Source organism: Athene noctua, chromosome 8, assembly GCF_965140245.1.
Source record: "Athene noctua chromosome 8, bAthNoc1.hap1.1, whole genome shotgun sequence".
Classification (NCBI taxonomy): Eukaryota; Metazoa; Chordata; class Aves; order Strigiformes; family Strigidae; genus Athene; species Athene noctua.
The window spans coordinates 21,149,698-21,221,786 of record NC_134044.1 but is presented as its reverse complement, the minus strand read 5'-3'; the positions used below and the strand labels follow the sequence as shown (position 1 = coordinate 21,221,786).

Here is a 72,089-nt window from a genome sequence, read left to right as displayed (position 1 = left end):
GGCGGTACAAGGTCATGACATATATTACCATGACTTCTGGGATTGTTTGCTGACATGAATATTAATATCTTGTAGAGTTCTTTCTCTCCTTCCTTCTCTTTCCCCATCATCCCTGCTTCCTGTTAGCATGTCAATATGAATCAGAATTAGGCCAAAAGGATGTGAGGTGATAAAACCTGAGATGAGTTATAATTAAAGAGAAAGAACTGTATTGCTGAGCTCCGCTGTGCTTTGAAAATACTCTGCCAACTTACTGAAAGTGGATGAAATGTGCTGTGCCAAATCATTGGCTTTCTAAACTTCAGGGCCTTCTAATAGGAGAGATGTTAAGAGTTTCTAGCTGTTTTACAAGGCTATAGCTAGGGCTGCAAGCTCCTATTTTTGGATACTTCAGTGACTACTGTGAGAAGTTGTGTGATAAATAAGACTGGGAAGGCAAATTCACATCTTCCCAAATTAGCACCCTCTATGCACCCATTTTTCTGCTCTTTGTCCCATTTTGTGTAAGACCAGCTGCCCTTCCAAGGGTATGAAAGGAGGTGCTATCCATATGTATGCAGTGTTATGTATTGTAGAATCTTTAAGCATCTAAACGGATTTCCTCAGCAAACGCTTCAGAGTGCCTAATAGTATTAGGGTTACAGTTAGGCCTGGAATATGTTTTACTAGAAGTTTACTGATTTTCTGATGTTTTTTTGAAACTATCATAAATACTTTCAAACCAGACAATATAATCAGAAAGATTTTTGGGAGAAGTTCATAATTCAAGAGAAAGTAAGAAAATACTCAGAAAATAAAACAATCCTTATCTTCATGTATTCAAACCTCACATTTCAATTTTCAAGTCACAGCAATTCAATTTGATTTTAATAAGATTCAAGGATATTTTAAAAATTAGTAAGGACCTAGAATTGGCTTCTTATGGAGATGCCAAGCATGTGAAGATCTGACCTGATCCAAAACAAGACTTCCTAAGTCAGAATAAGCCAAATGCAAGTTAAACTCAATTATACATGAAAATGACTCAAGGAATGTGCAGTTTAAAAAATTTCAATAAATTATGTATGAAATTGAGTCATTCTGCCACATTGTCACAAATGCAACATGTCAAGGACACCACATTAAAAAAAAATTGAGAGTGAATATGGAAAACACAAAATATAATTAACTCTGACTGCTGTTAGACTCACATTTTTCTGCTTGATTAAAATTTAACCCAAATAAATTAAAAATAATTGAAAAAATCTGCCAGTAATTTGAAGCTCTTTCTTAGTTTTGTACACTTGCTGAAGTTTTCTTCCTATAGTTGTGTTGACTCCAAACAGATAATAGCTCTGAAGGTTCCAGCAGGTAAATATGGCATTTTCATAAATGTAGGGAAATGTGAATATACTATTATCCAGGCAGAGCACAAAACATTCCGGGGGATCCCCAGGCAGAAATAATGGTCGAATGAAAAGAATAGTCACAAGCCCAGCTCTTCCCACACTGCTGATGCTACTTAAGGCAGACAAAGTGTGTTCTTCAGATCAGCTCACATGTACCTCTTCCCACCCAACCCTGGCTCTTGCAGTAAGATTTAGCTCTAGTTAATTTAAAAGCAGCAAGGGTGATTCCACTTGCACCTCTTTTGTAGAAAGGCCCAGTCACCTCTCCCTTCCTTCATTGTCAAGCAGGAGCAGTTTCAGTGCTACTCACTGGTACATGTGAGAGAAGAAAATAGGTTTGTGGCAGAAACAAAACCACCCACAGCTAGGACAAGCTGTAGCCTAATTAAACTTAACTGTCCCCAAGTGCTTTCTTGACAATAGTTGCTCAAAATTACCTAAACTCATCCACTTTCTTAAAACCCCCTGAGGCTTTGTTTTCCTCTTGTTTATTAGGATTTTACCTTTCTAATACCCATGATTGTGATAATGTTGCTTTTGATTTATGCTGAGGAATCTGCAAGCAGAATTTGGCCATTAGGCATTAAGACAGAAGTACTCATCTTGAGAGAGCTCTTCAGCCTGAGAAATGTTTTCATCCCTTGCCCACTAACATTAATCCCAACCCTCTCCATCTGTCAGCAAGTAAGTTGCAAGCTAAACTGTTTAGTAAAAGTTTTTGAGAAACACCAAAGCTAGGCACTGAAAACAAAAGTTCACACTGACTTGAATAGCAGATTCAAGGCTTCAGAGAGAAAATTAAAAATCTTTCTTGTTAATGAGAAAATACAGTCTTCTATTTATATAACTCCTTTTTATTCTAGAGAATCTCATCAGTTTGAGTTTGACCTTATCTTTCTCCCCGTTTGTTCACCACTTACGTATTTTCTTTGCAGTGTCTCACAATTAAGGGGACTGTAAAAGCAGAATTAGGCCCTTTATAAGTGAGTATCTATCTAACTAGTTAATCTACCACTTAACAAAAGCCTTTGAGAGGGCAAAAAAGCACTGCAGTGTTGTGTAACAACTGTTATGGTCAAGTTCAGTAGAGGAAGAAGAGGAGATCCCAGTGGAAAAGGGAGAATGGTGCATAGATAAAATGAAATAAGAAAAATGAAGTTTGGCTGGGCTGGCATTTCAATATGGGCACATAACAAGAGCTCATTGGAAATTTTCTGAAGGAATATGTTTCCTTTGGAAAATGCTGATAATGTCAAAATGTAAACGTTTGGCCAGACTGTGTACTATGGCAGTGCCCTCCCCAGAAATCAGGCAAGCAGGGGAACCTGCCTGGACCTGGGCACCCTGCCCAAGTGCAGCTGTTGGATCCCACGTCCTGCATTGCCCAGGCCAGAGCTCACTCTTTGCCCAGCTGTTTTCTTCCCTGAGGTTTAGTCACAGAACAAATAACCATTCTGCATGCCAGCATACGGAATTATCCATGCTTCCTCTTTTCAAGCCACTGGTAAAAAAACAATTTAGCTTTTTGCAGCAGTGTGGCAGGACTCTAGTCCCCATCTCCACGCCATCACCACATACCAATGCATCGAGTGTGCCTCTGCCGTGTAGCCCTAAGCAGATGGGACATATCCTGTGCCACGTGCTGTGATGCTGGGCGCGTCCCACATGATTCCCCACCTTGTCCCATATGCTGAAAGGACTTTTGTGTTCTTGGGAGCAAACTGAGTTGGCCTGATACCGAGCAACTTCTGAAGAACTGTTGGCCTGCGAAGTCTCATAGAGATGGGACAGACACCTCCTTCTCAGTTAAAAAAAAATTTGAAGGAAATTTCCCCCTATTTTTCTAAAATTAAAAAAAAAAAAAAAAAAATCAGTCTTCCCAGGAAATGTTGAAATTTCTGTTTTCATTCTGAAACTGGAATTTTATTTTTTTTTCAAAAGAAAAAAAAAATTCTGCAAGAATTATTGCTTTGGTCTAATACCACAAAATTGGACTTCTCTCTATTTTTCTAATAATGAAGTCTTAAGACTCAGTTTTACAAAAATGTTAGGGACCTTGACCATGTGTTTGTTTTCTTTAACTTTAGGAATAGATCAGAGTTTTTATGAAGCCCGAGGGATGCATATTCTTTGCCCTTGACCACGTGTTTCATTTCATTGGTATTCCATTAATTTTTCCATGTTTTTAATGAACATACTTCTTTACAGCTTTATTTTTACTGCAGAACTGCAATATGAGTTTAATATTATTAAACTAGTGCAGAAAAACTTGGGTTCCTATTAGTTCAATTCGAGCAGTTTATTTTTTTCATTTTACTTTACATTGTTAGAAACATTTTAATTTAGTTGGCAACAAGCTACTCTTCTTACTAAAATAATAGGATACGTGAAATATTTCGCATTGATATATTTACACTGGTAGAAAATCTGGTTTAAATTATATGAATGCTACTTTCTCATATAATCATCCTATGTACACCAAAAACTTTAAAGAAACCTACAGAATTCCTTCTGTTTGATCTATCTGTGAACATTTGGCACTGGAAAATAATACAGCCTTAAAAAGGCTATTTTATCTGCTTGGCAGTCAGTTTTCTGTTTAGGTGAATCCAAGTAGTCATATAAAGGCTGTTTTTTCCATTTCAAACATACCGGCCTTCTGGAGCCTTTCCTAAGCAATACAAGACATATCGAAGCATTATATTCTGCCCTTGAAGTGTGGATTTATGCACAGAGGTAATAGTTCTGTTCACAAAAGCAAAGCCTGGAGCAATCTCTATTAACAATTACTCTCCAATATTTGCTAAAGACCTTTGATGCAACTCATCACTGTGCTGTTACAGCCATGCTTGGGTGGTTACAGAGTTCAGCAACTGAGAACATAATGGAGAAGATAAACTGAAAGCAGTTGTGACCCTAATTGGTTTACAGGCTAGATTCTCGTATTGAACACCTCTGAACCCATTCAGTTTGCACATATATAGTGAACACTTTGTAGGAAAAAATGGAGATGAGAGACAGAAAGAGGATAAACACAGACTTATGTATCCAATAAACCAGGGGAGATTATTTTTCTATTTGACTGTCGAATATAGCTGCATCCCACAAAATTCAATCTCTGCTTAATGTGATTCTCTGCATACTTTGATCAAAACCATGGGAATATACTAAAGAGAACACAATTCCTTCCCTGCACCCCCTGTTATATTGATCGACTTTGATCTCTGAGGCAGCTGTTATTTGAAAACTTCAAGAAATAGCTATGTAATTAATAGCAAGGGAGACAAAATTGTGAAACTCTTTAAGATGTAAGAAATAATTTTTTATAACAAAAAGGACTAAAATGTTATCCTTTCAAAGCAAATAATATTTACTAATTTTATCTAACATACTTAGCACATTACGTTTCTCTACCTAGTTAAGGAGAATAATTTTCAGTGGCAATACCAGGTGCTCATTTTTGAGTGTTTGGGTACTTCAAGAACATGAATTAGATTTTCAGGTTATGAATGTATGTGAGTATCAGTAATTTCTCTTTGGAATTCTTTGACACATCTAGCTGTTGCAAAAGCTTTGAAAACTGCTCTTTTCACTGAGATTTCTGACCCACTGGAGGATTTTAGGCAAGTGACTTCACCTCTATATACCTCAATTTCCCTATCAAGAAATTGAGGATAATTATATCTTTATGTATTACTTTGAGACCTAGTGATTACACGTGTGGTAGGAGAACAGTACTATTTTTATAAGAATTTGTTTTGTGCAGTGCCTTCATCTTAATAATTGGAACAGTTTAGTTTTAATTCAATGTGATAGAAGGGACTTAAATGAAACAGAGCACTTTGCAGATATACAAGATACATTTTTTTCATATATAATTATTTTCTATATTAACATATACATTTGGGGGGGGGGATTTATTGTACACAAAGTCTTCCTGAAAAGTTCAGAGCTCTCACCTCCCTTAATTGTGAATTATTGCTCTGTGCAACAGGTCAGTGTGCTGCCCTGAGAAGCATCTAATGATATTCTTAGGAGCCGTTTTTTAACCATTTTGGAGCACAGATAATATTTTTAAAAGATGCAAACTATACAAAAAGACAGAGATTAAAGTACCTAAGGAAAAATTATAATTCTATGTCTGCAGCAGGCAATAATCTCAGTCAAATTCTAGCTCCGAGCCAGGTAAGATTTACTCCATCCCTCTGCACCTTCAGTGGAGAGGGAATATTTGACTATAATTAGATCCGAGGAGCTGGGAATCTTTTAAGAGTTTGCTCATGAGCAAGAGAGAGCTGAGCTCTTGTTCGCATCTTTGCCTGCTTTTCACAGCTGGGGAGCCAGCATTAACAAGACTGTTCCGGAGATAAATAGTGCCCTGGTGTCACAAGAGGGATCAAGAATAGCAGCAGTAGTGTTGCAGTTTACCCTTCTCAGCCTTAGGTTTCGCTGATCAATCGGCAGAGCCTTGGAGAGCTGGCAGCCAGGTGAGTGTTTGGCTCTTTATCCCTATATGATGATTTCTCCTCCTCAACATCTTTGGCATGTTTTAGTTTGGACCTTGCTAGATATGTGATTCAAAGCATTATGCATTAGAGTCCAGGCATAGAAGCATGAGCAATTAATAGTAGATTTATAAATTTCACTGGCTGGTATCTTCATTGTTGTGGCCCACAAAAGGCTGTTCTGAACTCTGGACTCCTTAAGGCACAAAATCAGTGAGTAAAATTGTTTTTAAAATACATGTCTATAGAGCTTTAGGTCCTTGTACTTCTCTCTGGAGTAAAATGCATTAGTTCCCTGGGGAACTGGGAAATTACAACAGCTGTCCTAATTTTTTCAATAAAAGAAAATTTAAAAGCACTCAGCACTTAGGAAACAGCACTTTGCATTTGATGCTTGATCATAATAAAAATATTTATTCAGTGGAACAATAACTGTAAGAGAACATTTTAAGGGCTTTTATATAGATTTTTTTTCCACCCAAACTCATGTCAAACATAGGCCTGTCAATCACCTGCAATGCACATTCCAAAAAGTACAACAAAACTATTCTTTGAGAAACAGGAAAGTTCTCGGTTGTTTTTTTGTGGTTTTTTTTTTTAATAGTAGCAGTTTCCATTGTGGCACTTGAAAGTTCAGGTGTGACATTAATGGTTTGTGAAGATGAACTGGCCAGTGACTCACAAATGTCTCCTGAATTCACTGCGCAGGAAACAGCAGGCAAAGGAAAGCTGCCCTCTGTCAAGAGTTGAGTTGTTTGATCTGCTGCCTGGCAAAATGTCCAGGCACTACACCCTGCTCTAACCTGTTTCTTATTATTTGTAGTTGAAGCTGGTTTTGAGTCAGTCAGCAATTATATATTGTTCTTTCTCTCTGCTACAAATCCAGTAAAAATCATACTGGTACAGGATCTATAGTTACGTATTTATTTTCCTTGGAAAAACGTTTGCCTTAGCTGAAGTAAGGGTAACATGGAGGCCACAGTGTGATAAATTTCAGCCTTACTTTGCAATCTAATACCATACTTCTCAGAGTATCTTTTCTCAAATGTTTCTTTTGCTCTAAGCCACAGGCCTCAAATTCAGAGAAGACCTGGAGTAACAGCTGGCTGAAAAAGATATAGATATACAGACATCCACTGGAACTGGATTTTAGAGATAACGTTAAGGTTGTACAGAAAGGAACACCAAATTTTATGTCATTAGGCATGGCTACAGTTTCCTGTAAATGTTTTGAAAATGTAATTGTGAACTAATGCACTTGGGCTAAATTCCCTGCTGCCCTAAGTGTTGTGACTTCACTTTGCTATCATGAAATTATGACCTTCCTATATCAATATTATCAAAAACTTGTGGAGAGTGATGTAAATTTCAGAATTCACGGAGATTTCAGCATGTTTTGAGGAGGTCCAAGAACACTAGAAAATACATTCAGGGGATGGTCACAAGAGAATGCAGACACCGTTCCTTAACAGTACATCCCTTTTCAGCACATCACTTAAACATATGCTTGGTCCAGAGGCTTACAGGTTACATTGTCATATATCCTGATCTCTCCTGATTTCTTCTGCTTGTATGTGGTGTGATCTGTAGGTTCTCTTGTCGCTTTTGACCAAACAAGGTACAATAGCAGAAGAGGTGCCGGCCAGGAGAGAACTTCCCATGCACAGGTGTGGTGAAGGGCACACCTACACCACACAATGAAATTGAGAGCAGTGTAACTTCTTTAACACAATGTTCCTGAACTAATGAGTCTGAGGTGATATTACCTCAGCTTTGGCATCACACCAAAGCAGCTACATTGCTGTCCAGACCTGAGCGATGTGTGCACTGTCTGAATGTCCTAGGGCTGGTCAGCAGTAGTGATGGGCTCTCCCCACAGTGCACCTATTGCCATAGAAAGGTGCCTGCAGAATTTTTGTGTAAAAGGCATAACAAAGTTGAAAGATATATCTTTGATCAGACTGTATATTGATGCGTAGATCCTGAATTATGTCACAGCTCAGAGAGCTCATCAAACTGAAGTTGAATTGCCTGTCAGGCCGTAAGGCAGGTGTTCCAAAGGGGACAGGGTGACATGAACCAACTACAGGTAGTACCCAGTGTGGTCATGGGCCAGGAGCAGCTGCACAGTCCACCAGCATCACTGCAGCTGCCTCCAGCTCCATGTAAGCCATCAGGGCTTGCCATGCCGTGGGCTGGGATTTCTGTGCTGCATTCCTTAGAGGCACAACACAGGAGATCACTGTTCATTTTTCTCCCCTGTGGTTTGGCACAAACAAATAATAGCTGGAACTAAAATGGTTAGCACAGGTTTATTAACTTTGAGGAAAACAAATCATAAAAGGTAAATCAAAATTAACTGGGTTGAACACAGAGTAATCAATAGGATTATACAAGGGTCACAAAAGAGAGGACTTTCTTCTATTCTGTGACCTTTTGTGAGGACAAGCTTGAGGAAACACAGGAGATAGAAAAGAACAGGTTCTGAGCTCTAGCTAAATAGCAATAACCAGATGTTTTTCGCAGGTGCTGTAAGCCCTGAACAGTGGGATTTTTCTACATGATGTCTTATTTGTCTAAATCCAAAAAAGGACTTAGACTAAGGCCAGAAAGATGCAGGTGGCTATGGGCTCTGCTTCCAAAAGCTCAATAGCATCTAATTTGCTCTGGCTGGAATGCAGAAGGAAAATTTCTTATCAACAGACAACTGATCTAGGAATAACTCCCTCAAACAGACTTTCAGGCTTCTTTTGTACATAGATATTAAACAAAAGTAATTCTATGACTACTGAGACAAACTTTTTAATTAGGAATTTGCAGAAATTTCTTGGAGATTTCAGTTCACCATCCAGGGCAGTTTATACTATGGTTGCATAGTGTATTATAATAATGTCTAAGACTGCAAGCTTGCATGAGCTATTGCTGCAGGCAGGAGTGGCTGAGGTATCTACCACGTTACTAGAAACTGACAGAAATAATTTTGAGTATGAAATATAAAATTCTAATCTCTGCAGTGAATCATACTCATTTTCATAAATATAACCTGTGCATATATACACCAAAATTGCAGTTATCTCCTTTCCTGGAATATGATTCAATCAATATGATACCTTTTAATGTAAGCCAAACAGTTGTTTATTTCCTAAAGCTAATGCTGACTTAAGAGTAACATCAAGATCCATGATAAATGGGCAAATACTGGGTTAGAATAAGGTGACTAATTGTACAGTAGAGATCACTGGTAGCTCCTGGGAAAATATGGTCACTAATAACCTGGACAAAGAAGTAACTCACATGTTAATGAAATCTTCTGACCGTGCTTTGAATGCTCTCTGGATGAGTTATGAAAAAAAATTATAGAAAGTAACTGGGAATTAATCTGTTTCTTGGAAGTCTTAAAAACTTGATGAAATGCAACAAAAATTGGATTCAACCTGGAAAAATGCCAGCTAATCTATCTCAAGAAAAATAATTCAAGTTGTACATACTTACTGTGGACAAATCTGGAAAGCAGTAATGTGAAGGACTGAGAAATTGTTGGAGTGCCTGTGGTCGTGCAATATGAATAAGGAGGTAATTGTTCATCTCCATATACTTCTGATAGAATACATGCATTTCTAGGTAGCTCATTACAACAAACAAATTGAAGGTCATTTAGTGTACAGCAAAAAATAACTACTGAGGGATTTTTGAAGAGACAAAAGAGGGTAGATTGGAATGGATCAATATTTATAAGTTGCTGAAAGGAAGGTTAAGTGATTGAGAATCAAAAAACTTGCCAACAATCTACAAATGGGATAAGCAGCAAGAAGGAAGGGCAATTATTTAGGGTGTTCTGAGGCAGAAGGAAGGAAGAAATTAAAATGTAGGCTGGATACTAGGATAAAAACTCTGATACAGAAATGAACTATACAGTGTAAAATTCTCCCAGTAACTATTTAAACCTCATTGTTTGAAGACTTGGACGAAGTCTTGACTGAATATATTTCAGCGACTAATTTATTTCTCTCTGCATCAGGACATGACCTTCTCACAAACTCCCATTAACATCAGTGTGTTCTGTATGTGCCCTGTGAAGCAGCAGCAGGGACTGGGGCTGGCTGTTAGCGCTTGCCTGGGGCACAGCGAACTCCAAAGGCAGTTCAGACCCATGACAGGACCTGGGGCCAGACTAGCCTCCAAGATGAGCCTGAGTGAGTACTCCCAAAAGACTTTTAAACTCGTAGGTCAGGTTGTATTAGAATATAAACTATAGCAACTAACTTTTTTTTTCTATAACTAACTCTAAAGTGAACACAAATTTTTAAAATAATGTCTTTGCTGTTTGTGAATTTGCAGATTGTGTCCTTCCAGATTTACTTTTTGACAACTCAATGACCTTCTGTTCTGGTCCTTAGGAATTTTCTTCACGGGAGCACTAAGTGCCCCACTGTCTTTGTTTGGCCTATGGGCAAAGCTCCTTACTGTGATTTTCTCATTCTCCTTTAGCCACATTGTGCCAGTGGGACTATCTTCACTAAACAGGCTCAGTTGCTTCCATGGGAAGGAGCAGTCTCCTGATGGGCTAGATGTGTTCACTGAACTCAGACACACTTTAAAGGAATATCTACAGACTGACAACGCCCAAATCAAACCCTTATTGCAGCCTCCCACAGTACTCATATCCCACCTGTAGTTCAGACAGGTTCGGATAAAATTAAAACCCTCTGGACTGTTTGGTAGTATCTATTAAAGTAGCTGCAACCTCAAATCACAGATGATGCAGATGAAAAATACTAAAAGCTACTGCTGCACCTGGCACTGACAACTCTCTTGGAAGTAACAATTAGGTGTGTCACCTGAAGATGAATCAAAGAGAGATTTCCCACAGGAACCTTTGCGACCCAGTAAGATACTGGTGTGGGAGAAGTCTGCTGATGCTACCCTAGTATATTGATATGATGCCAAGACTAAGTTATACTTTTACATTCACATTATTATTAAATTTAGTGATAAAAGGCTATGCAATTATATGCCAAGTCATTTGGGGTGACTAGCACGAAGTAGCACAAAAGTACACCACCTTTCTGTGTCTTTTGTGTTTCAGAACAGATGAAGAGACCATTTTTCCTGACAAGATCCTTTTAGTTTTCAAGTATGTTTTGCCCTGTAGAAATGTCCTCTGGTGTGTTTGTTGGTTCTTTTTTTTAACGTCAATATGGAAGTACAGTGTGTGCCTGGGAGTGAATAATGACTCTAAGATGATTAACATATTATTATTAAACTACAGGATAATCACTATCCTGTCAAAGTGTTAGTGCATGCATTTCATCAGCCCCCATGTGACTGCGGCTCCTGCACTGAACTCCCAGTAGCTTTGATCCTAAGGACAATATTTTTCATGGTCAGCTGCTGCATGTGACCCCTCTGGAACTGCAAACATCATAAAGAAGGTGGATATAAGTCACCCAAGAAGATAATACTTTTTTGTAGCATTTGAAGTAAACCTAAGCTGACTCTTCAGATGGCAACATACTGGTGGGACTGGTAATAGTGAACAAGCTGAGGCATAAGAAAGTGTGAACTTCTCAAGAAATACAGCTAATTCTGCTGTTCAGACTGGCTGAGTTGTCACAGACAAGGCACCTGCATGATGAAGTGGACCTGTACCACATGCTACAACTGCTCTTGCACTGGTCAAAGTGCAAAGCCTGAGTTTGTGCTAGGGACAGGAGTACGTGCCCTTCTGGAGTTTAGGTGACTAAGTTAAGGGGTTTAGTGGGCTCCTTTTCTGACAAGATCTACTGCAAAGAAAACTAGAAGTGAGGGCCTGCCCCTCCTTTCCCTTGGGAGTTACTTTTAAGATGAGGGTTTACAATGGCTTTCCCCATGTTACTTTGCAGCCATGCTGCAGCTGTGTCTGGGCCAGGCTCTGACCTCCAAACTTGTCTGGAGCTGCCTCGTCACTGAGGACTCACTGGGTGATCACTGGGATGTGTCTGACCCTGACGTGCCGCTTGACATCCCAGCTCCTTGGCGGGGTCACTGCTCCCACCGGCCTCCTTGTTGTGCTCCCACCCTGCTCAGCTTCCCTTCTACACACAGGTGTACCTGAGTAACTGGTTCCAAGGTCCAGCATGTCACATAGTCAACAACTGCAGCCAGACTTTAAAGAAATGGTGTATTTTGCCCAAACAGATGAGTGAGACTGAAGGTAGATGGAGATACCCTATGAAGTGGTAAGTTCAAACTACAGCTTACCTGCTGATCAACTTTAATTTCCACCTTCCTGCTGCTGTGTCTTTTCAGTTGTGAGAGCCACTGTACAAGATAAGAGAACAGCAGCTTTCTCCACTGAAAAATTCATTTGTTTTGGGTTTTGCCACGGAGCCGGCATTTAATCACTAAGATGTGTCATGCTGCTAAGCTGCATGACAGCTTGATGCACCAAAGGATGTTCCCTACTGAAAATGTAAACTATTTATGCCGTATGTTTTTCTACCTAAAGAATACAGAGATTTTCACTAGTAATGGCTTTCCTTTTTTTCCAGCTAAATTACAAAAAAGTGTCTGCATTTCCATCCTGGTATCAGTGAAGCTAAACAGCTCTTGTACTCTTTACTTTACAATGTGTTTGTCTTCTCTATGATCATTATTTTAAAGCATGAAGGCAATAGTATGTTTTCCCTGTGAAAAAAAGATTTGTATATCACACTAGCCAAGCTGACGCTTTTTCCTGCTCTTTCTGGATTCTAACATAGCTCTTAAAGAGACCAAATGACTGTTTCATTTCCCAGCTGTGCGAGATGCAATTTCTGAAGTAGAATACAGAGGATTATGTCCCATTTTAGGTACCAACAGGAACCTACTATTGCTCAGAGTCTGCAATTACAGTATTTTAGACTTCTCATTATAGCTCGTTATATTTTGATACCTCCATCTGCCTTCACTGAAGATACTATATATCTTAATCTACTTTTCCCCTATAATTTTCCTGTCCTATAGCCTCCCTTTACTTCTTGTTGGGTTGGGGTTTTTTTGACAGCACTTTGCAACAAATGATTTGCAAAGACTCTAGATAGTTTCTGACCACCTGATACTGTAAATGGTTTCTCTGCTGCCCACCCCTGACAAGAAGGCGTGTTAGGGCACTCTGGTTAGGGAAGAATTTTCCTTTTATCTTGGCAATCAATGTCAAAATGACCCTTGCAGTCTGCGGAGAAACACTTCTCACATTTTTGAAATTTTCAAACCTCTTCTGGATTGCAGGACCCAAAATGCTGTTTGGATGCCATACGTTATTTGAATTCACAGATTTTGAAGAAAAACTGTTCCTTGTATTTTTCAGATGTACTTTGTGATCACTCCTAACACAAGGCAGACTTTTTCAGTTGTAGAGAAGCAAATCACTAAATTTGCATTATGAGATCAAAAAGGAAGTTAACGAAGTGAAAGATAAAAAATAACAGAACACTGCCTTTAACGACCTGACAATAATTTATTTCCCTAGCTGTCACTTAAATTTGTCAGAGGCACATTCTGGCAGTGGGGGCCAACAAGACAGTTCAACCACATCTGCCTGAAGTGTTACTTTTCAGGAACAGACTTCTTCTGGATTATTAACCTTCTGTTTAAACTTTTGATTGTGTGTATGCTATCTAGCACTAACCAAGCCTTATAGCATTTTTGAAAGTGCTACATCATTCTTTCCAAGTTCTCAATTTAAGGAAACATTGTATTAGCTTTGACTAACTCTCACTGTCAGTGAAGATACAGACTAGAATTTGACCAGATTCAATTATGCTTATAAGGATTTTGTTGATGGCTTTTTATAGACAGTATGTTGACATTTTGTACAGATGGAAAAATCTGGATTTCTTTCTCCCACTTACTGTTCTCCTACACATGTACACACAGTCCCTCACGTATATATTTGCCAGTTTTAGGAGGATCAGATCATCACAATTATAAGAGGGGAGTTTTTAACACCAGTGTGTTTATTCCTTACAATCAACACAGCACAGAGCTACATCTGTAATTAGTTGCAACAGCAAATAATTCAATTTGCATATGTAAGAACTTAATTTGTGGTACTAATTATTATCCTTTCTTAGGGCAGAATTTGCAAAGGTATTTGTAAATATCTAACCTCCTTCTATGTTTTCTGAAAGCTTCTTAAGCACCATTCTGTGACTTCAGCTGCCAATACCTTTAAAAACAGAATTTGGTATCAGTGTCATAGAACATGCTACAGAAGAAAGATGAATGGAATGCATAATTTTCAATTCAGCTTGTCTCTGCATTTGATTTGGGACACAATATTAGAGGTTGTTGGTTGGTTTGGGTTTTTTTTTTAAGAGAGAAATTCTGGCTCATGCTGTACTTTTAACATGGGTCCCTTACTCCTACTCTAAGTCCGTGATTGTTCTCTGCGCACATATACATCTTTCTTTCCCAGAAGTATTCTTTTTCACTTTTCAAGCTACCTCCTCCTTTCTTGATTCTGCTTTAGATTTTCATTTGTTTCAGAGCTTCTGTTTCCTGCGTTTATGTATTTGAGTTCAACTGCCTTAATAAGACAAGAATCTAGAGAAAATGAACAGATGTATATTACTTACATTTCAATAGCCCCAGCTAAACAGTGTCTGGACTTTGACACTTGATTGCACTGATGTGTTGTGATTAATGCTTTCCTAATTGTAGGCAGCAGTGCAAGCACAGAAAGCTTAATGACTGACTTCTGACTTTCATGCTTGACCTGAAACCTGCTGAAGTCAATGGGAGCCCTCAAAGTCTCCATCCAAAATCCATCAGAGGGACTAAACTTCTCATTAAAAACAGGGGCAGTTGTTTCTGTCTCAGTCTTTGTAACTTGTTCACTGAGCCAAAAGGCAGAGTGGAACACCAGCCAACATATTTTACTTACAGATTTAAAAAGTTTTATGATATAAATTGGAAACCTCTAATAATACGTTATAAACCTAAGGGTAATTATGAAGTTCAGAGCAGATATAATTTTTTTTCATGACTTGTTAATTTACTTGTAAATCAGTCCAGCTTTCTGGATTTAACACTGTGAGGAACACCAAATGATTAAACAAACAGGTATCATATACATGCATCAGTTTGGCATTTCAGTATTCCATTTGGCCTCTGTTTGATGGTTGTTGAAAACAAACCTTATCTGTCAGGAGACTAATGAATGCCTACGCATGAGGGTCACTACCTATGGCTGTTAGTTACTGGAATTACACCATCCACGTAATGCTGGAATTAACGTCTCTTTCTATTTGCAAAAGTATTTGTTAATCACTGTATTTCCAGACAATCCTTACTGAGATAAAAATTATTTGGAAATCATATCACACCAACTTTAATGTGAGCTTCACCTGCTTAGGACAAAACTAATTTTTGATACATTTTATTTGTTTTAAATAAAGGTATGCTCATGCATTAAATGGAAGCAAACATAGAGATAATTCATCTGTATTGTGAAGTTGCCAACTGTTTAACTCTTCATGAGTTAATTAAAACAGTTTCAACATTTTTATTTTAGTGTAGTTTAAACAGTGACAAATTTTAAAGAAATTAAGAGGCTGTTAATTAGTTTGTGACAATGCTTACATGCCTCGTTCATTGCGAGCAATTAAGAAAACAACTTCTGATATTTGTTAATTGCTCTTTAGACAGTATTTTTTACACATTCTGCACAAATACAATGTTAGAGCAACTGACCCGGGGATACAAAAATAACTAGGTTGTTTTACCAGGACTAGAACTCCAACCAGTTTAGATCTTCAGAATACTTTAAAGACTTCTTTGAACATCTTTTGAAAGTTCATATATGTGATGTGACAATTTCGAAAGATGACAATTGCTGGAGAAAGAATTTCACAATGAAAACATGAATACTGCTCTACTATGGATAAGAGACAATAATTAGGAGTAGTTGCATGCTTAAAGTTAAACATCTCCTTGTAGTGCCTGCAGACTTGAGATCAAATATTCTCACTGTATTTTTCTACATGTTGGAAATATAATTTGGGGTTGTAAGAAAATTATCTGCTTTGCTGACTGGAAAGTTGTGATGCTGACTGTAAGTTGCAATGACTTATTCTAAAACTCAGAAACCAGGATGAATCTCCCTTGCTATAAAGCAGTAGATGCTATCAATCTATGGTGTGTTAGAAGCTGGAAAATTCATTAAAAACCCACAAAAACCTGTCTGCTCGGCATACCTTCTGCTGAGTCCCTCATGTATCATAAGAATTTGCTCTGTAGGCAGGATTTCTAGATGTGTTGCAAACTGTACAGGTGGGTGTATACATATTGTCTGTGTCATGATTACCACTAAGTTGCTTGACTGGTGTTCCTGTCAAAAAAGCAAACCTTCATTCATGACAGCCTGTTTTTCATATTTAGGTTAAAAAAAAAAAAAAAGTCAATACCAGTGTTTCCTCCAGTAACATTTTCAGTCTTACCTGAAACCTTCAAACACTTGTCACTAATCTGCAGGCACAAAATGCTGCACTAAGTGCACAAGCAGTAATCCTTCCAGCCATACAAAGGCTCAGCAGTGCCACTGCCTGCGGTTTGACAGAAACTGCCAGAAGTCAGAGGGGGTTCTCAGTTGATGTTTCTTAACTATTCTTTCTAATGTATTTCAATAGGGTCTAATTGGTTTTTCCACAGTCTGTCTCTGCATATTACATGCAACAGACTATTCTTTGTCTACACATTTCCAGAAATCTGAGAAGTGCAAAGGTCCATGACACCATAAGCAGGTACTCAGCCTATCTCCAGGTGAGTCTACGTGTCACTGAAACCGTACTCTGTCTCACAGACCATGCCAAAGTTGGACTTAACAATGACCTTGTTAAAAAGGGAAATGCTTGAATGGGCATGGCTTGGGTTGTTCCATCACCCTGAGACTGGTGTTGTTTTCACACCCCCTCCATCATATTTGGTGCTTATGCCTGCAGACATAATGTTTTCCTCAAAGTAGAGCTACTGTCTAGCAATTATTTTGTGCTGAACTTCCCTTCATCACTCTTGAGCTAATATAGTATCTCGGTGTCATGTCATCTTTGAACAATCCCTTTGCTGCTCTGTAAATTAACAGAAAGTCTGGGCAGCAGGACTGCTTTTGGCAGAATTTGCCAAAAATCTGACAACACAGCTGGAAGTACAGCTCTACATGTTAATTCTCATTAGTACTATTAGCTTTGTCTTTCTTTGCCCAAAGAACATATTTAGTCGAACATCTCTCTCCCATTTTCAATTGGCTAAAATTTATCTCAAATCCACCTAAACTTTGCAGAAAATAATGCTTTGACAAGCATGATCTTGTGGCTCTTGACACAAGAAAATCTCATGAAGGAAAGGATTTTGTAAGCTTTACCACTGATATTGGATACTCAGGAACACTTGAAAAGCAGCTTGACCTTGTTGCATTCAAACTGTGCTTACTGGAGTTTGATGAAAATCTGCTTAGTATTTCACATATCCACTTTGAAATTTCATCATGCCTATCAGTTTTTGGGTTGTTCAGGGACCCTGACGCTGTGAGTTTGACCCTGGGTTCAAAGCTAGCTTGGTGTACATTCATAAGCTTCGTATTGTGGGAGTTATAGGCTGTATGATGGATTTGGGGAGCTGCCTTTTATCGTGCATTGACCTAAACTGTCAGAAAATTTACATCAAACTCACTCAGACATGTCTGGTCCCAGAGTATCTGGAATGCTCCTCTGAGTAGGGTGATGTGGTGACTTGTATCACTTTTTCCTGCAGAATCAGGACACTTCCTGCCTAGCCTGTTTGTTTATTTAGCATATGGGATGAAGCACTATTCATCCAGGCAGCAACTAAGTCAAAGGAACAGAGGATTAATGACATCATAGGGTATGGAGCATGCCCCCTCCTCAGGCCTCAGCAATCTTAAGCTGTATATATATACCCATGGGTTTATTCCATACTGTTTCATTTAGCATTATCCCTGCCTGAACTGTAGTGACTTCTATTTCCTTTTGGGTAATTGAAGTAAAACAAGCAAAAATTGAAAAGAAAAAAAAAAATTACAGCACTGAAAACATGCAGAGATATTTTTGAAAGCACAGGAGATACCCAGGCAGTGTCCCATGAGAGAAAGGGATAGCAAAGTCTTGCGTGTGCCCTGAGTGAGGGGGAACAGTGCACAATATGCATTTGTCTTTCTTTGCTTCTGAGTTCATTAACCTGAAAAGTAGAAAATAAAGTTGCAAGTTCATGCTCACATACCCTGCTCTGGCAAAGATATTTCTGAAGATTAAATTATTTGGAGTATTTTAGTTTATTTGATTAAGACAGCTTCAGAATCTGTTGGGCCCAGTTAAAGAAAGGATCACTTTATATAGGCAGTTAACCCTCATGATCAGACACATCTACATTCTCTGTTAATATGATATGGCTGAATTTCTTAAAATGCAATTGATTTCTACTTACAGAAAATGTAAGAAGAGTCCATAATTATAGGTGGTTCAGCTTTTGCCATGATTTTTTGCTGGTATGTTAAGTCCAGAAGCCAAAAAACATTTAAAGTATGTATTTATAATGCCTTACTTCTTGCACATATGTGTGTGTATCTGCAGACTGCAGAAATGCTTACACAAGCAGAGTTTGTGCTTCAAACAACTTTTTTTATTGCTAGCTCTTTGTATTTGCTAAGCAACACAAATTTACTCTTCCTCAAAATACCATTCCCCAAATAAAACTGCCATTATTTGCAATTGTGCAGTTCAGGACATTGCACTTGCAGTGTGATTCACCCAGGAAAGGCTCCCTTCCTGCACCAGATCTTTGCAGGTGCAATAACCTTTCCATGTCAATCTGTCTCTAATCAGTCTTAATGTCAAGAAATTTCCATCTAGTGTTCATGGTTTTGTTCCACCATGGTAACCAGAAACCTAAGTATACACCTGGTCTTATATAGATCGGGAAGACTTTAAATCAAAATCCTGACAGCGGTTCAGTACATACTAAGTGTTATGCCTCCTTTATCTTTTGTTATATTAAAAGAGGGGGACATGAAGTGAAAATAGAATATAAATTTGCCCTTCTAGTGTGTTCCCCAAGTCTGCTATACCAGTGATATCCCTGCTGGCTTTGAACTGAGCTTCTGAGACCAGCGTCTTTGATAGGATCCTTGCCCTCTCAGTCATGCTGCTTCCTAGAGGAGTTTGTGTCACTGATCTGCTGACAGCCAGATTGCTATTTTTTCTTCAACATTGTACTGAGGGTATAAGTGACATTATGCTGTTTGCAGTGGGTTTTCTTTTCCTTTCCCTGCCCCTCCGCCTCTTAAAATTAATTATTAAATGCAATGCCAGGGACAAACTATTCTTGGGGACTAAAAAACTGTGTTGTTTGTAATAGGCTTGGATTAACTCCAGCTGGTTTTAAGCACCTTTCTCCATTAGCTACAAGAGGTGATTAGCATGAAGAGCCTCCTGAGTCAAGTGTCTTTTTAGCATTTAAAGATAGTGCTGGTGAACCGAACCACCGAATCCTGCATTAGGCCTATTTTAACAGCTCAGCTACAATCTCAGCGCATTACCTTCTCCTGACACAACTGCCCATTTCCCCCTTTGTTTTAGTACTGCTGTTCTGACAAACAAAGCCAGAACGTGTCTCTCCTGCACTCTTCTTTGTTTCAGTTGTATGAATTTCTGAAGGGAAGCCTGTCCGAGGGGCAGCTCAAAGGAATGGGTTATGAACATCGTGGTCATTCACTTCAGACGGGAGCCCCTCGTCACCCGCAGGGCAAGCTCCAGCCCCACAGCCGTGGCGTCCGTGGTGCTTGTTCCTTTATTCTCTTTGTGGTTATTTACCGCCAACATTTAGGAGCTGAGAACTAATCGAGAACTTCTGGAGCGTTGCGTTTCCTCAGACCTGAAGGATCTCTACCTTCTGAAACAAGTACGCTCCAGCTGACGTCCAGAAAAATGCAGGTCGCGGGAAGCGCCAAGGCTGCGGACCCACACCCCGCAGTGAGGCAGCGCCGCCTCTTCTCTTTAACCCCTGGGTTTGAGCCCCTCGCTGTGCGCGGGGCTGCAGCAGGGCGGGGGCGCAGCGCCCTCTCCCGACATGGCCGCCGCGGGACAGCCCTTCGCTGCCGTACCGGCCATAATGTACGTAGCCGCCGGCCGCCTGTGTACTTTTCACCTTCTGGGTTTGGGTTTCTCTCCCTCTCGCAGCACGCTGTAAACCAGGCAGCCGGAGCCCTGGCGGCCGGCCCCGCAGCAGCCGCGGCCCCTCCGGCGCTCCTCCCGCTCCCCAGGGGGCGCTGCGGCCGCCCGCGCCCCGCCCCGCTCGCGGCCCCGCCCCCGGCCCCGCCCCGGCGCATGCGCGTTGCTCCGGCCGGCGGTGTGGGGCCGGAGGCGGGGCCCGGCGCTGGTTCCTGTTCCGGGGCAGCGGCGGCGGGATGGACCGGGAGCTGCTGCGTCAGGCGCTGAGCTACCACGGCCCCGCGCTGCTCTCGCTGCTCCGCGCCGAGCAGCACGACAACCCCGACTTCCGCGGGCTGCTGCCGCCGCCGGGGGCTACTCTGGAGCCGCCCCGCGGGGCCCCGCACCCGCCGGCCGCCTGGTGAGGGGCGCCGCGGCCGTGCGGTCGAGGGGAGCGAGCCGTGAGGGGGCCGCGGGGGGTTTCTCACCGGGTTCTCCTTCCCCTAGGAAAGAGAGGGCGAGTATTGACACCGAGATAAAGCGCTTCATTGCCAAAAAAGCTGATCTGCTCTTTGCTCACTCGTGGAAACCCAATGGGCCTCTCTCCGACACCATTGAAGAAAATGAAGGTAAGGCTGGGCAGGGTGAGGCGCGGCTGCCCTGGAAAGGCGTCCCTGTAACGCCTGCTGGGTGCTCTAAGGATACCGCACTTAAACTAGGAGTCTTTTTAACAACAGGGTGAACATATTTGCTATTGCTTTCTATAGGCCTAAACTTCTTGTTAGTACAAATAAATCAGATTTTAACATGCTTTGCTGTCGTGAAGTATTTTAAGTTGCGGCTTGGTCGTTTTGTAACTGTGAATGTCTCTTGTTGCAGAGTATTATGCTGTTATGCCGCCCCTGGAACGGTTCATGGAGGTTCCCAGGGAAGAGAGGAGAGAATTATTTTTTCGAGACATCGAACGTGGTGATATCGTGATTGGGAGGATTACTTCTATTCGTGAATTTGGCTTTTTCATGGTGTTGATTTGTCTGGGAAGTGGTGTCATACGGGAGATTTCAGACTTAGAAATCACTGTAAGTTGTAGCTTTGATCAATATTTTATTCTAGATGAGTAGTAACCATTTAATGTATTAGTTGGCTCTTACATCTCTTAATGAGCTGGTATAAGTAAAGGTGAAACTGTGCTTTGGGATGGTGCATGGGGGTCTGAGTTTGTGGACAGCTTATGATGCTGTGCTGGATCAGCAAACACTTCTTTTCATGACCTGTAATCAATATTACTTCTGAGTTTAAAATTTTTGGATGCATACATTTTTATTTCAACCAAGCCATGCTTTTAACTGTCACGGCTCATGTGTGCATTGAGATTAAACTAATCTTCTGTCTTAATCTTGGGGAGTAAAATTGAACCCTTTTTGGCTTTGTTTATGATATTGCTACTTTTTTCTGTTGTAGGCTCTTTGTCCTTTGAGAGATGTGCCTTCTCAAAGCAACCATGGAGATCCTTTATCTTATTATCAAACTGGAGACCTTATTCGAGGCAAGTAGCTGCAAAAGTTGTCAGGAATCTGATTTTCTTGGTTTTGAGACATTTCTGTAATTTTACCTTAACTTTCTTTGTTTCTGTAGCTGCCATCAAGGATGTTGATCGTTACCATGAGAAGCTCACAACATCGCTTTATAGCTCAGCTCTTCCACCCAACCTTTCCAGTACAAAGCTTGGTGTAATTACTTCTGATGACTTCCCATTGCATTACAGGTAAGAATACATTATTGGACTGTACTTGTAAGGTGTATTTAGTGTGTCTGGAGAGCATCTCTGACAGACTGCTCTGTGAACTTGTGGTGTTTCTGGTTTAATTGGTTGACTACATTCTTTCTGTTGTTTGTCTCTTAATGTACTTTTTTGGGGGTATGTCAGGTATAGATGGTCTTTTAGCATCTTTCCCAAAATGTAATGAAAGCAGAAAGCAAAGTGAAGTATCTGTCACTGTTGGACTGTGTGGAAAAAAAAAAAACCCAAGCAGCAAAAAACCCCTTAACCCAACAACAATCAAAAAAAAAACCAACCAAGAGACAAAAACCTTGGCAGACTGGAATATGACATTTTAGAATCTTAAAATTACCCTTAGAAGGCAGAAGAACCCAGCTATCTGTAATTTTTGTAATGCTTTTGTATGTCCTGGAGATAACTAGACAGGTGTCAAAATGGGTTTCAAAAGCTCAGTTAGACTAAAGGATATAAGGGTTGCTAAATAATAGGAAAACATATGCCTGTAAAAGAACAGCTTGCGGTCAGTAATAAGTATCAATATAGGCACTTTTATTCTAAGTATCAAACTGTGTGTAGTGTCTGTGAGGTGCTTGTATACATTGGTGCTTTTTTCAAGGCGAAGCATGGAAGTTGCTAATACAGCAGAGACATTTGAAGAGGTTTTGCATCGTTCCCCGGGATTCGCTAATCCATCATTAGTTGAATATTTAGCAGAAAAACTAGGACTAAGTGAATCAAATCCACCGTCTTTGATGAGAAGTCTTCAAATGTAAGTGATTTTTACATTGTGCCTGTCCTATAGCTTTGTGGAGATTATTCTAATCCATTGAAATAGATTTGTGAGTGGAAGTCCTAGACCACTTACACTTAAACCTTTTTCATTTTGATTTGCATGACTGCAGCTTACGTGTCCTTAAATATTTAAAAGTGAAGTCCTCTAGAATAAGAAATCTACATTTGAAATTCCATAGCTCTGGATGAGCACGATGCTCTCGCACACAGAATGTTTGATACCAAATACTTTAGAAATGTATTGCTTGGATCTTGTCAATATCTTTGGATTGCAGTGCAGGGTGTTTTAAGTCTTAGTGTTTTCTGTCAGATGTTTATTCACAATGTTTATTTTAGTAATAGATCTGACCTCTTTAGCAAAACAGGCTCAAACATATGCAGTGGCTGATGATGTGAGCCCTATATTAGGCCACAAAGCAGATGTGAATATGGTATATTTTTGTTAAATGTACTGCAGCTGTACTATGTCAGTTCAGCACTTTTAGAATGGGACTGGGAAAACTGATTTCAGAAAATGAAAGAACTTTCCTGACTGAGGGAGAGCAGTAAGGCATTGTATAAATAATATTTCCGCTTATTTCAACTGCACTGTAGATATGGACTCACAAGACCAACTTCATGTTTTTGTTTGTTTTTTGCCTTAAAGTAAAAATTTCAGTGAAGAAGATTTTGCCCCTGCATTGAGGAAAAAGCAGTCTGCATCTTGGGCCTTGAAATGGTATGCAATACATTTCCTCGTCAGCGTTTGTCGTTAGGTTAGATTAGGTTACAAATTATATTTCTTAAAGGAATACCCATTGAACCAGTTTTTCCACCACTTGTGTAGTGGTGTAACCAGGAAGATCATCTTGAAAGTAACCTTAACTGCCAAGTGGGTACGTGATAGATAAAGTCTTGAGATTCAGTTCCAGAATACGTGTCAGGTTTAAGGAAGAACCTCTTTGAATATTTATAATATGCTGGCCCATTGATGAGATGAGAGCAAGATTTGTGATAATACCAAATACACAATTTTCCATTTTATAATGTAAATGAATGACCTAACACTGCTTGTTATGCCATTTAAGCCGGAAACTGTAGATTTAACAAGTGCACTTGCTGTCTTTAAGAAGTTAAAGGTATTTCCCTGGCTGCATTTTGAAGAGCAGCTCTGGATAGGTGCTGTTGCTTTATGCTATGCTGTATATGTGGGTATGCTTACAGAGTGGAGGAGGCAGAAGTAAGAGAATTTTCTCCTAAAAATCTGATCTTTTTATGGAAAAACTTCTCTTGAATTTACCAGTGGGGAAAAAAAAAATCATCTGAAAGAAGCTTCAGTATTTCTGCTTTCTATGCTAACAGAGCAGTGTTTTTCTTAAAACAATAGTATTTTGCAACTCAGCAACTTTTTCTGCAATTAATCTAGTGATGTTAAATCAAATATAAATTTTAATTTTTAAAAAAAGTCTGTAATTAAAACTTTTGAAATTCAACTCATAAGTTCTCTACCAATACATTAATCTCCTGGCAAATGTAGAAGAAAGATTCATTTATTCTTAGGTTTTATATTTCATATTATTTAAGTTTGAGATGAACTGGTTTCAGTGTGTACCGTCTACCCATCTCACTTTGTGTCGTTGGTCTAATGGTGATTTTTAGCCTTGAATATAATGAAGCCTGTTCCAGTTTAATGGTTGTAGGTCACACAGAGTTTTGGGCAGAAATGTGCATAAATATTCCATAAATGAAAAACTGTGTAATGTAGTAGCACCATCTGCAGAAACACTCGCTAATGCCACAAGATTTTCTATTAAAGATAATGTATTGTTGTAGAATTACATCAATATTGCATTAATTTGAAATGCCAGTGTTAAGTACATAACATAGTCAAGTTTTATTACCTATCACTTGTTTGGAACCATAACTTCTGAGTAATTAACAATATAAAATCTGTATAGGCTAGCTGTACATAATATTTTCTAAATATTTTTCTCCAGTGTGAAGGCTGGGGTTGATTATTTTAAAGTTGGGCGCCACGTGGAAGCCATGAATGAGTACAACAAGGCTTTGGAAATTGATCCACAGAATGTTGAAGCTCTGGTAGCACGTGGAGCTTTGTAAGTCTGCTTATTTCATTGCTTTTTCTACTTTGTGAAGGAGAAACATTACTAAAATCTGTGCAACTTTTCTGTTGTTCTAGGTATGCAACAAAAGGAAGTCTGAACAAAGCAATAGGTGACTTTGAAATTGCCTTAGAAAACTGTCCTACCCATAGAAATGCAAGAAAATACCTCTGTCAGACACTTGTGGAAAGAGGCGGGCAGTAAGTGTTGGGGTTGTATTTTTGTTTGGTTGCTAACAGTTCTTCCTCATGTTTATAATACCATTCTAGTTAAGACACAGAATAGCATCTTTCCTTCCTGGTTATGTGTTTAAAAAATGTTGGAAATATACCTGCTTGTGCAGTTGGCTTACACTTTCTCCTCCATCCCAGCTAAAATCCTGGCAAAATATTTGAGACTTAATCCTTGATATCCTTTCACTGGTAGGACACCAGGCTTGCATAAAGTCTTGTGAAATATTTGAATGTATTCCAGGAAGTTGATTGGGTTTTTTTAAAAGAAAATACTTGTAACAAAATTATGTTCTGTTACTCTACTGAAATGTTGGTTAACCACTCTTAACACAGCATTATACTTTTGAATATTCATGGAATTGATTTCTTCTAAGTCCTGTGTTAAGAAGAGAGAGAATATTTTTGAAACTGGAATTGAAATTTCAAAGAATAGTAGAACTGATGATGATTAGGAGATAGCAAAGAAATCAATGGTTTTTCCAAAATACTGAGGTGGGCTACGGTGGTAGATGGGGTCTTGGGGGGATGCAGTGGTAGTGTCATAATGCAAATAAGAAAGATAGTCCTAAAAATAAGGAAAAAAAATGTCAAAATTTATGGCTTAATTATATATGAATTATCACTTAAATTTTAGATTGGAAGAGGAAGACAAACTACTAAATGCTGAGAATTACTATAAAAAAGCCTTAAGTTTGGATGAGACTTTTCAGGAAGCAGAAGAGGCCTTAACGAAACTCCGTAAGCATATGCAGGTGATTCTTTACTTTCTCTTCATGTAGTGCTCTCAACAACAATAACCGAACATCAAAAATCGTATTAAATCTTTTGAACAGGGAGAGTTTAAGTTGATGGTTTGTCTTATTCTCTGCTTCCCTTCTCCACAGTAAATCTTTTACAGTGAGCATTATGGCTGTACCTACCAGAAGAAAGGTACCTTTTGATGACTCCACTTTGAACAGGATAGTAAAGAAATGCCAAACAGTGGAGATGGGGAAAGAGCAAAGCCTGATAACTCTGTCAGCTGAAGCAAGGATAAGAATATTCTATCATACAAGCATGATTAACAATATTGAATTAAAACACTCTCTGAATGCAGACATGCAAATTGTAAACATGTAGGCAAGCCAAATAAACACTGCACACCATCCTACCAGCCAGATCCTTGTCATTTGGAGTAATTGTAAAAAGACAGAGTAACACCAGTCAAAGCTAACACACAGGAGGATCACATGAGAGGGGAAGTTAAGAAGTAATTTAAAGGAAAACAGCAGCAGATAGAGGGTGGGTGGGCAGGCAGTTTTGAATATCTTTCTTCTCTGCTGTCTGCTGGTTTTTATCTGTTTTCTTGCACGCAGCATGTCTCCCAGGTGAGCCCTGGTGGGTCTCTATGCTAATCTGAGTGGCTGTCTTCTTTCATTTACCTCCTTTACTTGTGTTGTCTTTCAGAGAGGATCAAAGAGTAAAATAGAGCACTGAGGAGCAGGCTTGTTTTGTTCTATGCTTCTGCATGTAAGGAGGTACATACACTGGGGTAGATGGCCTTAATCGACACTTCTTCAGTTGGTGGAGCCATAATGCTGACAGGTTGTGTTGCAAGAAGGGGGAAGAGGATATATGACAATCTCTGTAATAAAACTGAACTACATTGTAGATAAACCGTTGTCTGCTATTTCAGCACTACATACATTTGGCTGCTTTAGAAAGAGATGTCAGTCTCAGTTAAAAATGATGAAGAATATTCTCAGCAAGTAGGAGACAAATTTTGCTTACTTTTAGCATCTTCCTGGTATGGGTCACTGATGCAGCAGATAAAACCCACAATGCTAGCTATTGTTTGATAGTTTGCATAGCAATTATGCAACTGCAATTAAGGGTTTCCTTTATTATATCTGTTAAGATAGTTGCTAAGTTGTGAAAACAATAAACAGACTTTCTGTTCACTCTGAATATGAAGAGATCTGCTCTTTAGGGCTGTAGATGGCAGAAGTCTGGTCTCTAATAGACTTAAGTAGTTCTTAGTAGGATTATTCATCTGGTGAGATGCTCTTCTGCATTTACCTCTATTTTAATACATAAGTCTCATGCTATCGCTGTTGTACTAGAATGGCTGAAGCAACACTAAGTATGTTTTCCTGTAATACTGATTATGTGTTTTTCTCCAATGCATTTTCTTCTGAATTGGACCGTTGTTGCTGTATGTGACATCTGGTGCTGCTCATCACCAACAAACCCTTGGAACATGGTTTCTTACGTAAACTATGCATCAAACTGGTCTGTGAAATTGTTACAAAACGGTTTGTATTCAAACATGGCCAACTTGAATACATTTTAAAATGGGTTCTGCCATGTTTTACTTGTGAACTACAATAATGATAATTTCTCTCAAACCTTTATCTCTTTTTTTTTTCTCTTTTTTTTTCCCCTTCTTTTCTTCATGTTGATAATACTGTTGGTTTTTTGCATATTCTATATATACCTTTTGGGGTCCACGCTTCATGGTGTGCTGGATCACGGGTACCACTGCAATGGCTGGTCAATTACATTTTTTTAATGGAAAAAAACTGCAATATGGTCCTTAATGTAAACCTGATTATCTCAATGGCCAATGCCAAACTCCTGAACAATATTAATTCTTGATCTGGGAATCCTGGTAAAACATCCCTGGTGTAATTATACATTTGAATGGGGTTGGGGACATGGGGAAAAATACCCATGTTAACACTTCTGATGTAATTTAATTTTTTTATGATGCTTGGGTTCAAAAAAGAAATCTTTGGAAATGAGGGAGAAACAAGCTGCCAAAGAAGAGAGACAGAAAGAAAAGAAAATAGAAACAAGTGCAGAAAAATTGCGTAAGCTCTTAAAAGAAGAAAAAAGGTAACTTTGTTATTTTCGATATACTGATTATGTGGCAATAAGCACAGATAAGACTATGAACAATCCACTTCCAAACGGATTGTCGAGCAGTAAGCTAGGTACAACTTAACACCTAGGTAAGCTGCTTTTCCTCCAGAATTTTTTTTGTGGGCAGTGTCCTTTAGTGCATAGGACCTTTAATGGAGATATATGTGGAAGAGAAGTTTAAAAAATACTTTTCCATGTGAAGTATTTGCAGAGTGTAATGCCATATTAAACTGGGAGAGATGCCTTTTACAAGACGCTGTTCAGTGGGTTTAATCTTAATTTTTTGATAAAGAAATGGCATTTGAAATTGTCTTGCCAAGTCAGGCTCAGTTTCCATTCAGTCTCAGCCAAACTGGGGAGTACAGATTTGCTTTCTACATATAATTTTTGCCTGATACTGAAGATTATCTCACAAGTTAATTACATTTTTTAGGTTGAAGAAGAAAAGGAAAGTATCAACTTCCTCCTCCTCCTCCTCTTCCTCATCATCATCATCAAGTGATTCTTCGTCAGATATATCAATTTCTTCTTCCTCCTCTTCCTCTGATCACAAGAAACATAAGAAAAAGCGTCGGAATAGATCAGAGTCTGCCCGCAGCTCCAAAAAATGCTCATCTAGAGCTTCTTCCCATTATAAAGATCAGATTAGGAAAGAGGAATGGTATTCGCCTCCAGCTGATACCTCTGCTTCCTTTCTTAACCAAAATTTTGAAGTGGAAAAACTGCTGGAAAGGCAGGACAGCTTAGTGTGTCCAAAAACAGAGGTAAAGGAGAAAGACAGACACTGTTCTTTTTCAAGGACTTCAGGTGATGATGAAGACACTCTTGGAGGTAGGTCTGAAGATTCAAGAGATTCTTACAGTAGCTCCAGAACTCTGCCAAGTAGTAGCAAAAGTGAAAAATATGGTAAAACAGATAGGTTTTTCTCCAGTTGGAGGGGTTCTTCAGGTCCATATCATAAGTCAGATGATAAACCTAGGATGCATTATTTTAGGAAATTAGAAAGGGACGTAGAGGGGAGAAAAGAGCAGTTTAAAAAACATGGCTCAGGTCAAGACAGGTATGACAGGTATTACATGTCTCCAGCAGGGTCTGACTATTCTGGCAAGTCAGTGGGAAAGTACAGATCGTGTTCTAGCACCTGCTTACGTGAAGGTGATAAAAGTTATGATAGTGATAGGCATGTGTTAAGTCGTCATAAACATGAAAGCGAGTATAAGAGTAGGAAAAGAAGTTACGAGGAGACTAATAAAACCGAGGAACCAGATGAGGAAATGTCTGTAAATGGTACAGCAGAAACTGAAAGTGGCACTAAAAGAAACCTGCCTCAGAACTTGGTTAATATATTTAATCAGATAGCTGAGTTTGAGAGGGAAAAAGGAAGTAAGCAGAAGAAACAGTAAAGTACCTAAGAAACAGTATTCTGATGAGTGTAGTTAAATGAACTTTTATCTGAGTATCTCTTGAGGAAATGCATATGAAGAGTGATAGAAAGGCAGAATTTGTTCTGTCTTGTAGAATGTCAGATGTTTTAGACTTTATGTTGGAAAGAGATGCAAGAATATCTTACATAAAATATCAGTAGTTATTTAAAATCTAAGTTTCCCATGCTCTTAATTTGGGATGTTCCTGTATGATATTGTGTGTCTGATGGGTTGAAACCCTTTGATAGCCCTGTAGTTAGCTGTAACTCACATCAAATATGCACTTTAACAACAGCTGGTTTTGGCTTGTTTTTTCTCATCCCCTGAGGTACTATTGACTGTTGATATTTTTGTATCACACTTCCAGCTATAGAGAGAGGATAACAAAGTCATGTGCCATCAATGTATATAGCTCATTTGATCATTAAATTTTCTTAATTTTTTCTTAATTTTGTGTCTTGATTTTTGTCAATGTTGCTGGGATGTTTCATACTGGTGCTGTGGTTATGTATGCTCCTTAAGGGAATGGAATCCTCCAGTGTCTGTGAAGGCAAGTGTATTCCATTTTTAAATGCGTCAAACACGTTGTCTAAGTAATGTAAAAAATACCCAACCGAAGTAGAAGAGAGTTTTAAGTGTTTACTGTCTGGGTAAGTTCAAGTGTGGGCCTGTTCTTCGTTTAGGGGTTTTTTTGTTAGGCATTTGCTTTACAAGTGGCTTGAAGGCAGTGGTTTCATTGCTGTGGGAAAAGTTATTTACAATGAGATCTCCAAAGGTGGTTGGCAGAACACACAGAGGAGCTAATATCTGTCAGACTGCACCCTAACAGTTGTATTTCAGCTGGAAGTTTTCCATGTAATTCAACAGACATAGGTCAGTTGCAAAAAAAAAAGGTACTGTGTAATTTTTGAATTGAAAAAGTACAGTTTTCCTGACTTTAATCATATACTGTCATCTTTCGATTAAGATATGATCTGAGATGACTGTTTGATTAATAGTCAAGGTTGAGCTTGAAATGAAGCATGCATTTTCTTTCCTGGGTTGTTGCAATGTAATCTAAAACTATTTTGACAGCAGTGAAGATACCAGTTTACGAAAATTAATGGCTTTAACATAATTCTCCTTTTCAGTATAAGAGAAGTGAATTAATGGCTTCTGAAGGGTTTTGTGGATCTTTAGTTCTCCAACAGCAAAATGAGGAAGTAATCTAAAGATTAACTTATTTTATTACCTAAAACATGCTTAACACTTCTCCTAGACAATTTATTACTTACTGCAGAAGAAAGTTAAAACATACATTTCTGATAGAAATTAATGCTAAGCTTGCCAATACACCTCGGTAAATATGTTACAGGTTAATCAGTTGAGAAGTCCTAACTAGTGTAAAGCTTTAGCCTTCAAAAGATTACTTAAGACCTTTCTTTGCATTTGGAAATAGTGGAGGTGCTAGCTCTGCCCGGTCGCTGTGAACCCACAGCAGCTGCTTCTGTGGGAGTGATGATAGGCAAGCTCAGATCTATGACCTTGGGTGATAAAATCTGACTGGAGCCTGAACTTGTGCTTCTGGAGGATCTGAAAGACAAAAGTCACTCATCAGTGTGCAGAAATTCCTGAATCTAAAATAGAGCTTCTAATGGTGGCTTACAATAAAGCCACCCAGCAGCAGTGTTTGTCCTAGGTAAGATCCCCTACAATGATCCTCACAGACGTTACCACTAATCACTTAAGTAACCTGTGGGAATGTTGGATCATAAAAGCTTCAGCGTGTTACATGCACAATTACTTGAATATATGTTGACCAGGGGAAAAAAAAAGCATCAGTAAAAGCAAATGTGTCTGTCTTCCCTATTTAATTAGGAAAGGTAGCTCACACTACCCAGTGCAAAATGTGGCTGCAGCTCAAACTTGTGCTTTTATAACATAAACCCACTTTTTAATTACAGCACAGTTAGCAAAAGTATGTAACTGCTCTGTAATCACTATTTTAAACTGATGGATGCTGAAGTAAACTTAACTGTGTATGAGAAAAATCTAGTAAACTTAGAGGTGGGACATTATAGAGTCTTCAGGAAGTAGAGATAAGATAGAGAAGACCTTCAGGAGTGAGGAATTCTGTCATTTAGGGACTTAATTTTGCTGTTTTAAACTTAAAATTAAAAAAAAATCCAAACCCGCATTGCTATTACTTACCTGGTAGAAGCTAGTGAGTGTTGTGTTGATGATGATCGAGAACTTTGACTATCACCAGCAGAATTAATTGCAGGAAGCTCTAAATTGGACTAGAAAATTTGAAAAGAAAAAGATGTTGACGTAATGGTTGTATAATAGGACTGGGTGTATAATCCTTTGTATCTGAAGAGATGTTGTTTTACCGTAAGTGTAGTTGATTGTTGAATTCAGGAGTTGCCCTTGAAAGACACTCATCAGTAGACTAGAGCTATCAATCAAGATTTTGGTGGCAATTAACTGGAAAGCTCACCTCGTGGAAGTACATTTGAAAGGGTGTAGTTAAGTCAGGATTTGCTTCTAGAACATCAGCTAGCAATTTGTCGATGGTTCTGCTGAAGCTTTTCAAGTCACGAAGCTCGATGTCTCTTTCTTGTGTTTCTGTTTCAGTTTTCTTCAGAGACTGAATTTCTCTGGATAGTCTGGAACACTTAACAAATATTTTTAAAGCACCACTGTTAAGGAAATGCAGTGCTTTTTCAGAAACCTGCTAAGTTTAAATTCTGTGGTTTTAACCATACTACTGTCTATCACTAAAGTTAGAAGTTGTCATTAATGAATATACACACCTGTTTGATAACCCTTTCTAGCTTGGGCTTCTGGTCTTCTATGTCTTTGTTCAGTTGCAAAATAAGAGCTTGTTTTTCCTTCTTTTGCTCTTGGAAGAGGGCCTCCTGCTTCAGTACTATATCAAATTTTTTTTCCATGCTCTGCAAATTCATTTGAACAGCAATTTTAGTTTATAAAGCAGTTCTGATATCCTTTCACTTTTTGTATCACCTTATGGAAGTGTCTTATTGCTACTGCTTGTTTCTAAATGTAGCTGAAACAGTTAGTACCAATGTAACTCAAAACTTTCTGCCTGTCAGACTGTTTAGTGGCTAAATACCTGATAAAGAGACTGCCAGCTAATTTACATGCCTTAAAAAAATACTACATGAAAGGTACAGTTAATGAAGTTGTAAGTATGTCTTTTCAGATGTGCCTCTGAGCAGTGTCTACAATCTGACACAGTATCAACTTAACCGGTGCCAGTTACCCCAAGAAAAATACATCTCACTCTGGGAAGAGACCAATACCTTCGACTGGAGTGAATGCTATCAGCTCCCTTAAGCCTGGCTCTGGTTTTGTTTTTTTTTTAAAAAAAATAGTTAGGAAAGGGTATGCTTTAACACTTCATTATACCTTAGGACGTGCTCCCTGATGAAGATATGTGTCTCTTTTTGATTTCAGAGATGTTGCTACTTAAGGTGTATGTCCTGTGGTGGTAGAATAAGCAATAGGAATGTTGACCTGTAGGCAGTGACTCAGGGCTTAGAATAATCATGTGGGATATAACAGGGTCCCTTTTGGTTTCTTCTGCTTAAGAAAATTTTGACTAAAATGTCACAATTCTGAGTTAAGTGTTGTTCTTTCTTAAGGGCCAAGTGGGCTTTTTGATATTGAGGGGAATCACAAGTCAGTCCTTGATGTGGAACCTGAACACAAGCTATCCTTTACCTGCATTTATGGCTCAGCCTGCTAAATTATATCAGCTAGCTTTCTTTAGTTAAATTAATACTGCTTAAACTGAAGTACCCTTAATGCTAATAAAAGAGAATATGTTATTCTAGAAAAATCCCGGGACCTAGATGCCAGAGGACACACAAGCTGTGTGGATTTTGATCTCTGCAGTGCTGGACAGGATGATACAATGTAGTGGTGTATGCTACACAAAGATACAACTGCTTTCTTGGATGCCAGACCAGGGTGTCAGCGTCCATCTGGGATTGTGAAACTTGGAGCTGTATGTGACTAAAAAGCCTAGTTTCATTGTGATTCAAGAAAATTCAAATAAGCACTTAATTTTTGAAAGGAGAGGTAGAGCATTCTCAAAAATTGTATCCATTCATACAAAGCATAGGGTATAAAAGAGAACCGGCAAATATTTGTCCTAGAATTTTCTGTTTTCAATAGGATGGTTTGTGTGGATTTAGCTACGTGCTGTAGCCTTGTTGGTTTGACTAGAGCTTTTGCTTGTATTTTACCTGGAGATTTTCCTGAAGTTCCCTGATCTGTCGTCTTTTGTATCTGTATTTCTCATCAGCAGCCCTTTTCTCCTCCTCTAGTTTCATTTTTTCCTCATATTCCTCACCTGTGGTCTCAAACAAGGAGGCAGCATTAATGCTGGACAAGCAATGTATACAACTGAATTTTCACTTTAAAATAAGTTGACCTTTAAAGTAACTGCATCACAGAGTATTACTATATTAGTGCTGGGAATATTATAGAGACTCAAGGTTTAAGGGTTATTTTACATACTCCACTAATTCCAGATCACTCTGAAAAAGCAACGGGCTTCATTAGAGAGAATAATTTAAGAGCTACTGCTCTCAGAGCCAGCAGAGGGCACAAATGTTAAATAATCAAATACCTTCTAGAATTAAGTTTATGTAGTTTCTCATGGTGATGATTTTTATAAGCTCAACCAAGAAAGTTCTGCTGAAGGGAGACCAAGCTTAGGAAGTCTAAGTGGCAAAAGAAACAACAAATGAAGATATTTTCCAGAATTCTGAGGAATTTCCAGTATCCAAAAGCTTGTAGTTAGGCAGTCTGTATTTTTAAATCTGCTGATGTTACACTGAAATGGTGCAGTTTTACTCTTCCTCATCATTCTCCCAAATGACAGGTTACTATTTGTTTTTCCCCCTTCCATGTGAAAATCAGAGATGATGGTGTAGCTAAGGGATCAGTCTTCATCACTAGAGTACATGTACCTAAGCTCTGGGTACAGTTTTGTGCTCAAGCTGGCTCAGTTTACCGCAAGAAAGCAGCAGTGGCACAGGTTGTCCTGCTTCTGTAATTTGAATTAGAAGCGGTGTGTGATGCAGCACAACTAAGAAAGTATTGCATTTTGTGCAGAGTTTTATCTACTAGTTCTGTTGTCCTGTTTTCAGCTGGCAGAGTTATTTTATTCCTAGTAGCTGGTATGGTGCTGTTTTGGATTCAGTGTGAGAATAATGTTGATAACACAGTTATCAACAGTTTTAGCTGTTGATAAGCAGTGCTTATCCAGAGTTTTGGGGATTTTTCAGTTTCCCATGCTCTGCCAGCAAACAGGTGCACAGGGAGCTGGGAGGGAACAGGGCCAGGAGAGCTGACCCCAACTACCTAAAGGGATATTCCATTAATTATTAAACTGTTCTTATCTCAACCCACAAGTTCTATTTTATTTTTCCAGATTATCCTTCCCCCATCTCATGGGGAGTGGGGGAAGAGTGAGTGAAGAGCTGGGTGGTGCTTAGCTGCTGGCTGGGGTTAAACCGTAACACCTATGTACTTCAGTGGGCACCCCTCCCTCTCAGTAACAACAATTTTTTCCCCCCCCCCGGTAATTGTTTTTATGCTTTGCCTCTTCTGAATATTTCTATTTATGATTATTCACAAAATTTATAAAGGCTTAGAGATTTTTCACAAATAATATTTACATTCCTCCATCTGATTTAAGTACACCTTACAGCTTTCTTCTGTGCTTATTTTGCTGAACTATTCACAATAGCATGTGAATTACACTCCGTTTTGCTACTATCAGTCTAGTCTCTGATTCATTCTTTTGTGCCATGGAATTTTCCCAGTATATATCTGAGTTATACTCTCTATCCGTAACTCACACAGCAAATAGCAATTTCTATTTTACATACTTGTTTCAGTGACTTCCTTGAAAGAGTTTCGGTAATTGCTGTTGCAGTTATTGAGTACACACAAAGTGTTTTCCAGAGCTACAATCTCTTTTTCAGCTTTGCAGATCTTTGTGTCTAAAGCATCCCCTTTGCGTTGAAGTGCTTCCTTTTCCTGCGCAGCCTGAAAATAAAGCTGATATTTTAGGTGATTGTACCTATACTGAAAATATGAGGACAATTATACAGGAAAAAAAAATCTGCAGTATTTAGGGGTTAAAATCCTAGGTAGCTATGGGGCTTGTCTGTGTTGTCAGGCTTGAGCTGAGATTTTAATAACTGGAAGAAATAGTAGTTTACAGTATTGGAAGTTCTTTGAGGTAGTTCATCCATTTGCATTTCACTGTAGGTATCTCTCTCCTCATCAAAGCTCACAATCAGCAGTATCCACACTGTGTACAAAGCAGTTCCCAGGCTTTGCACTGCAGCACATGCTTCACACCTGTTTCCTTTACCCACAAAATCCAAGTAAGGCTTGCGATTGTACATTAGATAAAACCACTGAGTATTAAAAGTAATCTAGTTTGTCTGGGAATTACTCACATGCAAGTCTTCATTCATCAGATCAGCGAGATTTAAGAAACACAGCCACCTGGCGAAGGGAAATGTTTTCCGTAGCCCCTCAGAAAACCTGATAGGGTGAAAAATCTCCATAGTTGTAGAGGGTATACACCCACAGTGACCACAGGGGGTTTACTAGGGCTATTCTGCTGTGCTGGATCTCACGGTAGCACAAATACCATCATTAAGAAGTCTTACACTTAGGAATGAGAAAAAGATGGACTTGAGAGCCAAGATCACAGCTAGAAGCATTTTGCTTTAGGAAGAAATCAGAGAATTGGTGGAGATCAAAAATAATAGATTCTTGTTCCAGAATCAGGGTACTGCATCACAGATAAAGACTATTGTTTGGGTTTTTTACTTTTTTTTTTTCCCCCAATGAAAAGCTAAAGTATGCACAGGTGATTGATAAGTAAAAGGGGAAAGTTGACATTTTTCAAGGTATAAATGCATTATCATAAAATAAATACCTAAAAATAACTCTGAAGGGTAGAAGAATTTTAGATCATGTGAGACTGTGATAAACTTGTTTTCAGTTTATAGTGGATTACCACATGACCAGTATTTCTTGTGTCTTTATAAATTAATGAGCACTGAAGTGAAAATTTTCCAGCTGCTCAAAATTAAGGCTCCACTGCTGTTTGGACTGACAGAGATTCATGTGAAATTGCTGTATCACTTAAATAACCAACAGTGCCAGATGATGTAAAACAGACTGAAAGTAAGCAGTAGGCAGGGATGTTGTCTTAGTTACTCAAATAGAGCCCAGGGAAATCTATAGCTTAAATACTTGAATTATAATGAATTATGTCAATAAAATACCTTAATTACATAGTAGGTATGAGTTTTCTCCTCTTCTCCTTCAGGTGGCATCATGACAACAGTAAGAATTTCATATCTGCATCTCAGTTTATCAATTTTACTTAGGCGATCTTGAAATTCAGCACTGATTTATTTTGGGAAAAAATAAATGAGTTGAGAAAGTCTGTGGGCAGTTCTTGCTATAGCAGTTTAGATGACTGGTGTTATTCCGGCAGCCTGCCCACGTACCAGGAGGCAGGCAGGGCAGCCACTCTGCTGCTACTGGGTTTTCTGGCTTTCTGTGTTCTCTCAGCCAGAGTCATCCATTTTCTGGTTACCTACACTTCTTCTGCCATTCTAAACTGATCCAAATTTATTTCATATTCCAGATCACCCCATTGTGAGAGGCTGCGCCACAGTCCTCCCCCAAAATTCTTAAAAGTTTGGCATTTAAATCCTACAGCTGCACAAGCTGCCCCCTGCTGATATTACCTTAATATTGCCACTACTTGATGAGGGTAAGCAACAGTAGGCAACAACCCCAAATCAAATTACATGGAAGTATCAATTAGCTGTGTAATTATCAAAGGAAAAAAGCCACACAGTCTGCACTCTCGGTGAGCAGTTAAGCTTCAGTCACACTAAATCACTCTAATTTCCTATTGTGTGGGGTGTGGTTAGCAGAGGAGGGAATAAAAAGCCTGCCAGATTTCAGCAGTTCAGCTGCTGAAGAGCTGATTTTTGGCTGGATATAGATACTGGGATTTCAGAGCTAAAACTGTCCCAGATACTTTCCACTGATTATTAAAGAGGGGAAAAGTTATTTCACATATGGTTGCTTTATAAAGGGGTACATATGTAATTCAGAAGATTAAATTTTGTTATATAGGACACATAATGGAGAACTCATTTGTTAAAAAAAAAAAAAAAACAACCAAAAAAAAACCCCAAAAAACCCCACCAAGCCAAAAAAAACATTTACTGCGTGAGTCAAAGAAATTAGAGTTTTATCAAGCATTCGGGAGTAAACCCTCTTTAAAAGCAACTTTTCTGTTTTAAATACTTTGTCATACCTCCAGACAACAATTACACATTTCCTGATTATTTTGAGAAATGCAGGCTCACACACAGGACATTCACTCCTCAACTGTCTCAGTATAGAACAGTGAGGAAGATTCATTTCATCTTCAGTTTCTCTAATTGTTGAAATTGAGTAAAATGCTTCTAGTTTGCAGTAAGCCCCCATATAAAATGTACTCAATAAAAGTTACAAGTTTAATTTATGTAAGAATATATACCTTATGCGTTGCCGTTCCTGATCCACAAGTCTTATCTGGGAATCCAGCATTGCCTTATGAGTCTTAATTTCCTCAGTTCTTTCTGCTATGGCTTTCTTTAACTCCAATTTTTGTTTTTCCAGTGTTAGAACTTTCTCTGTCTTATTGCACAGAGTATTGTGAAGATGGTTCAGTTCTAGTTTTAAGAGATTATCTTCGACCATCATTTCCTAATAAATGCCAAAAAGGTCTCAAAATAAGAAAGCTTTTTTAATTATTTATAGCAATAAGGTAATTTGTTTTATAAAGCATCTATCACCTTTATTATATATACAACCATAAGACTCATTTTGCTCTGCATTTAAAATGTTCCAAGTTTCTCATTTGCTAACAGTTGCTGAGTGCGATAAGGGTGGATTCCTGAATGGTTTTACACAAATTCATCAGACTTTCTAATTCAGACTGAGTTATGTGTTGTTAGACTTTTCCATCTACAACTTACTTTTAGTTCAGATGGTTTCAAAGAAATGAAGTAGACCTTACGAGGAACTTTCTGAAGCAGTTAATAAATATCTCACTTGAACCATTATAGCTGTCTCAGCATATGTTCTAGATTTTTTAAGTCTACAAGTCCTGTCATTATATGAGCAAATTTATAGATACCAAAGTTTATGAAAAGCAGCAAGTGGTGACCTTCATTACCATGCAAACACTTCGAATAATTTAAAAAAAATCTCTTATGGATCCCAAGCTTTGTACCATTTTTTTCTCTGAGTTGTTTTGTCATCACTTCTTTCTTCTGTTCCCTCGAGTTTCATCCCAAAAGAAAAGTTCCATGTTGAAAGTTTTCGTTGAGGAGTAAGTGCACCAGTTAAATCGATAGCAAAACTGTTCCCCTGCTACTTAGACCCTGTATTGTTCTACTATTTTAGTGCGTCCTTTAGGAAGGCTAGAGCTTACTGTGGGAAAAAATATGCAATAATTAGAGGATTGGGAACAGTTTTTTCCTTTTATCAAAATATGGGGAGAAGGACTTCCATTTTATTTCTAATTCCTTAAACTGAAATATAGATAGATCCAAACCATCTGCTGGAAAAAGTCTTGCAATTTAATAACAAAACTGAGCCAAACTTAACTAGTTGGCATCACAGAGTGTGAATAAAAATTCAGTGCTAGGTAAAGATGTCCTTGAACAATAAATACATTTTCTATTTTAAAGGCATTTGTTTCTCAGAAAAAACCCAACACTAGCCAGGTGGCTACTGCAGTATAAGTACAGTGATTAAATTGATAACCCAAACAAACTTTGCTGTATACAGAGGAGAAGCAACACTTTCACTAGTAAGATAATAGTGATGAAAATTATGTCAAAGTTTGGGAAGGGTGTAAGTCAAGAAACTGCAAAGAGGATTCTGATGGATTTAACAATGTAGCACTGTGGGAGGCAGACAACAGCCTTCAGATCAAGTCATAAGTACATGTTTTTTTAAAAAACAAACATGTCCTGTATTAGTAGAGTTGCAGAATAATACTGTACCTGCTTAATGGCTTTAGCTTTTTTTAACTCCTGATCTGATCTCTCGTTGAAAAGATTTAGTTCATTTATTTTGATCATCATAGCACTTGTTTCTTCTCCTGTCTTATCCATTGCTCTCTTGATGAAATGGACATCACTCTGTTTCCAAATAAGTTTAATTTATTTCAGTGAATGTATGTTGCAACAAAAGCTACCAGTTAATTTTAAATGAGATATTTTTAAGTCTTGGAACCAGGAGCCATCATCGTCTTGTGTCCATATGCTTCTCTGCAAACAGTGCCTACAGCATTGCAGTCCTCATGCAGAGTGCTGCTGCAATATTAATGCCATTGCTTTTTTTATTTGGAGTGTTGTTATTTATACAATATGGGTCTTTCAGCCAATAGGGCAATACTAATATAATTCTCTTTTTTGGTCTAGACAAAAAAATCTCCTGGCGTGTCTGACCATAGACTTTGATATTCATAGTTCATCTTCATAAAACCATCTGTCTTTGATAATACTTCAAAGTATGAAAAAAGTCCTGGATGTGTGTTTCAATGTTTGATTATACTTATTGCTCAAATTTTGCAGCTCCTTAAGATTGAAGTGTGGGCACCAGTTGCCCAACATTAAATCTTCTTATTGCATGGATCTCCAGTTAAAGGGAGCAGTTTCTTCCCCTCACAAATTGATCAATTTTTTTCTGAACTATCACTTTGAGAAACCAGTTGTGATGCTTTATTAAAAATCGGACTTTTGACTTTGTATGGTTTCTCTTTGAAAAGGGGTTTCTAGAAGTGCTAAAATATAGCTGAATAATAAACAAGTACCTTTCTTAAAAAAAAGAAATTATAAATTGGCTATGGAATAACTGACTGGTTCATATCTACAAGAAAGGTAAGTGCATTGTTAGAGGATTAATGTGGTCACTGGATAGTGGAGAACCAGGGAACAATCATGTATAAGCAAAATTCTCACATGGGAATAAAAGACAGAAAAATAGGATTTCTGAATTACATATCAGGATAGGGTCAACTAACTCCAATACTTTCCCTTCAATTCAGTAATGTTACTTTGTACAATTTTAAATGCAACTGTACTCATCATTTTATGAAAAATATCAAAATAGTAGCATCACAGAATAACATTTCCCTATTTCAGCATGGTCCTAACGATAAACGCTGACATTTGCAAGCAGTCAGTCACCTCTTGAGATGAAATGTGAGCTTGCTTTTCCAACGTTTGAGTGCTTGTCTTCATGCTAAGGTGTCTCAGTTGTGCAGTAAAGACCTATTTTTCTGGGAGGTATAGGGAACATAGGCACTTTTCCACACAGGTTACACAAAGTTCAGATATCTTTTAATCTTCTAATCTAAGACCGAGTTATTAATTAGTAAAACCTAATCTACTTAATTTACTGAGGTTTCTAGATGTTACACAGTCAACCTGATGTTTTAAGGAAGTTACCTGAAGTTTCTTGTGCTGCGCATGTAAAATATCATACGTATTTTTCTTCTCTTCTAAAGTTTTCTTAAGTTCAGCAACTTTTGCTTCCAAAACTTGTTTTTCATCTGCACTAACCTCCCCTTCCAACCGTGACAGCCGTCTGTGTACTTGCTGAATATAAAAATCCTGTTAAAATAATTTTTAGAAGAATTAATAGTCTGAGATAAGCAATTACAGCTTTCCTATAAAGCTAAAAAACTGGATATAAACTTGGATCTAAATGTTGGCTTTAGGACAGTCACCCAGTTAAGCTATTGTTTTTATAATAATTTATGGCTTATAGACCTCATTAGCAAAATATTCTCAGAAGACTGACGTGCAGTGATGGTTCAGGGGTAATCTTCTAGAAGAGTAACAAAGCATACTCAGCACAGCCTGCTGTAGGGAGGCTTACAATGGAGTTGCCATCTTGCTGTTACCAGTGGATACTGATATAAAAGAGCAAATTTTCAAAGTGGTGCATAGGAAATGTGCACAAAATCCAATTAGTAAATAACAGGATTTTGGCATGTACCTCTTGTATTGCTTTAAAAATTTACCCTGAGGTGTCTGTGGTTCAGAGGGATCAAAGTAAAGAACTGATTTGAGAAATTAGTGGGAAAAGCAGCAGATCCAAAAAATAATGAAATACCCAAGTGCTTAATGTAGCTGATACTAGAGCAAGTTTCAGTTATTTCAATTTTATCCATATATCTAGAGACAGAAATAAATGCAGACTTCAAATTGTACTGTATGGCATTTCCAAAATGGTAAGATGTTGACAAAGATCACAGAACTCAAGCAATTTACTCTCATTAAACCCAGGAAACATAGTATGAATCATAGTATGAAAGTATGTTAACATTTTACCTGGTTATATAATAATTCTTGTTGTTTTAATGCATCTGCATCAAGTCTGTGTAGTTGACTCTTAAGATTTTTAAGTGATGTTCTACTTCCCTCAATTTCTGCTAGAACACACTTCTCCTTATCCTTCTGCACCTTTAACTCTTGAGTCTTCTTGAAAAGCAGTTCTTTTAACTGGTTCATTTCTGTTTCTTTTTCCTGGTGACAAATCATTAATCATTAAGAAGTAATTAATCACATCAGAAGGAATTTCTGAGGAATTACTTGCTTTTATTAACCATATACAGGAAGATTAAAAAATTTCAATGCTATATCCATTAATATGAACACGGAATTTCACAGGTCTTCAAAATGGTTGGCAAGAAAAGTCTTTGACTTAAAGAGAAAGTAATTTTTTTTTTGACTCGGATGCTGCTGTACTATTACATGACCTTTTTTTTTTCCATTATGGGAATGCTACTCTTTTCAGAAAACTGAATTCCTGTCATCCTTTCAAAAAAACCTCCATATTGCTTCCAGTATATGTGAATATTTGGAGAAATATAATAGAAGGCTTTTCAGTGGTTTATTAAAACTTGTAACTCTGTGTGTATGCACATGTACGTACATATGTGTGTTTATATTAAAATTGGAATAGTTTTGTTTGACAAATTAATTATACATTTTAAAATCACATCCTTATTCTCAGAGATAAGTTGCCATTAGCACCTAAATCAGTGCAGGAAATAAGGTTTTAGTAAGGTCTGTTATAGTAAGACAATGCTGAACATTTCAGGTTATCTGGAATGTATTGAAAACGAACAAAATTGAGATTGTTTTCTTTTTAGAACCCTACCAAGGAAAACAACTTTATTCTTTCACTCCCTTCTTCCACCCCTCGACCCAAATAACCAAAAGACCTTCCAGAGCTCAGGCTCTGCTAGTTTCTTGTAAGGTGCATCTCTAAAACAAGTGATGTGGCATCAGTCCTGTTCTGAAACACTCATTTATGTATAGCTCAAGCCTGGTACAGAGTTTGAGGATGCACATTTAAATTAGTATTGTAAATCACCTTAGAATTCACTTTTCTACATTGATTAGTAATGTGCTTATTCTTGATTTTATATATATACATTGTGAAATTTGCTTGTGAACCATTTGCTGGCTTCAGTAACAGTGAAAGATCACACCGTCTCTAAGAGTTCATAATCACACTCTACCAAACAGAATTTTTTTGTAGTTGAACTTGCTATAAATGCAATTCCAAATCCAAAATTCAGGAAGTGAAAAACAGGTGTAAGTTTAATATGAGATCATCGCAGCCTGTAGCATTTTACTCTGAGGTCAGTGGGCTCTGGATCATGCCTGAACAAAGGAATTTAATTTCAGAAGTAAACTGTTTTTATGCATGTGCCCAAGTCTGAGCTGTATTTCTGAAGCTGGTGACAATGAATTCATCTACTAAAAGTGGGTCATGATTTGACCTTCATTTTGTAGTCTTTCTTGCATATCTAAATGAATTTATTTCATAAAATTGTTTTTCTCCCTTTAAGTGAGGTTGTTAATAGAGATAAGATATTCAATAAGCTTCACTGTGCAACAGTGTTTTGCCACAGATTGAAGAGGGAGAAGTATCACAGAACTGAAGCGCAAAATGGTGACATTTCATCCACATTGTTCCTGTAAATATCTCTTCACAGTAAATTAATACATGCAGCAAATAGCCCTGTGTATCTAATGGTGATGGAAAGCACGCTTCTGACTAATACATTACTGACATTGTTCAAGAACAGTTCATCCTAGTTAAAATATTAGCCTGAAGCTGTCGAGCTGCCAAGCTCAATGTCATCTTAGGTTATCCGCCACAGATGCAAGTAGAGAAACCCTGCTAATGGTTTAGCCACCCTAGTAACAGTCTTAAGGAGAAGCAAATAAGGTTTTCATTTTAATGAAATGTTGTATCATTACAACTTGTTTTCAAATTATCTGAAAAAGTGAAACAGTAAGGTCTGTAATTTAAAAAACTCTCTGTAAAGGAAAGACATCCAACTCTCTGGTTTCTCTATGTATATTTAAAATGTACAGTTAATGCCTGTGGAGTTAAAAAGTTTGAAAAAGAACACTCAATCTACTGCAAGGGATTATTTCACATCCATGCTATGGGAAACACAAATAGGAAAAAAAAGAGTATAGAGTGGTATGCACAGATACAGCTTTGTTGACACTTGTATGGGAACACCTGCTGTCACATTAATTTAACCTACAATAAAGACAGCTTCAGCATATCCAATACTCAATTATCTAGCATAACATAAAAAAAAAAAAATCTGTATCAAGTTCAGTCAGAATCTAAATATAAAATGCTTTAAAAGAGTTAGTAGCAAAATGACAAACCAGTAGAAACATTCTCTGAAATGTGGGAAAGTTCAGGTGATTGTATTGCAACATTGCGTTTATTCTAAAGCCCTCTGCAGTTCATCTGATGATAATGAACTGGGATATTTTTATTCCTATACTAAATTTGTAGCATAAGAAGTGGGTTTTGAATTCTAAAAAAGGTATTATTAGACATGTTAAAAACGTCACCATATTACAGCTTGTACATGCCACTTCCTAGATCAAAATCTTTATTCATCGTGAAAATGAAATCTAAAGTGAGACAGTTATTATTTATTAGTCCACAAAAGGGTAGATGTATCGGAGTATCATGTAGTAGAATTAAAATAATGAAGAAGAGACTAGGCCAGCTAAATCTGATTAAAAGACTTCAAAATCTGTTTTAATCCCAGTTTGCCAAAATCCTAGCTCCTTAGAGGTTTATAAATTTTGGTGGTGTTTTACTAAAGTCGAGATTTCAGTGGTAATCTTACTGAAAAGTCGTTTTGACAAGATTCTCCCTCTTTAGCAACTTTATTGATAGGAAACCGGTAGAAGTTCAAGGACCCTCACTCCTCAGCAGCCCATGAAACAGAATGTTTAGAGACCGCTCCCAAAAGGGCTAAGCAAAATACAAGATTTTGAAATTTTTCAGTCTTGTTACAAAGCAGAAGCAAAACATTGCTACATTTTTATTAAAAAACCTTGCCATATTCCAGTAAATAACTTGTACTTCAATCAAGCCAGGAAGTTGTAAGTAGCTTTTAGCTGATGTCAGAGGTAAATGCCCGGTTCAGCACACTGAGGCAGTCAGAATACTGGTTTTCTATCTGATCTGTACAATGACAGTCCCAGTATCCTACATCAATATATGGGAACACCATCTTCTGAATTACTAGGACTGCTTGTTTTGCTCCAGAGTTTTCCCAACATAGATACTGACATATCTATATGCATGTTATTTCATTGTGTGATGAAATAGCTACATGTCATATTAATACTTACATTCCGTTTTAATCCATAAATGTTTGTTCTAGATAGAGTTTGCAAATTCAAATGACCTTGTTTGCAGAAACCATGAAAAACATTTTACCTTGACAATTTTTTCTTCTTCCTTTAGTATTTCTTCCATCCTCAAAGCTTTGTCCTCTGAACTAAGTGTCTCCTCAGTCACGAGCTTCAGCTTATTGGAAAGACTTGCATTTTTTTCATTAAGAAAGTTTAATCTAAACAAAATTACATGATTTAACAAGTTAAACGTATGTTGCATATACAACACTGCCAAACCCAAGCAGCATACCTTACTGAGCAGTTGCCTAATAAAGCAGGCTGAACTTGAACGTTTGATAACCCAGACCCTAACCCCTTTTTTCACACCCTTTAAAAACAAGGATTACGAGGAGTATTTCCTAAATTGCCCCATGACAGAAACTATGCAGGACATGAAGTAACAAGAAGGTTGGAGGCTTTAATCATCAACATTGTTTAAGGTTCTTTGCTGGCTCAAGGATTTGATTATATTACTAATCCTTACAAATGATAGTTTTAAAGCTCTGTTTCTTACCTGGCTTGTTTTTTCTGAATTTCTTTCTTCAGATTGGTTACTTGTGTTCTCAAAGACTCCAGATCAGAAGCAGTTCTGTCCACAGTGGATTTCAAAGCATCCAGCTAATAAATTACAAATGGAGCAATCAAGCTGTTATTTACTTTGGTATATGTCAGTATATTTAAAATTGTAAGGGACCTATTTTTTGGAAAGTATTCAGTTTCTTTCTAACAATGTTTTCCAGATGAGAAGTGCTGCAAATTCTGAGGTGCTGTAAATAAGCACAGCTAGTAAACTCAGTAGACTAATTTACATGATCTGAATACTGGGACAAAATACTTTGAATTATGAAGGTGCTGTGGGCTGCAATTCGTGTCCAACAGCATCTGTATAAAGGGAACCATGGTTTTATAGAGCACAGCTGACTGATGGGGTTCTTTGTGAACATGAATACCTTTACATATCTAATAAATATTTCTAATTCAAACTTTGCTGGGTACATAAAATGATTTGGATTAAGATAAGGGAACTCCATGAAAAAAATACACATTTAATTTGCTAAAAAATACATGACAGTGTGCACTCATTAAACAGGATAGGAATACTTTATAATCCATAGCTCATTAGTGTTCACAGTATCACTTAACAGTGTAATTGTCTTCTCTTTCACAGATGAAGAAACCTGATCAAGGGTATATAGAGCAGGTCTGTACCAGAATGAGAAACTGTGAGGTCACAACAGTTGAACTGTAAGTCTGTTTCTTTCCTTGTTTCTCACTTGCATGCCACAGGTGTTCTAACTCCTAATAATGTGATTGTTCTTATTATCACATTATGTAGTATTAATTACTTAAAACTTCAAGCAAGAGTCTCACAGTTTAGAGATGAAAACCTACCAATTCTGTGAACCCTCAAGTTTGCATGAATTATAGAGTAATCTAATAGCCTACACCTTGTTTGAGCTACCTACAGTTTAATAAGGATATCAGTTTATGAACCACCTGCTATGGAAAAACCATCCAAAGTTAAGGCAACAGCAGATGCAGGTTGCTGGGTTTTTTCCTTACATTGCCAAGCTTGCTGAGTAGCCCAGTGTTACTTGTTAAAACTTACATAATACAAGTGTATTCCTTCTCAATAGTGCCATAAGACTTGAATTCTCTCTTGGAAATACTTCTACAGGCATTTAAGTAATTCAGCGGTGCAGCTCATTTCTAGCTTTAAGTGCAGATTAAATATAAGTAACAGAGTAAGTATGGACAGCATTAAGCATGGCTTGTTCACAGGGTAACCCTATCCTACTGTCTCTTGATTAGGAAGCCATGTTAAAGTGCTGGGGTTTTTTCCCCCCCAAGAACTGTAATCAGGTTAAAAGGGTTATCAACACTCACTTCTGAGAGCACATGATAGAAATTGTTTGAAATCTGGAAGAGATTTCCCTCATCTTTATATAATACTGCTGTCTGTGTATGCTAAAAGCAAGACACGCCTCCTTCTGAAGCATCTGATAGTGTTCCACCATTTAAGAGAAAACTCGTCCATTTTATACCAAAGCAACAGAGAATACAAACTAATTTCTTCACCACTATCAATGACAGGATTAAATTGAGGGTTCAGATCCCAGTAATCATGAGTAGACTGAGAAGAGCAGACATTTTGTTGAATTATTAAGAGTCTAGTATAAAACCAGAGAAAAGCAAATGCTATTCCTGTCTTTTCTCCATCTAGTCATAAGTTATAGTTTGTCTTTTTCTGATCTGGTGGGTCATCCTTACCTCATCCTGCAGCTGAACTCTGTAAGTCTCCTGAGCCTGATACTCATTTTGGAGGCTGGTAGCTTCCCGTTCAGCAGAAGAAATTTTCTTTTCATATTCTGTATTATTAAGAGTTTCATTTACCAAAAAGGAAGTCTTCTCTTCCAGCACAATTTCTTTCTTTCTGATCTCCTGTTTTATCTCTGTTATTAGCTATAGGATAAAAACATTTTAGATTTGCTTGCATTAGTTAAGATGTTGTTAGATTAATAAAGGGTACAACCAGAAGACAGACTTGCTATTGACTACTCTTCACATGAGACAGCCTAGTTATCACATCATTCCTAAATTACTTTATTTCACTAATACATCACAACACCAAATACCACAATTGTTATGAACTGGAAACTTCCAAAATATTCTAATAATGTCAAAAAACCATGACACTATAAAGTGAATTAAAATAGAATTTTGATTGACTGAACAGGGGAAAAAAAAAAAAGCTATGATAACAAAACTTCAGATTGACTTGAAATGAAGTAGAAGAGGAAAATTACCAACAGTAGTGCTGCTTACTTTAGCTGACAGATTTATAGCTATTGAGTGAAAACTGTGTATTTTGAAAGGTTAAGTAAAAGATTAGCTACTGGGAAAATTATACTGTAGTTCTAATGTAAAAAAAAAAAAAAAAAATCTGTTTACAAAAGCATCAGTAGGACTATTCCATGGACTACTAATATATGGAAAGTTGACCAGAGCTGGGGATTTTTCGTCATTGTTGGGGTTTCTTTAATATCTGTTTGTTATTTGCAGGAATGTTCTGACCTGAAATACTTTGAAATCCGAAATATTTCGGCTAAATTAGACCATTATATTTTCTGTTTGGTAATGCTTCTTCTGGTTTGTCATTTTCTATTATTACCTGTTTAAACCATGTTTCTGCTCAGGGTCAATGCAATATCCATATGCACAACATAACAAAGCTGAGTTTTTTTCAACAGGAAATACCAGCAGAGCTAAGGATTTAGGTAGACCCTTCTTGTACATGCAATTATTCTTCCCCCCCTTCAAAAAAGCCATTGTTACTTTGGAATCCACATATATACATTTTTTCTCTACACTGATACTTCAAGCTTTTTCTGGTGCATCTGTTCTATTGCCCTGCAGAACCTTCTGAGGAGTTCACCTTTCTCCTGACAAAGCCAGGATAAAGTATATTTTATTTGTACCTCTTGCCATTGTACCATCTGTGCATAAGACACTGACAAAACCAATGAACACTATATGTTTTATAAATTAATACTAACTCATAATGCCCAAAAGGATAAGAGTGCTGTTGCTTCTCTCCATTTGTAGAATGTACTTAAGGAACAAGTTTTAACCTTATTGTGATTATTTGTCATAATTCTGACATAAATGATAGTCATGCATTTGTTCACAGAGGCAGTAATATTAATTCCTTCAATAATAAATATTCTATTTTATTTTTTACATTGCATCCCAGACACAGAATCCCCTCCTTGCAGTTGACTGTCCTTACACTCTAAGAAGCAATACCCAATTTTGTTGCTTCTTAAATTCTTAGAACACAGAAAATACTGAAACCGGCATGCTCTGCATTTTCCAATAACCTTGAGATTGAAAATTAAACCCTGCATAGTATCAGGCAGAGCATTATTACTTATACTGAGAGATACTGCTTTTAAAATAAATTCTGAATACATCTCAGTAGTATCTGAACTTTAAAACACCTTAATAACATAGAAGGAAACACAAAGAGGACACTGAACATCTGAAAGACCCAATCACTCTATATGCAACTGGCAAAGTTCCTATCAATATCATAGATTCAAAAGTAGGCTGATACGCTGATATGAATCCGTTACAGCAGTTTTACCAAAGCACAGTGATCAATCTGTTGATCTCTTTTCTGCATCTGTTGTATTGCATTCTCCCACTGCCTGATGACTTCTTGCCTCTCCTCATGAACTCTACGAAAATCTTCAGCTGTCTTGTCAAGTTCTATCTGTTTAAAAGAAAGCACCCCCATGATTTCTGATTTTTAAAAATCCGTATATAACAAGGTATCTTCAAGAACCTTAAGCACAAACCTGAGCTGTTATGGTTTCTGTACGCTCATGATCAAGAGCTCTGCGCTTCTGATTTGCTTGCATAGTCAACTTTTCTACTTGAAGGGTTAATGCCTACAATGAAAGGATATGTAAATATAATGTATTTGAAAGCAAATATATGATATCTTATACATTCTTAAAGCTCTGCTACAATTAGGGGTGGGATTACTGAGGCATCAATTTTATTGTGGATTAGAAAACAACTAAGAATCTTGCCTCCCAGATTTTGGGTCATACAAGAGGCCATAATCTCTCATCAGCCCTCGGGACCAGACTGAAGCTAGGCCAAAGTAACCCTCCACCACATATAATTGTGTACGTGGTGTCCTCAGCATCAGCTATTTTACTTCACTCTTCTCACTACGCTGTGTGACTTGCTAATGTAAATGATATCACCGAGATGTATAAGATGAAGTTTTTGCATTAATTATTTAATGAGTAAAAAGTCAATTTCTCCTCCCTCTATTTAAAGGTTCAAAAGCATATTAACCAGAGATATTTATCTCTAAATGAATATTATACTTGAGAACTAAAACAAAGTCTTCTGAGTTTGTGATGGAGTGTCTGTACCATCTTTCATTATTCTAGGCAGCTTCACTGGAATAGCCACACTTTGTTTCCAGTAACAATTCAGTTCTAATGGGAAAATCTACACTATTTGACCATATCTGGCAGGCATTTTCATTAAACTCCTCTGTTTTCTAGGCTTTATTATCTATTTGTGCACTTTCTCAGAAAAATTCAGACTTAAATTTTACCCAGATGAATAAATTAATGCCTTCAATTATGCCTTTCACCTTGTGTAAAATTTGTTGTCTCCAACCTTCAGAATGAACCTCATATGGAATTTGCACTATTGTGCTAAGTGGAAACCAGTTTAAAAGTGCTGTTGTACAAAAATCTCAGTCTTACCTGACCCGATAACAAAACAAAATCTTAAATGCTAAAATGATTCTCTCTTTTGTTTCTGAAAATTGGTGCCATCTCTACTTACTCCTAGTTTCCCTTCATCTTGTTGTGCATACTTCTGGATTGCAATAGCATCGTTATCTTTACGATCTGATTCCTTTATCCAGCTTTCCAGAACTTCCTCATTACAGTTCATCTGTCGTTTTAAGTTTTCCAACTTCTTAGTGATTTTATTTATAGTATTCTAATAAAATTAGAGATAAATTAAAGGGTGAATATTTAATGTCTAACATTTTCTTTGAATAGTAATTGAAACAACTACTTCAAGCTACTGTAACAAGCTTACACACTTCTTGTCAACAGAATTGCTAACACACATCCTGGTCTTAAAGAAAGAAGACCACAAATCTATAATGCAAATAATTTTAAAAAGAAAAGTCAACCTCTGGCAAGATGTACCTGAATGTGGGATATTTATTCTACATAATAAACTGATCTAAGGTATTATAGCGTAAAGTTTCTCCCTCATACACTAAGGTCTGGTTCTTAGACCCTTATCCTGCACAGCAATTTACAAATGGCCCTATGTGGCTGTGAAGAGACCCTGACACAAATATGAGAGAATCTGGATCCAGTTGAATAGCAAGGATAGCTTCATCCTGCTACCCAGACTGAGAGACTGGAGATTACACACAGGCATAATGAAAAGAAAGAGAGCAAGTTAAAAAATAAACAAACATAATTTAAATTATTCACAGACAGTTCCATTAAACAGACAAACACCTGTAATTAGATAACATTAAATTACTTCCTTTTTTTTTTTAAATGTAAAGCAATTTTTTGATGTCGAAATCATGCCCCGAGTTTATTTCACGAGGGAAGATTTGCCACCAACAATTTAATTTTTAAACCAAAGAAAATAGCTGTGAGAATTAACAAGGTAGTGATATGGACATGTGGCTGTGTATCTGGTGTTAAGAACATTAAGAACTGAAGTCTTTTAATATCTAGTTAACATTTTCTAAGCCTTGACCAGTCTATGCAAAGAGATCGTCAGTGTCATTCTACTTGCCTACACACAAAAAAGCATATCCAGATCATTTATTATAGTTTACAAGTTTTAATTATAATTAGCTATTCTTGACATACCATTTTTTCTGCAAGTGAAAGTGAGAACAAGTCATAAATTCTAACTGCAGTATGTGTGTTCTCTTACAAAATTTTTAAGCTTACTTCTTGACTGTTTTTCTTTTCTCTTAAGGAAACTATCTCATCTTCCAGTCGTTTAATCTCACTTTTGAGATGTCCAAGTTCTCTCTCCGCAAGGGCTTTAAAGTGTTTTTCAGTTTCTATTTCATTTTCTCTGGCTTTGTAAAGAGACTAGAGAATAATACAGTTCAGCATTTTTACAATAAACAAAAGGCATATATCAACAACCCCCCCTTTTTTTACATACAACCAAATCCCAAGTCAGAGATGGTATGATTTTGTTATGTAAATACGGGAATTTTCAGAGAAATGTTATTGTTTGGATTTTAGTATCTCAAATATATGTATTCTAATATATACAAACACATCTACTGTATTGTATCAGATAGTCACATTTGTAGCCCTAAAAACTCAATTCCAAGATTTTCACCCAAGATTCAGAATCTTAATCTTTCAACATCAAAATCTTAGTCTCTTGGTCACCAGCAGCTTTATGTCAGAGTTCAGGAAGCAGAGCAAAAGAAATAATTCTGTTTTTTTTGTGCTGAGACAGACCACCACCAGGCAGGCCCATAGCAGTATCTCTGTATTGCCTAATCTTTCTGACAAAAGTTGTTTAACAGGGTGGGTTTTTTTATCTTGTATAATAAGAAATCTACTACTTGCTAGGATCTTCTCCTAAATAGAGAGCAGTACATGATGTCTCCTTCTTTATGTGCTAATTAAAACTTGAATCTAGCCCCCCAAAATTTAAAAGTTGTTCAGCGGGGAAATTTCTTAAGACTTTTTCACCTAGAGTATTTTACCTGGAAGGTGTGCAGCTTTGACTCAGGACTCTTTTAGAAGTCTTAAACCACCCATTTTGGCCAATTTGAGTATAAGCAAAGACTTTTAGCCCTTAACCACCTCACTTCATTTTTCAAGTCCATGAATTAACTCCTTACAACTAACTCTTGACCATTATAAAGATTCTAAATTTGCTTTTCCCTTACACTGATGTTTTAGTTTTCCTTGAACATTTTTTTTCTTATCATCTACAGAAGTCCCTATTCATAAAGAATTCTAAAATACATCCTTCTTGGCTTACTTCTAGGTACAGTCTGTTGTTGATCTTGGCTTGTCTTTTTGGTCTTGGATGGTCTTTTTAATGACCATTAAATCTTATCACCAAGATACACAGTTTAACTTTTGTTTCCTGTGGAAGTCCTGGAATAAAGTCCTGACAAATCTCTTAACAAAGCTGGCAAAATATATAGGGATACCAACCACAGAATATGCGTCTGCCCGATAACATGGATCAGCTGGTGGCAGCGATTTACCTGAGTGAAGCCCAACTCCTGTCTTACGTTTTTCAAATGAGATGTCATTGCTTCTATACGCTCTTCAAAGTCGGTCAACTCATTTTGCAGGTTTACTTTTTCTTTTTGCATCTTCTGCAGCTATTTAAGAATTAGAATTGTCAAGTAACTATTTTTAATTGAGCACTTATCACCTGCAACTACTTAAAAAATATAGTCATTGCGATTACTAATTAAAAAGCACGCGCTGCGTTCCTCCCAAGCAGTGGAATGAGCGACTGCAGAAGAAAATCCCGAGCTCTGCGAAAGGCAGGGCCGGGGCAGCCTCCCACTTGGCGAGCGGCCCGGCCGCGCAGCGAGGGGCGGCGGGAGGCCTAGGGCGGCCCCCGCCAGCAGACGGGACGGGCAGGGAGGGCCCCGCTCCCCGCCTCCCCCCGCGGAACTCGAGGGTTTTTCCTCCCTTGCTCCCCGGGCGGCGGCGGCGGCCCCCTCGGAGCTGGGAGGCCGGCCCGATGGCTCCGCGCCCCGGGCGGCGGCGGGGGGGGGGGGGGGGGAGGCGGATCCGTCTCCCCCTCTCCCTCCCGGCCGCAGCCCCGCGCTCACTTCGTCCTCCAGCGCCTTGTTCTCCGCGTTGGCCACGGGGACGGCGTAGCCATCGTCCCAGCGGAGCTCGGCCAGCACTGGGGCGGTGGAGCGGCTGCCCGCGCGGTCCATGGCCGCAGGGCCGGGCGCCGCCGGCGGCCTTAGCAACTGCAAGCCCGCGGCGACCGACCGAACGGGGAGTGGCCGAGGCGGGGGCCGCCTCCCGGCCCGGCCCTTCCCGCCTCACGCCGGGAGGGGCCGCGGCCTGGCGTGTCCTGGGGGCGCTGAATTTGGAGATGTCTGGTCTCGGTACCTACGTGAGCTCATGCGCAGGGCTGGCGTTAGCGCTGGGGTTACTCGAGCTGCCGGAGCCCACGGCCCTGCCGGCAGTGGCTTGTGGCGGCGCTGAAGCAGGAGGCGTCCGGCCCAGGGCCAGGCTGGCATCGCCTCGAGGGCCCCGCTCAGTGGCCTCCCCGCCAGCCCCCCCAGGTCCGGGCCGCAGGGGAGCTCACCTGCCGCCCAGAACACCTAACGGCACGTTTCTGACAGGGCACATGGCTCACGTCGTGTTTCTGAACAGGCCTCCGGCCTTACCTCCCAGCGACTGACCGCTGGGTTTCCGGAGCCAAAGATTGCATTCAGGTGGCTGCAAACACTAATGCTATATCATTTATAAACCTGGCTATTACCTTTTTGAAACCACCTGCACTTCTGGGCTGCAAATCATCCTGTGCCATTTTGTTCCTTCAGTCATAGATGGAGAAAGGCACGCCAGTCTTGGCAGGAAGTGTAGTCTTACTGCAGAAACCCTCTGTGGTGATTATTTGCCCTGATTATCTGGTTGAAACACCTGGGAAGATATTAAAGGAATCAAAGCGTGATTTAAAGGTGCCTGAACAAAACAGCGATAAGCACTGACAAATGGTTGGGAGGTGGTTTGGAGGAGCAAGGAATTTGCACAGGTTTGTTATAAAACACGGTTCTCCGGCATAGTAGCAACACTGACCGTAGCAGGAGACGTTGACTTTGCTAAATCCCTGCATGTGTTATGGAATAACATTTTCAGAGATGAAAAGATTGCTGAAGAACGGTGGAAGTTGGGCCTGATGAGGGATACACCAAAATGGCTACTTGCAGTATTGCACAAACTATTGCTGGTCTTCAGTTGTTGGTCTCCCCCTGAGAAAAGTCTCAAGTTATTCTTAAAAGTATTGAAAGAAAAAAGAACAATGTGAGAAGGTAACCTAATTTCTTTAGGATAGAGGAATGGTACAGGACTGAATAATATTTTTGAAGAAGCAAGCTTGGCAGTCCTGCTAAACATCAGGAAAAGGTAGCTTGAGACAGTAACTGGCAGCACGCAGCCTCCTGTCACCTTCCTGTTTGCCCTCTGTGATGTATGAAGTTGTGATGGCCAAAGTCCTCTCTTTTGATGTCCTTGCATATGCTTTTACAGCGTGCAGCCCAGTAATTATGTCCACCTGATTGTGAGAATACATGCAGAGCATGGTTCGTTTCTTCCAGAGGAAGGTGGAATGATTTGACGTACATTACCAGTGTGGACAAGGCAAAGGTGGTCATCTGCAGGAGGGTAAAAGATAGCTGAGATATGTGGCCATTAAGAAGAATGGTAATTTCTATAGGCAGAAAAATCAGGCTTTATAAGGTATATGTATTCTTGATTCTAGTATATGTGGAAGAGACTTCTAGAAGATTGACATGGAGACAGCTGGCTTTTCAAAATGAATTCTTAGGACCAGCAGCTCTCAGCACTGATCAGTGCAGAGGAGATGCATTGGTGTGATAACAAGGCAGAAGCTTCAGCTGTTTGGAAGGCATCAGGTGAAAGGGCTGCCTGCTAAGTACTGTGCTTTTTGACCCGCTGGAGGGGAGCGTGCCAAGAGCTAGGTATTGCAGAGTGCAGTTAGGTGACCTGACTGAATGAAAAGGTTGAATTCCAAAGACACTACAAGCTACTAGAAAGACTGCAGAGAATACAGTGGCACATCACTGTGTACATATTAAGGGCCCCTTCTTTTCCTACCCAAAATGAGAACTGCTTTTTACTCACCGTTTGTGAAAAATAAATACAACTCGCCTTGCAGGGATTTTAAATTAACACCTGTAATGCAATGTGGCATTGCAGTGATGAGCACCTGATAATCTCATGTTATCCCAGCAGAGTTTGTGTGTTAAATAACATATGAGACCAGATAGTGCCTGAGAAGAAGAAAGCAAATTACTGGATAGCTATTTGTTATTAGGTGAACACTCAGTCCTATTTGGTAAGCAAGACAGGCATACACTGAAAAAATGGTAATTTATAATCATGTACCATAATGCATACATGTAAGAAGCCAAATTAAATCAATCTTGATGCAGTTATTTAAAACATGTACTGAACTTCTGAATTTTTGTAATCATAAGTGTTCTGTTTGTATGTTTGTGTGAGTGCAGTATTTATACATAGTGCCTGGAAAGTATAAAGTGTTGTATGACTAAAGAGTATTATTTCACAATTTTCGTGGAAATTCCACACCCCTTGGTTTTTCTTGCCTGATCCTGACTAAACAAATCTCCATGATATGCTTTTGTTTGTATGGCTTTTCCCTTCTCTGACTGTGCTAATATAGTCTGTAAATGCATAAACGTTTGACAGACATGCTAATCCAGCAGATGGTGCTGCATGTCTGTGTATTTCAGGGTTTTTTTGTTGTTTTTTTTTTTTTTTTTAAGAACAGCGGTTATCGACTCCTCACTTAAAAGGGAAAATATAATTCCTATTCTTAAATATATATATACACACAGAAGGGCTTTTTTCTAAATGATGTGTGTTATTTTTAAAGCTGTTAGAGAAACAAAAGTAATTGTAACATGACAAACTATTTTCCTCTGTTAACATTCCTTTTGGATTGAATATTCAATTATGTAGACCACTGTGCCCATTTGTTCAAATTACATAAATGTAAAATCACTGTTTCTGGCCTTTGAATGACTTATGGCTCCTCTTGTGCCTGTTTAAAAAAAAAAATAAATCATTTTTCGTTTGTTTGTTTATGCCCAAGCTCTTTAAATTATTATCTGTGTGAAAATAAAGATTTCAATTATGATTCGCTTTCTAACAAATGATACTTTTTTTAATCTAAAATACAGGAAAACATTTTTTTCCTATGTCTAAGCCGTCTACTGAAAAAAAGACTAATTTAAAGGGTTATTTCATTATTTATAACTAACCCAGTGTAGCCAGTTAATGTCATTTAATCACTGTTTATAATAAATTTCCCATGTGAACCTTTTCCTCAGTAAGTTGCAGAGTGTTTGATAATGGGATATAATGGGATACATTGTATCTTTTCTTTCAGATGGGTGCACTAAGTCTGCCAACACAATGGAAGAAGCAAAAATGGGGAGATTGAGGGGACTGCGCAAGTGAGTATGAGATGAGAACGTGCAGGAAGTCTAAAGGATGAGAATCTGGCATGATAATGACTTATGTATTGACTGAAAATCTGATGTCTTTATTGAAACCTGGATCTCCTGACTTAGATAGGAGAAACACCCTTGCATAAAAAGGAAAATTGCTCATAATCCAGGTCTGATGTGTTATCAATTACATATAGTCTATTGCTAACCAGTGAATGTAAATTGACACCAATTTTAGTACATTGGTTTTTAGGGAAAAAAAAAAAAGACAAATATGCGCCAAAATCTAATCCCTCTGAAGTTTGAGGAAGTTTAAACTTGTCACCAATAGGTTTTCTTTGGCCCATTTTGTACTTTTTGCATAGCTGTGCTGGAAAAGGCTGTGACTTTTGCTGATACACTGCTGTGGGCATGGGCTTTTCTGTGGTGGATATGGGTGCAGAGGAGAAAAAAACAGCCTTTTGCTTCAATATTGAGTTGAAAAATTACTACAAACCATACCAACATAGGGTAATTTATTTTACTTGCACAACCTGAGTTTCCACTAAGAGACTGCGAGGGTAGCTGTAACAACAAATCCCTTTAAGCAGAGACAAAAGCTTATTTTATGTCAGTGGTGAAGGGTCTGTACAGCCCCTTTGAGCGTCACCCAAGAGAGGGCACTGCAGCCAGCAATCTGAATGGTGCCCAGTGGGCTAGGATGTACGTTTTCAAAACACTGTTCAGAAAATGTTCATGTAAAACCATTACTAGGTTTTATTTAATAACCTCCTAACCCCCTCTCTCTCTCCTCCTCCTCCCCTGTGTTCCTCTAATGCCTTTTACAGCTCTTGCTGCACAGCATGAAGCCTTAGAGCTGTATTCATCAATGACTCACACCCTTGCTTAGGGGCCAATTTTCATGGAAGCTATACAGGAAAATCTTGAAATGCACCTATCTCATGCAGGGCACAAGATGATTTCTCTATTCATTACTATTCCAAAAGGACTTGTTGTCCTTTGGAAATGTTCAGATATTACTTACATTTGTGTGTGCATACATATGCGTGCAGAGCTAACTTGCCTTTAGATTTGAGTGTTCTAAAAATAAAAATGTATTGTTATTATCATTGACACTAGTCAGCTGAAAGGTAACTAAGGACCTGCTTACACTGAGTGGAAGCAGGCAAATGCAAAAGAAAAAGCAGCGCTGTGCTTTAGATGAGCAAATCCTACAGACTCAAGCACAAAACTTCTTAGAAATCACCCTTTTGTTTGATGCTATGATTAGCAGACTTCTGAGGAATTTGGGAGTAAAGCCAAGGACTTACTCTGAGAAACCAAACTGCACTTTTGCCTCCAGAAGTTATTCATGTAGGTCAAGGTTATAGTACATTTCTAAGACACTAGAAGAAAACATGCTCCTTTCCCTTAAGACATCATGTGTTAACCCAAACTTTTAACTTTGTGGGGGAGAGGGAGATCAAATCATAGAAATTATTAGCCAAAATGACCTTTCTGTTTAAAATCCATCTGACAGGAAGGGTGTCTTTACTGCAAAATTGCCAGTCATAGAGTAATTACGTTCTGAGGGGTTGCTAATTATAACCAAAATTACTTTAAACAGTTTTGGGGAAGAGACTGAGACTTACTGCTTAGCATAAAGCAGTTTTATTTACGCATGCAGAAAGTAGCTTACATCCCTACAGGATTAAACTAATTGCAATATTTTACTGTAAATTGTAAAAATTGTGTCATGCAATGATGAATCAGAACTGGTAGGAAAAAAGAGAGTAAAATATACTTTTGCTTTTAATAACTTAGACACTTCAAACTGTAATTCTAAAAATAGCGTTTTCCTTCTCTTTGTTTCTTAAACAGAATGGAAAAATCTCTTTCTGAAAATCATGCCTACCCAGTGACATTAATTTCTACCTTTAGTCTGCTCAGGTGAGTTCCTCAAGAATATGTTAAAGATCAGATTTGTTTCTTCCCTATTCATGGATATTGTTTTGCCTAAGTGAGTTTTGTTAACATCACTTTTTGCTTGGCAGATTGTTTTTTTTTTCCATGTTAAGAAGGCCTAACGAGAGAGCATTGTCTTACAAGAGTGCGTAGAATTACCAAGCTCCACACGTATGTTATACATAACAGGAAGATTCATGCCCCTGTCAGATCCAAAAGATAGGCAGTGAGTCCCAGAAAGGCAGTAGCATGGTCCTTGTTTTGAAGATGACGAAACAGAGGCACAAAGAGGTTAAGCGACTTGCCTCATGTTGCCCAGAATACAAAGTAGGAGATGAGAATTTTTTACTTGCATTTTATTTTCAGACCCAACTTTAACACCTATATGAAAGAAATTGCTATTTTGTTTACACAGGGTAGCCTGTATCCAGTTCTTCCCTTCTAAAGTCCATTTGTGCTGTAGAGAATATGCAGGGATTGTGAATGTACTCCTAAGTAGCATTCCACAGTTGAACTAATTGCCAGGCCAAGCAAGGGACCACAGTAAATGGGTGAATAATTTGATCCAAGATGGATTTGTACTCTACCAACACAGCCTGAAATCTTCTAATGCTTTTGGATTTGACTGTGAGCTGTTCATTGTTGTTTGAGCCTGTTCTTTTCTATTACCATATTTTCTCTGGATATCATTTCTGTGTACGTTATCTTTGTACAAAAGGCCACATCTTTACCATATTTTCAGGGAGTAGTCAGTAGAAGCATACAAAATTTACTGCTGTAGACCAGAATGTGACAGATAAAGGTAGTGCATTACAAAGTTCTTGCCCTCAATCATGCAGAAGGCTCTCTATGCTTCTGTGAGCAGTGGTACGTATGTGGCTACACTGTAATGGGAGAAGGGTTAACAGTAAACCAGGACATTTTGTGCTGCAAAAGGAGATGGAATCTTCTCTAAGCAATTACCTTTTATGTAATAAACAATGTCAGTGGTCAATAGAGGGAGTTTTCTTACCCTAACCCACTTCCATTTAACTGAAAATAGAAATGCAATTAGTTTGACTACCGGGTTGGTGTATCGTGAAGCCTGGCCATACCTGGTTGCATGTTGAATTTAATGGGTGGCAGAAGTGTTACTCAAGTAGCCTTTGTCTATCCTTTCCTTTAATAAAAAACAACAAACAAATAAAATGCAAGCTACAGCTTCAGTGGTGTTAGGTGCTTTTGGCAGACATGTCTATTGATATACTGCAGTCTCTTTAGAATACAGTAATTATTCTACAGAATACAGAAGGGTACTTTGCTTTTTATTACAGATTCTATTGGCATCATGAAATTGTGAGTAGCTTCTCCTTTACTTTTAGCTCCTATTGACTCTTAAAATCCAGCTCTAACTACTAATGGATACTTTGCAAAATTCATTTTGGTAAAGGACACACATATCCTGTTACCATTAGATATCTACTGGCAATGCAATTAGCTTGTGCTTTGACTAAACCTTAAAGGAGGGGAAGGTTTGATAACCAAAAGCCATGATAGATGCTTAAGGTAATGAAGAATTTCAAGAATGCAACAGCATGTGTGTCTTTCTACGTACAAGCTTTGACTTTCAATGAGTGTGATTTTCCTCACGGGTATGGTGAGATTTTTGGTACAGGTTGACCACGCAGCTGATTATTCCATAGCTGAATAGCCCCCAGATCAGTTACAGAATACAGAGAAGACCAGAGCTTTAAGGCAGCATGCTTATAGTTTTCTCTGTGTTACATATAAACATCATCTCTGTCTACTCTTCTTTCTAGTGGAGTGCCACTACTGTGATCTCTTTACTGACCATCAATTTCCCTGTGTCTTCTTTTTCACTTCAGAAATACATTTACTTGAAGAAGAGTTGTACTCAAAAAAGAAAAACTGGGCACAAAATTCTAGATAAAGAAAGTTAGTCCTACTTAATATTTTGAAAGATTATATGCCAAAGCAGTGGAAACAGCAAATGGATTGGTTTTAATTTTTTATATTTGTTTTTATATGTTTTATTTTAATTTTTTATCACTTTCTTTATGAACAGTGTAACAGTAAATCAAGGGCAGTGCCATGGAAGGCCAGTGGCCTTATAGTTACAGGAAGCTGATGAAAGAGAAGAACCTTAGCCTGACCTTAGCCATAGCCATTCCCCGTCTTTTGCTAAAGTCTGAAGTAACTGCGATTTCTTGTGTTCCTCACTTGTGTCTATGAAACCTCAGTGCTTGAATCCTTCTGCTTCTGGCTTATAAAATCCTGTGTCTGTAATAAAATTCTTCATTTTCTTCCTCATTTTGGCAGTGCTGAGGGAATCAGAACAGTTGTTAATTGTTTATTTCTTAGCAGTTCTGTTTTTTGTGAAAGGAAATTGGCCTTCCTCCTACCAGCATACGTGGAGCCAGAGAATGCCCCAGAGTTGTCAAGGCAACAGCTTTTGCTTGGGGAGCTGCAGAAGAGAAAGTGACAGGAACGTCCTCCAGAGAACCAAGGTCTTTTGTTGTATGTCATATAAACATGTGCGTCCTCCCTTTGCTGCAAACAGTATCTATTTACGGGTTAGTGAAAGTAGAAGTTACACACAGTGCAACATAATGAGATGGAGCTTCTGCTTCTGACAAAAACGGTCTAATGTTTACATGGGTATATAATTGCAGGCCCAAACTGGGTTTCTCTTCAATGTACTTGTTCTGTTGTGCACGGTCCTTACATGGCCATGTTAAAATATTGGCATATATCAAATGTTTTTAGAATTTTGGAAAGGAAAGGGAGCTTGGTTTTCTTTACTACCTAGAACTTTTAGCAAGAAAAACTTTCTACTTCATATTTTTATCACTATTCAGTGCTCCAGAAGACAATGTCTGTTGGTCTGAACTACTAACTGAATGCTAATGGTGATATGGCTTGCCTTCACTGGGAGATTTTTTTCATGCTGGACAAACCGTGAACCAGATCCTTAGCTAGTATAAAGCACGTAGCTCATCTGAACCAACAGAGCTATGCTAAATTTTACCTGGTGCAGACTGTGGACTGCATGAATTCAACATGGAAAAATGCCATTGCAAGAGTGCTAGAAATGTATATAACCCAGCAAAAGCACTGTCCTTCTCTCACAAGGACAGGATCCAAGGATTCTTTCTACATTGTAGTATTTCTGGGATTTCTACTGCCTCAACAGCCAACAGTTAGAAAATCTTACATCTGCATATATTAATTGGAATACTCAATGCATATTTCTATGGAGGCATGAAAAATTATACATTTCCCATTAGATATACAACGAGGCTATCAAGAGTTTTACAACATATTTTGTGTGGGGAGATCAGGTGGTCCTAGGACTTGTTGCTGTGCTTAGCACTCGGCACAGTCTTACCATCTTCATGCAATAGGTACTTGATATATCTAAAGTGCATATTTGCTGTCATGTTACTGCTATATGTATAGTAAAATACTATATATGACATAGCATAATCTTGTTTGATATTATGATCCTGTAATTTTCTTTGAAAAGATTAGTCTTGTAAATACTGTGAAGTTATATTAGTAGTTTCAGTAAGCTGTTTAAGATTTATGTGCAGCAGCTTTATTTATATTTATGGTCAGTGACCTTGATACCTTGCACTTACAGTTAAGTTGAGATATTTTTCTTTTACTTTTTCCTCTTTCTTTTCTTGGCCTTGGTTAAAAAAAAACCCAAACTCTTTGATTTTTGATTTATAAAAGAATTTCCTAACTTTGATACACATAGATTTTGGAGCTATTTTAACACTCCCATTTCATGTAGTCATTTATGTCACTGGGGAGTGAGTAAAGTACACCTACAGATACAAAACATTACCTGTCAATTAGGCTCTTTGAAGTGCATTTCACTGCAGTATCAGTCATTGCAGAATAAGGTTCTGAGCCTAGGAGTACAGATAGAAATATATACAATCCCTTTAAAAAGTAGAATATTTGAATTCAGGTTGCAACATAGACAGTTGCATGAAATGATCTCTCCTGACATGTCAGCTGAAATATCAGAAATCCTATTTCTAATCCCTTCCATGTAATGTGGCATGGGGACATAGATACATATCAGCCATAAAGAGAAACAGCACAGCCTTTCATACAGACTCTGCAGGCTGCCTATAATTCAGTCCCCCTTCTCCAGCCTCTCCACCCACTGGTTGAGTCTCTCATTGCCCTTCCAACACCTAATGTACTCCTGACACAATGGAGGGAGGGCAGGAGCAGTGTGGTGAAAAATTAGACGCTGCAGACAAAAACTCGACAGACTGTCTTTCTCCTAGTGTCACAATATGAACTGGCCAAGTGAAAAATAATGGCCATTATCCCGTCTCACTGAGTGACTTAAATGACTTACAACCACATGCAGAGAAAGTTCTTTGGATTATTTCCATGGGTTTTTTTAATTTAATTTTCATGATAAGATGTACAAGGTAGGTTTTTACAGTTTAAGCAGCTTCATTTTTCTCTGACCCTTGTGTAAGGCAAGGATAATTTCACTGAACAAATTGGAGTAACTTCATTATTAAATGGATGTTGTGAGAGCACTGTCACAGTCCTTAGGCAACTTTCCAGTTGTTACTTCTCTATGCTCATGATGAGCTCCTATTTACATCAGCCCTAAGACTGAGGTTTCTAGGCGTGCTGGGCATTCAACCAGCACTGCACTTCTGACTTTCTCAGGAAAGATGGCTCCTTATGAATGGTGTCAGTGTTGTAAAGGTCATAACTTGAGTCAACATCCAGGAGTCTCATGGACCCAAGCATCAATGGGTAACAATCTGGAAAATGTAGGTATTCTAATAAGTACAGTGTTATATTTACCACTTTACAGACGCTGCCTTGGGTTCACTTGAATGCTTGTCTTTGACATTCCAGGCTAGTACCTGTATCCCAGGATGCTGGCCAGGTCTCTCTTAGCTTTGTTAGAAATCCTGTTTCTGCCTTGAGATACTTTTCCCTCTGAAAATTTCAATAAAATTGGTAAAGTCCCATGAAAAAAATTCAATTCTGAGAAGAACAGTTTTCTTGAAGTATTCCTAGCAAGATCTTTACAAGATCTGTAGTAAAAGCAACTGTTCTCTGCCTCCATGTCCAGTTACTCCTGCTAATTCAGAAGCATAGCCATGTACTTGGGAAGAGCAGCTGTATGAGCAGAATCAGCCAGAGTCTAAATATAAGAGGAGAGAAGAGGGACTGAGAGCTGCGTAGTACTGTAACTGTTACATCACATGGGAATTTGAGTCACAAAACCTAGCTATCGCCTATTGTGTGCTACAGCTTCTGTAACCTGACCTGACCAATAAGTCCTTTAATTAATTACAATTGGGCCTATACTTCTGTACATTTGCAAAAGCCAGGAGAAGACTCCTTGTACCTATTCAACCAGTTGCTGTTAATGTATACAGCTCTTAAAAAGCACACTTGGAGCAGCCATGAGCATGATGTGCTTTCTGATCTTTTCAACTCCCGTCCATGCTAACTGCCCTCTAGAGTGCCTGTAGACATCGTGTTGTGTTTGGAAGGCCTTCCAGCATACTAGGGCACTGCATGTACTACTTGATCATAAGGCTTTCTCTGGGTGTGCCTGAAGCCATGCTTGTATGAACAGCATGCCTGGTCTTGAGAGCACATCAAAGTATCACTTGAGAGGCAACAGAAGGTGCTGTTTGTCTTTTATTTATTACTAATGTAGATAAGATACTGCAAATAATGGCAAGTTTAAAAAAAATCAGATTGTTACAACTGCTTTTTTCCCTTTGCAGTGGAAATGTATTTAGCGATCTCTCCCCATTTATTATTTCTGATGGAAGCAAAATCTTACCACAGAATTAGCTGATATTTCATATATCTGAATCCATGTTCATTCTTCCAGCAACATCTTCCATCTTTTCTCCTTTCCTTTTTTGGAATTTGTGGTTAAACAGAGCAAGGTGTTTCCTCAAACTGCATTAAAAAAAGTCTTATCTCTTCCTGGTTGTTCTTCCAAAAAATGCATACTGTATTTTGTCTGCTGGTATGGAAGTGAAATAAAACCAAAAACCTGCTGCAATGAATATTAAACTATGAAAATTAAGAACTTGAAATCCAGTGAAGGAGTTCTGATTTCATATTTAATATGCATTAGAAACATGAATTTAGTTTATAGTAAAATCATATTTTTAATAATTACTTGCAGAAAATGAAATAATAATCTGTGTGCTCTTTTGCCCTTTTTCACCTTTGTTCCAATGTGATAAAATAATATTTTTTGCAGTATAGCAATCCTGCTGATGAAGCCTGATGTATATGGCAATATGACTGAAATTCATTATCCAGCAAATAGTGTAGTGAACTTTGCAGCAAATCATCACAAAGTAATCTTGCTTTTTTCTCTGGCCTTACTCTAAATGTGGTTTGCACTCATGGAAAGAGTACCTTGTGCTGGTTTTGATGTTACATACAAATGGGTTTGCTTTATAAATTTCCATTATTCCTGTTTACATTTAGTAGCAGTGTTATTGATTCAAGCTGTACTGATTGGAAAGTAGAAGTCTTTAACACTAAGCCCCTTTAAAGTTTCTCATAAATTTGTGGCATTTTGCCAGCTTTGCTCACAAAACAGCACAGAGCTGTTGGAAGGAAATGCTCCAGCTGCAGGAATAAGTGGAGCCAAAAAGTAATGTCCCAATAGAAATTATCCAGTTCGTGCTTTTGGTTTGATCACCAGATGTTTGTTATGTGACATCAGCATTAGAGACAAAAAGAGAGGAGAAAGTGGATGGTGTCATGCTCGGCTTCAATCTAACACAAGAGCTCACAGCTCAGCAATAGATATACACAAACAGTTAGTGGCTTAATCTATTTTGGTTGAGAGATTCCTTGTTTTATCATGATGTGATTACAGCAAACTATGTACCCCCGCAAAGTTTTGGGTTGATTTCTTAAATTTTTTAACTCCGAAAGACTGTGGAAGCAGGGCAAGGTACACTGCAGATTAATAGTGTTCATTACTCTGTTTCGATAGGTAATTTGACTATCAAGAGCCTAACTCTTCTTTGTGTGCTGGTTTATAGTGACATTAGTAAATCATAAAGAGTACTATTCTGGGCTCCTAAGGGTTGCAGAATTAGGTTCGTATCTTTTCCTGGTTTTAGCATTGGCACTCATTTGATTTAACTTCCTACAATACAGTGTACTTGAAGGAGCATTTTTCAGCTTCTCTTAGTTATGAATTAGTTGAGCCATTTCAATATGCATAAAATTGAAAGGACACTTTTGAGTTTTCCAGTTGTAACCCTTTATCATCTCTGTTAACCATCTTATATAATGCAAAGCTCCATCTAAAATCTCCTTGTGATTTTTGCTTTCATTAACCTCACAGGATGGTTGGCGCAAACTTCTGCTGCTCTAGGAATTAAAAAGTCTCTTGAAATGTCCATCCCAAACTTATTCAGGATCTGTTTATAGCTACTTACTCTCCTAATAGAAAAACTATATGATGCATGCCATAGAATTTCTAAGTGAATTCGGATAAATGACTTAATCTCTCTGTGTGACTTATCCCAAAGCAGGAGTCCTCCCCCTCCATCCTCTCCCAACTGGCCACACGTTTGTGTCCCTTGATACCTCAGGTATTTGTCCATTCCTTTACTCATCTATGTCAGTACCTTAGTCTGGCAAAAGTTTCGAAGGGATAGTTTTACTCTGGAATAGTCAGCTAGAACAGCTCAGCAAGTGGCCTAGGAAGCAGACAGAGCGGGGAGGACAGAGGCAAGGCGTGACAGTTACCTTTCTGCTTTAGGTTGCTCTGGAACTATAGCCTCGGTTCTAGGTTGATAAAGCTAAGACAATTCTTTCTTTTCCAACATTTTGTCTGTATTATCTGTTTAGTTTTTAAGCTCTCCAGATCAAAGACTGTGTCTTTTAGTGACTTGCACAGTGACAATCACAGTGGACCCCACACTCAGATATCAAGGCAGTACTGATACAAGGTCACAATAGACGTAGCATGCTTGTTTTGATTGCCTACCTTCGATCACACTTTTTGTATTGTGCTGCAAATGTATCCAGCTTTACTGAAAACAGATGTTATCTTCTGCTGTTTGCTTTCAGATTATTTATGATTATATATGATGTGAATTTTTAATTAGGTGGACTTTGTTTTTTCAGTAATGAGACAGCATAGGTTTCATTAACCATATAAATACCCACTTTTCTTTATAACATGAAGTTTTTTTTACTTGTGAACTTTCTTGACCTACTTAGCAGTCCTAACAGCTAACAGTATTGAACACTTTTTCTCTATTAACCTCTGAACAGGTTTACAATATAGGTTTTTAATGTAAGAGAAAATAAAGCCACCTATTAGTTTGGAATCTAGGAAAAATAAATGTGTATTTTATAATAGGTGCTTTTATGTGAAACAAAATATTCTTAACATTTTTAACAATTTCTGAATGTACTGTCTCCACCCTTCACCATAGTATTTTGCATATGTCTGGTATTTCTGGGTCTGTTTCTCACAGCAGTGCTGAGAAAATTTCATGCTTTCACATTTTTCAGCTGTAATACTATTTACTTTGAAGAGAACTGAATATCCTCTAGTATTCTGCCAGGTCCCTCTCTAGACTTCCACACTGAGGTAGTTTTATTTGATCCTTTTATGCAAAAGATTAAATTTCCTTGTGTTGTATGGTGAGATACCAGTGCTTATTTTAAGGAAATAATCTTATGGAACATCCTCTGTTCCAAATTATTTGTACCCAAATCCAAAATGCCAGTAGCTTTTGTTTCAGTAACAGAACATCCAATTTCCTCTCATGCTTCCAGGGAAAGCCCATTTCCCAATACTTATGTATGTTCTCCATCTTCCATTATGGGGCCAACTCCTTAGTTCTTACTTAGAAAAAAATAAATTAAGCGTACTAATACTTCAAAGATAAATCAATAAACTTACGTTGAGTCGATTGATGGGAAGGAATTGACTGAGGAGTTGTTCATTGATTTTAGGGTGTTTGAGTTTGAACTGTGCTTAATACATTTTTTTTTAAACTTTATGCAATTTAGTAATTCTTGACTTTAGAAATGTTCATTTAACTTACCATATAAATGATAAAGGTGTTTCAGAGCCTGATCCCACTTTCTGTGTTCAGACAAATATCCACTGTCTCCAGTGAGAAATTTTACATTGAAGGAGGTTTCCCCTGTGATAGGAGTTTTGGCTGAAGAGAAGAAGCTGGATCAGTCCCACATGTTGTAGAGACTTAAAATCAGGAATTAATATGCAGTAGAGCTATGACAGTGGCTTTAATTCTACTCACATTAATTTTCACTGTTATTATTAATTAAACCCTGAAAATCAGGGATTTAATGGAAACTCTGACAGACCTTTAATTATAGCATTTCAACAGTCTTATAGTATAGGATGTCCTCTACTAGTGCACAGGACATTCTGTACTTGAGAGGGTATAGAAAGAAGTCATAGGTTTTGGTGTTCTTTATGTTCAGAACATTTTTTAATTCATAACAGGCTTTTACTCAGTGTTTGCTGCATCTGGGTAAGTTATATAAAGTGAATGCTTCAATTGTTGTGTTCAAGAACAATTTGGAAAAAGAGTTTTAAAAATTTTTTTAATGCAATTGCTAATTATTGTTCAAAATTATCTGTCATTGTTTTAGGAGTATGTATTTCAGTCTATGGATTTCTCACAAGCTATTTATGTAGCATATTGGGTTATGTTCACAGATATGTCTACAATTTATATTATTTAGATTGCAAACTTTTGGCAGGAAGGATGACCTTTTTTTTCCTCTGTTTGTCTAGCATCTATCACAGTGGGGTCCTGACAGAATTTCCAATGTGGACCCTTAATATAAGCCATAAATTACAGTAATTCATCAGAGGTGATTTGTATCACTGGATCTAAAGCCTTTGCATTATGTGTCTTCCATTAAGGCCTCAAGATGAGCTGCTTAGGCCTTGACTGTGTAGGGTAACAGTTATGTCAAAATGTATGGTGTGATTTACAGATACCGAATTGTCAGAAGGGATAGGAAACTGCAGGGAATAATCAGGTATTGTGGATAGCAGTGATCTGTAATGTTCAGTACACTGCATTTCAATTTATTCAGGCATACAACTGTATAATATCTTTGTGTGTGAAACTCAGTGTTATACCCTACCTGCTAATTTTTACAGTTATATCACAAATTTTGCAACATACACTTTCCAGTAAAGAACATTCCTGGATTCACGTGGATTTATGATAACTGAAGTTGTCATCGAAGGGTGGAGGGGGATGGATGCAGTTTTAACTCTGGAGACTATGAAGGAAGTACAGTCTAAAAGTCTCAAAACCAGAGACAAATTTTAGAGTATTTGTAGCTATTAACAATATTTATAGCTAGAACAATGAATGATTTTGGAGAAGCTGAGTAATGAGTTTTTAAAATGTTTTTGATGTTCATAAAAACTGGTGTTTAATCAGTTAGCCACCTGTCCTCTTGAACTGCAAGAAATGAGAAAAAATGTGTATGTTCTAAAATTAATAGGGAAAGGAATTTGAGGATGTTCCACATTAGATGACTCATTCTGAGATTTCTAAATTTGTATAGTATACAATAATGTTTGGATGTGTATATATGAACCAATTCTAGAAACATTTTAGGCAGTTAAAAAAGTACTTTTTGCTAGGAATCTAGTGAGAACTATGTGCAATGGTTTGCATTTGCACTGCATATTCTATCCAAGTAAAAACATTTTAAGATTCATAACATACTTGCACAAGGTATGTTTGACTTACCCCATTTTTATAGAGCTACGTGTATAGGAATGTGAATTACTGAATAGGACCAGTCTCTGCATTAGCAACCACTACTGAGCATCAGGAAGCACTCTACTTCTGAATTACTTCAGGGATGATAAACACATGACTCCCTGTGATCAGAAGTTGTTCTCTGAGATCTCAGTCCCAAGCACTCTGGTTGGCTTTTCTCAGATGATTACCCTGAGTGAGGCAAAAGTTACTGATATGAGTAAAGCTTAAATGGTCACATTTCTTTTTCATCTGCTCACAAAGGTAGACCTACTCTCGTTCTCCACAGACAGTATTTCTGGTGGCTGTGCATAAAAGTGGCTTAAAACTCAATTTAAGATCTTGAGTGCTAGCCCAGGAGACTACATCACCAGAGGGCAAGCTTGCCAAGTCCAGAAAACCAGCAAAGCCGTGGCACGACGCTCTGTACCACCTGCTAGAGAGAGAACCCAGTGCTCAGCACCTCCCACACACTCTGTTTTTCGCATGAAATTAAGACCTAGAAACAAAGTTTACATAAACAAAGTATTCAGCTGATTCTCTTTTTCTTTACTCAACTTTATAAAGAACACAGACTTCTAACTTTGGTTGCAGGAGATTGTCAGAGCTCCACAGTTCCTTTGCGATCTATGTCTAGTTTTACACCTGTGGATAATTTTTCATTCTGCTATCTCTCCAGAGCCTTCTTTCATGGATGGACATTTGAAATACCTCATTGAGAAACCATTTGTTCTTCACTGGAATTTAAATTTGCTGAGGAGAGCATATGTGAAGCGGGTTTCACATCATACCTCAGTCCAATAGCTACCTGCTGCCTGACTGCTGCCTGCTCCCCCTTCCCTTTGCCAGCTGTATGCTCTCTCTGCTTCTGTTACCCCACTCTGGCATTTATTCAGTCCCCTGCTAAACCTGTTAAGGAAGCTCAGCTATCAGAAAACTAACAAAAAAGTGGATGGTTTTCTCCTGGTTTACTTCGGTAAACTGCCTGACTGTGGGAGCTGGCCAGTGGAGGTAGAGGAAGAGCAGGACAGGCCCTCCTTGGTGGCAGATTAGCTGTTAGATTTGCAGGGCTCTAATGTGAAACAACAGCTTGAGAGCTGGCCAGCACTGTATGTGTCTAGTCCCCTCTGAAAATGCAATAAAATAATACATATGGCAGATAACAAAAAAATATGCATTTTATGTAAATTTAGTGAAAAACTCAAAATAATTGCTTCAAGTCGTTAGTAAAGCTGCTTTAGCATAAGAACTGCAGAGACGACTTCTTAGCAGTGCCAGCATTGATTGGCTGGGTTTAGCAAAGTGCTGTGGATGTCAGCTATGGACAAAATTGTTGTTAGCATTAGAAAATTGCCTGCTGTGTGGATGGGCTTAATGCACTATTATATGGTATGGATGCAAATTTAATGGGTTTGAAAATAGAGGGATTGAGCCTGAAACCTGTAGGGCAATGTCCTTGGCCCAAACTAACCCACACCACTTCTAATCAGGAGTCAGTCTACCAAAGTGGAAGGCATTAAACCAGTAGCTGATTAGAATCACGACCCAGGTATTTATAATGGAGCTTTGACTGGGCAGGTGACCACGATGGTTTTTTGATTATTTTTTTTTTATATTTATATTTTTTTCAAGGAGCAGAGTAGCTATCAGTTTAAATGCACATGAAATACAAACCCGAAGTGTTATAATGACATTTAGAAATAGCATAACAATACGGACAATATTAAAATAATGCAATTTGAGAAGGTGTCCTTCCTCACACAGTAATGGGATTGCCACTGCTGCTCAGCACATCACAAGAAAGTTTTATCTTAAAAGAGCAAAATAATATCATTAACAGAAAATTAAACTTAAAATCACCATGAACTATGGACTTAAAAGACCCTCAAGAAATGAAAACCAATTGTCTGTTGGAAAACCAGGAGGTCAAGTAGTCATTGACCAACCAAAAGCTGCACCGATTGCTGAAACATACAGTACTTTCAAATCCAATTAACTGTTTCAAGCAGACAGTCCTCATTTTCTCTTTCATCAGGAAGGGAAATTTGCAATCATATATTCCAATGAAAGTTAAGTTGTTTTGATCTGATAATTGTCAGATGTATTTATCTTAATTTGTAAGTTTCTAATGCTAAAGCTCCAAGCTGTTCAGATATAACAGAAGTACTGGGAAATGAGGTACAAAATGCTGGAATTCAAATTAACCAATAAATATATTTTAATATATATCAGCAGGACTCTAGAGGATTCCATTAATGTTGAAAAATAGAAAGGATTTAGGTTAATTTGGTAAGAAGGCAGGTCAGAACGTTTACAACAGTGGCATAGAATTGTATAGAGATGCAAAATTTTTCAAG

At 38.1% G+C, this 72,089-nt stretch overlaps 2 protein-coding genes across 4 annotated transcripts; one reads left to right on the top strand and one right to left on the bottom strand.

Moving 5' to 3' along the window:
• The first annotated feature begins 20,315 nt into the window (after window positions 1–20,315).
• TTC14 (tetratricopeptide repeat domain 14) lies at window positions 20,316–29,757 on the top strand. Of its 2 annotated transcripts, XM_074911687.1 has the most exons (12): window positions 20,316–20,494; window positions 20,581–20,702; window positions 20,953–21,152; window positions 21,535–21,619; window positions 21,709–21,838; window positions 22,470–22,622; window positions 23,292–23,363; window positions 24,622–24,741; window positions 24,825–24,947; window positions 25,615–25,732; window positions 27,748–27,857; window positions 28,318–29,757. In XM_074911687.1, the coding sequence occupies exons 1-12, from the start codon at window positions 20,331–20,333 to the stop codon at window positions 29,285–29,287; spliced, it is 2,367 nt and encodes a 788-aa protein (XP_074767788.1). In that variant the 5' UTR covers window positions 20,316–20,330; the 3' UTR covers window positions 29,288–29,757. The 2 variants fall into 2 exon arrangements, 1 of the variants encoding a protein (XP_074767788.1); XR_012634026.1 differs by lacking the exon at window positions 28,318–29,757 and having other exon boundaries at window positions 25,615–27,274; window positions 27,748–27,859.
• Window positions 29,758–30,307: 550 nt separating this feature from the next.
• CCDC39 (coiled-coil domain 39 molecular ruler complex subunit) lies at window positions 30,308–53,714 on the bottom strand. Of its 2 annotated transcripts, XM_074911685.1 has the most exons (20): window positions 53,567–53,714; window positions 52,985–53,104; window positions 51,690–51,836; window positions 50,542–50,700; window positions 49,527–49,619; window positions 49,313–49,441; window positions 47,437–47,628; window positions 45,680–45,783; window positions 45,209–45,341; window positions 41,764–41,958; window positions 40,876–41,040; window positions 39,427–39,564; window positions 37,911–38,119; window positions 36,634–36,757; window positions 35,215–35,374; window positions 33,562–33,668; window positions 32,104–32,244; window positions 31,788–31,964; window positions 31,499–31,587; window positions 30,308–30,880 (listed from the first exon to the last, which is right to left on the bottom strand). In XM_074911685.1, exons 1-20 carry the CDS (start codon window positions 53,675–53,677, stop codon window positions 30,718–30,720), a joined length of 2,856 nt encoding a protein of 951 aa, XP_074767786.1. In that variant the 5' UTR covers window positions 53,678–53,714; the 3' UTR covers window positions 30,308–30,717. The 2 variants fall into 2 exon arrangements, with proteins under 2 accessions (XP_074767786.1, XP_074767787.1); XM_074911686.1 differs by lacking the exon at window positions 39,427–39,564.
• Window positions 53,715–72,089: the final 18,375 nt, after the last annotated feature.

Bases quoted from the DNA above. Each gene is read 5' to 3' on its own strand.
- TTC14 (XM_074911687.1), top strand. From the start codon at position 20,331: ATGGACCGGGAGCTGCTGCGTCAGGCGCTGAGCTACCACGGCCCCGCG. The intron at 24,742-24,824 runs GTAAGTCTGCTT...CTGTTGTTCTAG, and splicing joins CTGGTAGCACGTGGAGCTTT to GTATGCAACAAAAGGAAGTC. The intron at 25,733-27,747 runs GTGATTCTTTAC...GGTTCAAAAAAG, and splicing joins AACTCCGTAAGCATATGCAG to AAATCTTTGGAAATGAGGGA.
- CCDC39 (XM_074911685.1), bottom strand. From the start codon at position 53,677: ATGGACCGCGCGGGCAGCCGCTCCACCGCCCCAGTGCTGGCCGAGCTC. The intron at 51,837-52,984 runs GTAAATCGCTGC...ATTATTCTCTAG, and splicing joins AGGAGTTGGGCTTCACTCAG to TCTCTTTACAAAGCCAGAGA. The intron at 41,959-45,208 runs GTAAAATGTTTT...ATTTGTCACCAG, and splicing joins AAGAAGAAAAAATTGTCAAG to GAAAAAGAAACAGAAATGAA.